Source organism: Capricornis sumatraensis, chromosome 18, assembly GCF_032405125.1.
Source record: "Capricornis sumatraensis isolate serow.1 chromosome 18, serow.2, whole genome shotgun sequence".
Taxonomy (NCBI): domain Eukaryota; kingdom Metazoa; phylum Chordata; class Mammalia; order Artiodactyla; family Bovidae; genus Capricornis; species Capricornis sumatraensis.
Window position 1 is genome coordinate 23388674 of NC_091086.1, and position 72089 is coordinate 23460762.

A 72089-nucleotide genomic window follows, 5' to 3' on the forward strand; every position below is an offset into this window, starting at 1 on the left:
TGAAAAACTGTATCCTGGACCTACCTTAATTTATGCCAAAACCTTCCTGCATGATAGGATTTCCAGAGTGTTAGGAGGGCTTCCCTGGTGGCTGAGACGGTATAGAATCTGCCTGCCATGTGAGAGACTCGGGTTTGATCCCTGGTTGGGAAGTTCCCCTAGAGAAGGGAATGGCTACCTACTCCAGTATTCTTGCCTAAGAATCGCATGGGCAGGGGAGCCTGGTGGGCTACAGTCCATGGGGTCACAAAGAGTCGGACACGACTGAGCAACTAACACTTTCACGTTCACTTTCAAGAGGAGCCATTATGCAAAAAAAGAAAGAAAAAAGGATCCAGTGTTAGTGATTCCAAAATGCCCTTATAAATTATAGAGGCTTTCATTACAGAACTGGAGATGAGGTGTTAACTCTGGCAAGCTCAAGTGAAAAGAGGATGAGAACTGCTAATTAGGAAAAGGATTCCAGCAAAGTACCTGGGCAGGGTGGTCTAGTGGTCAAGACTCCCTGCTTCCACAGCAATGGGCATGGATTCCATCCCTCATTGGAGAATAAGATCCCAAATACCCCATGGCAAGGCCAAAAAATTTATTTTAAAAAAAAGTGCCTGGGTATTGGAGGAGATGCCAGTGACAGTTCCCATCCACCTTGTGTATTTCCTGAGAACAGCCCTGCCAGCCCAGCCCAACTGTCTGGAGCAGGCAAAGAGGACCCCTTTTTGTGGCTTATCTCTCCAATAGAATCTATTTCTGGCTAATGTCTTACTGTTTATTTTAAATGCCCATTAAGATTTCCAGAGAGGTTTTCAGGACAAATCTCATATCCCCAAATATTTCACTTGCGAGCCCCAGAACACTGCAGTATACTATTTAATAAAGATAACACTATCCATTGACAATGATTATACCTAAATTATACACAACTAAAAATATAAAGTTTCACCCAGAGGCAGTGTCTCACCTAGTGCTATCTGCCTCATTTTAGCTTTATCTTTCCCCCAGCCTCCCCCTTTGGCATATTTTGCTGTGTGTCTTTCATCAGTACAGCTAGAGAGTAAGCTACGAAATATATGCTGGGAATAAACTGCCTTCTATCTCTCAGATAACTTCTATTTCCTTTCTCACCTTCTGTGCTGAAAAGTCACTTCTACAAATATTCTCCATGAAGGGTAGTGAAGAATTGAAATTACATTTCACTAACTGTGAACCAGCATCTCTTCTCATTGGAAGAGCCTAAGCTTTTCAGAAATAGGATCTGAGAGCTGCCACATGAGGGAAAATGTAAGACGTTAAGAAATGGCAGTCAGAGTGTGGGGAATACCAGCGACACCCTCCCTCCACTAACTGATCTGCCTCTGAGAGTTTTAGGGGGGTTCCAAATGGAGAAAGTCCTTGGACAAGTCTGAGTATAATATGACCTTGTTAATTCTAAAAAAAAAAGTATACTCAGCCATTTGAGAGGATTTCCAGAGCCATCAGCCTAGTGTCTATCCTCCTGAAGTTTCTACACTAGAAAGTAGTTTAAGCCAATCTGTTAAAACAATAAGAATTGTGGGTTGTGGTATTGTCTTTGAATGAATAAAGTGAAAGTGAAGTCGCTCAGTCGTGTCCAACTCTTTGCGACCCCATGGACTGTAGCCTATCAGGCTCCTCCGTCCATGGGATTTTCCAGGCAAGGGCGCTGGAGTGGATTGCCATTTCCTTCTCCAGGGGATCTTCCCGACCTAGGCATCGAACCCGGGTCTCCTGTATTGCAGGCAGACGCTTTACCGTCTGAGCCACCAGGGACGGGAGAGCCTGGTGGGCTGCCGTCTCTGGGGTTGCACAGAGTCGGACACGACTGAAGCGACTTAGCAGCAGCAGCAGCAGCAGCACCAGGGAAGCCTAATGAATAAAGGGAATGGTCACAATAATGACTGAGAACTACCAGGCTGCCGGCACCATGAGACAATAGGGAAGCTGCAGGCGGGAGCCAGGACGGGTCTGTCTCCCCACATAGCATACACCCTTGCAGCAGTAACCTTCAGACATTAAACACACTTCCAGGATGTTGTAGGAAAATAAACCTAGATAAAGAGATCATGAAGTCTTCTTTGAGAAAGTAATAATTGAGCAAATCTTGAAGGACTAGGGATTAACTGGCTGAGGGGGAGTAGGGAGGGCATTCCTAACAGAAGAAAAAGCCATGTATAGGCCCTAAAGGGGAGGAGGCACTGGTCATTCAAGAAAATGAGACGAAAGCATGGAGTGGAGGAAGCTTGGGGTCAGAGGTTTAGGATATGGTGAGGTAACATGGCTTTGAAGGTTATGTGAAAGATTTTCTTAACATACCCAAACTAAAGTCTCTCTTAAATCTGTTCTACCTATAGATTCCTCCACCTCAATCAATGGCAATTCTACCTTTTAGTTGCTTGACATCATCTGTGACTCCTCTTTCTTTCATACCCTAAGTTGAATTTATCAGCAAAATGTATACATCCTATTTGCAAAATATATCCTTCACTGTACCACTTCTCATCATTTTCCCTGTACCATTCTGGCCCAAGCCAGCATCTCCTCTCTCTCAGATGATTGCAGGAGCCATGAAAACAGTCTTCCTATTTTTCCCTTTGCCTGCTCAGAGCGATCCTTTGAAAGCAGGAGTCTGAAAGGCTCCCTATCTCAGTTAGAGTGAAAAGTGAAGTGCATAGTGTTTTCTATAAGCCCGGCATGGTCTAGTTTTCTGTTCGATCTCTGACTTCTCCCCCATCACCCTCATTCTCACTCTGCATGCCCCAGACTCAATATCCCAGCTTTCCGGGAAGGGCATGCATGCTTTCCTTCATGGTCTTTGCACCTGATACTCCCTCTACACATATGCTCTTTCTTCAAATACCCATGCAGCTCACACTCTCACCTACTTCGAGTTTTCTTTTCAAATGCTGCCCCTCAATGAGACTTTCCCCATCCTTTCCCTTTCTTTTACCTAGTTTATATGTATCCCTAATACATCATAGAAAATACTTGTACTTATTTACTTTGTTCCACACACACACACACACACACACATGCCAGAATACAAGCTCCATGAGGACAGGAGTTTCTGTCAGTTCACTGTGAAATCCCAGGGGCCTGGAATGTTTGCTGGAGACAGAGTGAGCACTCAATAAATATTTGCTAAAGGAAGGTCTTTATCCTAAGAGCAATAGTATGCCACAGAAAAGCTTAAACATGAACAGCCATGATCAGATAGAACTTTTTAATTATTAAATATCTCAAGCTGCCTTGGAAAAAATATTGGAAGAGAAGGAGGTGAGGGTGGGGTGGGGAAAGGGAGATACCTGGGAGAAAACTAGTTCTTTAGTTCTAAGAAGAGTCATTATAGTGAACTGAAGAAGAGGGGCTTACCAGCCTCGGTAATGACGCAGTGTGGTAGCCTGTCTCCAAAATGCCCCCGACTCCTTCACTCCGTAATGTACATCACCCAGTATTCACATCTCTGTGTTGTCACCTCCCATGCTCAAGGGGGGCTGGCTCTGACAGACCAATTATGGCAGAGTGATGCTGCCTGACTTCCAAGAACAAATTATAAAAGAAATTCCAACTTCTACCATGGTGTTTTGGAATACTCACTGTCAGAACTCTGAGCCACTGTGTAAGAAGTCTTGTTACCCTGAGGCCACCATGCTAGAGACCACATGGGGATGCCACAGGAAGAAGCCCCGAGACTACATAAAGAAAAAGATGCTCTATCAGCCTCAGCTGCTCCAGGTCCCAGACGTTCAAGGGGTCCTGACTGACACCCTCGACCCTGAGAACAGAAACGTGCTGTCTCACCATGCCATGTCTAAATTTCTGACCCTTACAATCAAAACAGAAATTTAAGCCACTACACTTGGGGTAGTGTGCTAAGCAGCAGGAAATAACCAGAAAACACAGTGAAGAGGACTCCTTGGACAGTGAGATTTCACCAGCCGGGCACAAGTTCAAGGTTTAGCTTGAAGGACCGAATACCTCAAGTCGCCTTCTATGTTTGAAAGCTTGTGTAGGATGAGTAAAACAGATTATATTAATAAAAGAAAAATGCAGCTGGTTCCAGGTAACTTTTAAATTGTAAAAAATTTACCTGCCTAATTTTCTCCCTATTTTTATTGCACCTATGCCCTTCAATAGAATGGGAAAGACTAGCGATCTCTTCAAGAAAATTAGAGATACCAAGAGAAAATTTCAAGCAAAGATGGGCACAATAAAAGAAAAGGTATGGACCTAACAAAAGCAGAAGATATTAAGAAGAGGTGGCAAGAATACACAGAAGAACTATACAAAAAAGATCTTCATGACCCAGATAACCACAATGGTGTGATCACTCCCCTAGAACCCAACATCCTGGAATGTGAAGTCAAGTGGGCTGAAGGAAGCATCACTCTGAACAAAGCTAGTGTAGGTGATGGAATTCCAGTTGAGCTATTTCAAACCCTCAAAGATAATGCTGTGCAAGTGCAGCACTTAACATGCCAGCAAATTTGAAAAACTAAGCAGTGCCCACAGGACTGGAAAAGGTCAGTTTTCATTCCAATCCCTAAGAAAGGCAATGCCAAAGAATGCTCCAACTACCACACAATTGCACTCATCTCACACACTAGTAAAGTAATGCTCAAAATTCTTCAAGCCAGGTTTCAACAGTATGTGATATATGAACTTCCAGATGTTCAAGCTGGGTTTAGAAAAGGCAGAGGAACCAGAGATCAAATGCCAACATCCACTGGATCACTGAGAAAGCAAGAGAGTTCCAGAAAAGCGTCTATTTCTGCTTTATTGGTTATGCCAAAGCCTTTGATGTGTGGATCACAACAAACTGTGGAAAATTCTTAAAGAGATGGGAATACCAGACCACTTGACCTGCTTCCTGAGAAATCTGCATGCAGGTCAAGAAGCAGTTAGAACTGTACATGGAATAACAGATTTGGTTCCAAATCTGGAAAGGAGTATGTCAAGGCTATATATTGTCACTCTGTTTATTTAATTTATATGCAGAGTACATCATGCGAAATGCCGGGCTTGATGAAGCACAGCTGGAATCAAGACTGCCGGGAGAAATATCAATAACCTCAGATATGCAGATATGCAGATGACAGCAAGGAAATCCAACCTGTCCATCATAAAGGAAATCAGTCCTGAATATTCGTTGGAAGGACTGATACTGAAACTGAAACTCCAATACTTTGGCCACCTGATGCAAAGAACTGACTCATTGGAGAAGATCCTGATGATGGGGAAGATTGGAGGCAAGAGGAGAAGGGGACGACAGAGGATGAGATGGTTGGAAGGCATCACTGACATGATGGACATGAGTTTGAGGAAGCTCCAGGGTTTTGTGATGGACAGGGAGGCCTGGCATGCTGCAGTCCATGGGGTCACAGTTGAACACGACTGAGCAACTGAACTGAACTGATCTGATGCCCTTCAAGAAGCTGACAATTAATTTGCTTGACTAACTGAGGTAATTGGATTGCCATGACAGAGCTTCCCCTTCCAACTCTCCAGAGAAATTCAGAGCATAAACTGGAATCAACACACTCTTCTCTCAAGGACAACAAGTAATTGTTTGCTCTGAAGTTCATCAAAGTACTAATTGGAACTGTTATTTCAGGAATATCTGATGCCTGAACTCTATGCTTTTCTATGCAAATCAAAGACTAAATTATAATATCAGAACCTTGAATTGCAAATGAAAATATTAGCAAATTAAGTCCCCTCTTAAAATCATGAATAAAGTATATGCAATATACAGCTTAAAGCAAAAGACAAAAATACTAGCAAATTTTCATCTAAGTGTGCAGACAGAAAGAAAGGAGAAGAGATCTCTAAGTTCTTACATCAAGTTATTGCATGGAATTCAAGCAAAGTCCCTCTAGAAGCACTAGTTCATATGACATTTTGGAAAGCCTATATATCTAAATAAATCCTACCTGCAATAAACTTATGCAAGATTGTCATCCTGCCTCACGCTCTTAGTGTGTAAATTAAGAAGAAATGTGTCAAATTTCTCAAAAGCCTAAACTTGAGCTACATCAACTCCTCAAGGAACACTGACACAAATGCACACACAGCCCATATCTTGCTTAGATTACTATTGGCTCTCAGAAATTATTCTGAGTCTCTGACTACAAAGGGTGCTTGGGCTATTGGTGAAAGCCCAAGACAGAGATAGGGCAACATTAAGAGGTGAATATCCCAAAGGTTCCCTGCCACATACAGAATAAAGTTCTATTTTCTTAGTAAGACACACAGAGCCCTCTTTGATCTCAGCCTTGCTTACATCTTCAACACAATTTCTTGCTATAACGTCTCCAGTCATCACCATGCTTGCCCTGCCTTCTACCACACATGCATGCGTGCACACACACACACATTATCTTGCAGAGGACTGAACTAGTTGCACTTCCCTGGATGGACTGTCCTGTTTCAAATCTCTCCAACTTTGTTTACAGCCCTGCCTCTGTCTAGCATGTCCTTCCTCCTTTTGTAAGACAGTTTAAACCTCACTTTTCTCTGAAACTCTACCTCTATTCTTCCCTCAAGGTAGACTCTGGTCATTCTCTGCTTTGAACCCTCAGTTCAGTTCAGTTCAGCCGTTCAGTCGTGTCCGACTCTTTGCAACCCCATGAACCGCAGCACACTCAGAAGGCCCCATATATCATTCTTTTTGTCTCCCTACTCCTAGTTAACTGAGTTATTTGGGAAAGCAAATAACCTTATTTGATTATTTCCATGTCAGAATCCCCTAAAACACAGGCCTGGTCTCATATACAGAAAGAATGGAAGGAAGATCAATAATCCCTCCAAATAAAAGGAAAAGATTTGTGAACTTTAACTTTCAGTGACAGTGCTATTTGGTCTTGTCCTTGCACATAATAAATCAATTTCATTTTCCTGTCACCAACATCACTTTTTAAATGAAGGCAATCTAAAGTGCTGTCACAAGTCACCCTCAAATCATAACATGACGTATTAGACATAATTTTGATTGACAAGTAAATAAAACCATGTCACAGAAATTTGGGACCACAGAAATATCCAGTCTGTTTTATAAAAACTCCCACAAAACTGCAAAAGACATAATCCACAAAAGAGCAACTAACCACTGTGCATCTTTCTATTCATCATGCATAACAAATAACACACAATTCTGCTCCTCTGGTTACAGGCACGTACATCATATTTTACTGAGATAATATCCATGAATTATTAAGAATCTTTAAGGTGATCAGAACATCCGAAAAGAATTAGAAACCAAAACTGCCAGTCTGATGAGTAGGTAAAGACAGATCAGGATGCACGGTTAGTAGAGAGAAATGGATGACAAGGTTATTCACCGCTCTGTCTCTGGGAACAAAACCGACACTAAAAATAGCCCCAGAGGGTGAGGTAATACTCGCTTATGATTGGCTTTTATTCTCCATCCATTTTAGACAGTGACTATTCTCCCAGCTCTGTGGGGATTCTAAAAATTTGAACATTTATAAAAGATTTACTCCTGAGTGGAAAATGCCATAAAATGGTGAATCCCATAGAATTTTTCAAAATAATAATATGATCATTCAACTTTCACTCAGTCTTTAAACACTGTGTATGACAGCCACCATATAAAAATTTTAGTCCATATTATAATCTATTCAATTCTTTTTATAACAGGTCTCTTATTTTGATGGACACACAAACCTGAAGAAATGAATGAGGCTGGAAATAAAATTTTCCACTTATAACTCTTGGAGACATTTGTCATTTCAGAGAGCTGCTACCCCATAATGGCCAAATTAAATAGAGAATGAGCAAAAGCAGTAGCTGGGAATTATGGAACAGATCTTTAGGAAATAGAACTCTTTCTGCTTGAGAAACTTCACTTGTGCATGCATGCATGCACTCATTTGTGTCCAACTCTGCAACACCATGGACTGTAGGCTCCTCTATCCATGCGGTTTCCCAGACAAGAATACTGGAGTGGGTTGCCATTTCCTCCAGGGGATCTTCCCAACTTATGGGTCGAATATACATCTCCTGCACTGGCAGGCAGACTTTCTACCACTGAGCCACCTGGGAAGCTAACTGTCTTTCCTTATTTAATTCTAAATAGTGGGCAATGGTGCCCTGAGGAAGGGAGGACAAGCAGTCAAATAAAACAAAAGCAGTATTCATCAATCTTAAAAAGCAGTCTGCTCTGGAATTCTCAGATATATGCACTCGAAAGTAGGGAGAATGATTTGTCTCAATAGACTCATTACCCAGCTTTAAGCAACATCTGTCTTGTTTTATCTATCCACCTTCTAACCTTTCTTTTTCTGGAACAAATACCAGTTATCTACCTTTCCATCCATAAATACTTTGGAATGTATCTCTAACAGAGATGAACATATTAAAATAGCAATACTACCATTTTCACAAATACAATTCATAATTATTCCTCAATATCACCTAACTCCAATCCCTACTCAGTTTTCTCTGATCATCTCAAAAATGTCTTTTGGGATGATTTGCTTGAATCAGAATCCTGACAGAATTCACACAGTGCATTTGGTTGCTATGTTCAGTAAGTCTCCTTAAATCTATAATATCTCCTCTTCTCTTTTTATCATGACATTTATTTGCTAGAGATTCTATATTTAGCTGATTGTTCCATCACGGAGCAATCAGTGTAAGTTGAAATGCTTTACCTTTCATATTTCCTATAAACTGGTGGTTAGAGGTTTGCCTAGATTCAGATTCAAATTTAGGGCCAAGAGTACCTCAAAGTTCATGCTGTGAGTCACATCAAGAGGCACATAACACATCTCTTTCCCACATTTGGTGATGCTGAGCTTGATCAGAGGCTCAGCTGATGCCAGCCTGGACGTCCTATCATAAGGTGCTCCATTAACAATTCTAGTGACTGGCATTTTGCTTGCCTAGGTTCATTATTTCATGAGGGGTTGAATATGGCATTATCCAAAGCTTTCACTTCTCTGCTTTTATTTTCTACTATTCTGTTTAAAAAATAAAAAAGCCCTTTCAGAAACAGAAAAATAACCCTAAACCCTACAAGCTATCCTGACACTCACCGCTAGACCTCAAGTTCCTCCTATTGGACATAAACAATCTCAGAGAACAGCAAGTCACCTTGTAAACTTGAAGAAATGAGATGAAAAACAAGACCACTTTATAATGTTGTTTTATCACAGGTAAAAACAAGGCCACTGTGCACATGACAAAAATACTAAACATGTTCCTTTTTGTAGATAATATGAGTAGCTTTACAGCTTTAGCCTTGCTCTAGCCTGCCCTAGAGGACTTACTAAATTCCCTCACATAATTTTTTAGAATTTATAAAAATTTGTTGTTGTTCAGTCATTCAGTCATGCCCAACTCTTTGTGAACCCATGGACTGCAGCATGACAGGTTTCTCTGTCCTTCACTATCTCCCGGAGCTTGCTCAAACTCATATTCATTGAGTCGATGATGCCATCCAACCATCTCATCCTCTGTCATCTCCTTTTCCCTCTGCCCTCAATCTTTCCCAACATCAGGGTCTTTCTGATGAGTTGGCTCTTTGCATCAGGTGGCCAAAGTACTGGAACTTCAATTTCAACATCAAAATAATCTTGAAATTATCCTCCTTTCCAACCCAGAGCTAATCACCCCCAGCATCATCTAACAATAGCCCTGACCCTGTAACAGGTCCTTTCTTACACCCTCTGAGATGCGCCTCATTTCCTGTTTTCTTCTCTGCAACAAGTAATAAACCTTATTTGCTGAGCTCCAGGTATGTCCCTGGTGGTCTATCATTTGGAGTGAGAGACCGAGGGATGGGGGGTGCAGGGGAAAGACATTTACCATCTATATGCTGATCATGAAATACAGTCTATACAGGAAATACAGGATACATTCAATTCTTTCCCTTTAATTATCATTCTTTTGAAGACTGAGTTGTGCTCTGGTAACCCACAAAAGTAACCAACATGGTATACAGTTTCCTTTTCAAAGTATCATTATTAATCCATGAATTTTTATTATTTTCATCTATAGCAGTCTTTTTTAAATGGTACTGTGGGTTTCTGGATGGGACATGGTCCATGATCTTGAAGTTCATGTCCTACGTCAGGGGCCAGCTGTGCACTGACATACGAAGCTCCCCTCCATGGTGCTGCTGAATGTCTTAGACCCCCCATCTCTCAGAACCTGGGGTCTACCATCCTGGTTCACCACTGGGGCACCAAAGCCTCTGGTCTGCCCAGAGTGAGGCTCTCAGAACTGCCATCCTCAAGTCTTCAGCTACATCCTGGTTGCCAGCAGAGGGCTTCTTTCTGCCCAAGTCAGATGTGATACCGTGATCTATGGCAGTCATTTTTTAATGCTCAAATATTCCCATTTTTGGCCAGTAGGAGCCCCTTAAGATTGACTCTTATGTCCTATTATAGGCATGACTCAAGAAATCTTTGATGGCTTGCACTTTCAGACATAGGTAGATGTCCTAGATTTATTTCCTGCCTAAGACAAGTATATTGGTTTGAGTTCTCCAGAGCACAGTCAATAGGTGATAAGTAGGTAGATAGGTACATACATACATACATACATACATACATACATAGGGAGAAATTTACTATCAGGAATTGATTCAAGCAGTACGGAGGGTGAGAAGTCCAACATCTGCAGTCAGCAAGCTGGATACCCAGGAGAACCCAGAACTATATGACCCAAAGCATGAGAGCTAGCAAAGCCAATGGTGTAAGTTCAAGCCTGAGCCCAAGTATAAAAGCAGAGGAAGACAGATGTCCCAGCTTGAAGACAGTCAGGCAGAAAGAGAAAGAATTCTCTTACTCAGCCTTTTTATTCTGCTCAACCAACTGGATAAGGCCTCCCACATGGGGGAAGATAATCTACTTTCTCAGTCTACTGATTTCAATGTGAATTCTACCCAGAGACAGCCTCATAGTCACAGTCATACACAAGAATAATGTTTAAGCAAGTATCTGGGCACTCCATGGCCCAGTCAAGCTGACACATAAAATTAACCAGCAGAACAATTCAGCCAGTTTTCCATAATCTTCACTTAAAGCAAAAAATGAGAGTGGTGATATCTTGTCTAGATGTAAGGTTTGTACTGCACTGAGGGACAGGCAGGTCCATTTATGAAGACCATGAGGAGTTTCAGTATCTAACAACACAGGGGCAAGGCAGAGTTTAGGGTGAAAGCCATGAAAAATGATTAAAGAAATAGAAAACCTGGCCAAAGAGGGAATACTGAGGAACTTGTCTTAAAAAAGAAAAAACTAAAGAAGGATTTTTATTACTGTCCTTAAACAGGGAAGGTTTTCCCAAAGAGTGGTGTTGAACAGTCAATTTCATGTTATTAAATACTCTGCTAGAGAAAAGAAGTTAAAATAAGGCATATTTGGCTACACCTAGACAACATCAAAATCACTTGGTATCATAGGTCTAGAAGTGACCTTTTCAGGTCTCAAATTTAGCTCTAGATGATACAGAAATTTACTCAAATGCTAAGATCATTTGCCATCTAAAGGTAATTTTGGTAATGTAATTCTCTATTACTTAATTCAAATAGATCCTCCATAATCTCACACAGTGAAAGTAGCTATGCCTCCCTGTGTGTTAGTTGTTCAGTCATGTCCAACTCTTTGTGACTCCACAGGCTATAGCCCACCAGACTCCTTTGTCCATGGGATTTCCCAGGTAAGAATACTGGAGTGGGTTGTCATTCCTTTCTCCAGTGGTTTTTCCCAATCCAGAGATCTAACCTGGGTCTCTTGCATTGAAGGCAGATTCTTTACTGCCTGAGCTGCCAGGGAAGTCTGCTACTGCTGCTGCTAAGTCGCTTCAGTCATGTCCAACTCTGCGACCCCATTGACAGCAGCCCACCAGGCTCCCCCATCCCTGGGATTCTCCAGGCAAGAACACTGGAGTGGGTTGCCATTTCCTTCTCCAATGCATGAAAGTGAAAAGTGAAAGTGAAGTCACTCAGTCGTGTCCGACTCTTCGTGACCCCATGGACTGCAGCCTACCAGGCTCCTCCACCCATGGGATTTTCCAGGCAAGAGTACTGGAGTGGGTTGCCATTGCCTTCTCCAGGGAAACCTAAGGCTCCCTAATCCGTTCCAAAAGGGTCTACTGCAAGGAGGTTTATGGCTACCTCTAAACAGAGGAGGATGGCTCTGGGTGTGGCCATTACATGGGAGGCAGGTCACCAGCTCAAGACTACTCTGAAGGTGGAAATGAGCAATGAGCTCCTCAGGGGCTAAACAGCCTGAGAGGAGACCCTCCATGTTCTTCTTCTACAAAGCTTGGGTAAATCCTCCTTCACACAGCTTCTAGAGGCTGTTATTATTCCTAGCGGTGAGAACAAGAGCAAAACTAGCAGGCTTAGTAATTGTGGATACTGCTGAACACTCCACAAACCATAGACCAATCAGGTCCCTGTTTAACCTCATCAAATTAGGCAGACTAGATGTAAACGCCAGGACAGTGCTTCTCATAGGAAGTAACTCTGGAGATTTTAGTCATTCCAGAAGAGAAAGTTACTATTAGGTTGGGGCAAAAGTAATCAGCAGTTTTGCATTGTTGAAACTTGTCATTTGATATTGTAATATATTCTTAAATAAATGTGGTTGTGTTATATATCATTTTAATGTGCACTTCTCATTTTATGTTTTTCTGCTAATGACTTATTACTTGCTGTTGATTTTATATTTATTTTCCTATAGAAATAATGTTAGACAAAAAGGAAATTAGAGTGGTTTATTCAAGTTCAAAATGGGTCATAAAGCAGCAGAGACAAGGCGCAACATCAACAATGCGTTTGGCCCAGGAACTGCTAATGAATGTACAGAGCAATGGTAATTCAAGAACTTTTGCAAAGGAGACAGAGTCTTGAAGATAAGGAGCATAGTGGCCAGCCATTGGAAGTTGACAGTGATCAACCAAGAGGATCATCTCATGGAAGCTAATCTTCTTAAAACTACATGAGAAGTTGCCAAAGAACTCAATGCCTACCATTCTGCAGTCATTCAGCATTCGAAGCTAATTGTAAAGGTGGAAAAGTTCAATAAGTGGTACCTCATGAGCATACTGCAAATCAAAAAAATCATCGTTTTGAAGTATCCTCTCTTATTCTATGCAACAATGAACCATTTCTCCATCAGACTGTGACATGCAACAAAAAGTGGATTTTATTTGACAGCCAGCAATGACCGGCTCAGTGGCTGGGCCGAGAAGAAGCTCCAAAGCACTTCCCAAAGCCAAACTTGTACCCAAAAAAGGTCATGGTCACTGAATCCTGGTGAAACCTCTACATCTGAGAAATATGCTCAGCAAATCAGTGAGATGCACTGAAAACTACAATGCCTGCAGCCAGCATTGGTCAACAGAAAGGACCAAATTCTTTTCCACAACCATGCCTGACTGCATGTAGCACAACCAACACTTCAAAAGTTGAATGAACTGGGCTATGAACTTTTGCCTCATCCACCCTCTTCACCTGACCTCTTGCCAAGCGACTACCACTTCTTCAAGCATCTTGACAATGTTTTGCAGGGAAAATGCTTCCACAACCAGCAGGAGGCAGAAAATGCTTTCCAGAGTTCGCTGAATTCTGAAGCATGCATTTTTTACCCTATAGGAATAAACAAACTCATTTCTCATTGGAAAAATGTGTTGATTGTAATGTTTTGTTTAATAAAGATGTGCTTGAGTCTAGTTATAATAATTTAAAATTCATAATCTGAAACCACAGTTACTTTTGTACCAACTTAATAACAGGACTTATTAATAAATTTTTTTTTTTAGCAAATTTTTTAGGAATTTAAGACCATCATCATCTTTACTTTTAACTTTGGGCTTCCCTGGGTCTGGAAGATCCCCTGGAGAGAAAAATGGCAACCCACTCCAGTATTCTTGCCTGGAAAGCCCCATGGACAGTGGAACCTGGCAGGCTATAGTCCATGGGGTCACAAATGTTGGACATAACTTACTGACTGAACCACCACCAAAAACAGGACACTTAGAATACTTCCTCTCCTGTAATTTAATAGGCAGGACTTGGCAGTTGGATGACTGCAGGAAAAAGTGCTGACAAGAATAACTATTTAAAAGGATTTCCTCAAGAAAGATTGACTCAAGGACAGCAGTATAACTGCTTTCACGAACGAAATGGGTAGCACAAGGGAATTTCACAAAGAACATGCAATGTGGTGGGAGAAATAACTCCAACAGCCTTAATAAAGCTATATTTTTTCTCATACTCTTGTAAGCCCAGAAGCCACTTTCTATCTTTATACTTTTTTCCCTTTTTGACTGACAACTGACAAAAAAGGACAGCAAGGTAAAAGCTGACTGTTTCACTATTAAATTGTTTAACTATACTTCCCAAAGCCCAGGTTAGATGGAAAAAATACCTATATAGACAGTCTCTGACTTACAATGGTTTGACTTACAAATTTTTCAGCTTTATGATGGTGTGAAAGAAGTACACATTCAGTAGACATGTGCTTCAAATTTGGCATTTTTCTCTTTTCCCAGGCTAGCAATACTCCGTATGGTTCTCTCTCCTGATGCTGGACAGTGGCGGTTCCCAGTCAGTCAGACACGTGATCCCAATCAATACACTTACAACCATACTGTACCTCTACAACATTACTGGTTTTAACTTTCACTATAGTATGAAATAAATTACATGAAGTATTCAAAATTTATTATAAAATAGGCTTTGTGTTAGATGATCTTGAACAACCATAGGCTAATGTAAGTGTTCTGAGCATGTTTAAGGAAGGCTAGGCTAGGCTATGATATCCAGAAGGTTAGGTGTATTAAATGCATTTGCAATTTAAGACACTTTCAATTTATAATGAGTTTATCAGGACGCAATCCCACTGTAAAACAAGGATGAACTGTATAGTCAGTTTCTCTCTGCGGTCATCTGTTCCTTCCATTCTGTTAATATAGAAGTTCAATAAGAAGAAAATAGGTCTGGCCAAATGCCTTGTCTTATGACATAACCAAAATGGTGTCAACTGGTGCTATTTCTCAGTGGGACTATGAGGCAGTACATCTAAGTGACCATAAATCTTTTGATAAGATGGTTATTCAGAGACTGATTCAAAATCTTGAATTCAACCCTTGCATCCTCTCTACTCTTGCCCTTTAGAAAATGTTTGACAAAGAGGAGAAAGCCCTGCAAGATGTTTCAGGTTTTCAGGTACCCGTTTATAGTGTGCTGAATGGTGTCTCCACCTACCCCACAAAATAAATATGTTCATACCTTAATCTCTAGGACTTTGAAAATCATATGGCAAAAAAGAGTGTTATCACCTTATGTGGCAAAAAAAAAAAAAAAGTGCTTAAGTAAAAGACGTTGAAAGTAGGACCTTTCTGGATTATCCAGATGGGTCCTAAATGCAGTCATAGGCAAACCAAGAAGAGGGCAACAGAGGATGAGATGGCTGGATGGCATCAACAACTCAATGGGCATGAGTTTAAGCACAGGATAAGGGAACCTGGCATGCTGCAGTCCATGGGGTCACAAAGAGTCAGATACAACTTAGCGACTGAACAACAACAAATACACTTATGAAACAGAGGCAGTATAGGAACAGATCCACAAAGGAGAGACCCATGGGGAGGTGAAGGCAATGTGAAAGCAGAGACAGAGATGGGAGTGATGCAGCTACCAGCCAAACAATATCCAGGCATGCTAGCAGCCACCAGAAACAGGAGAGGTAAGGAATGAAGTCTCCTTTACAGCCTCAGGAGGGAGCCTGGCCCTGCTGGAGGACTTCTGGCCTCCCGAACTGTGCGGAAATAAATTTACATTGTTTTAAACCATTGTGTCTGTGGTAATTTGTCACAGCAGTTACAGGAAATTAATACCAATTCACGTCCAGTTCACGCTGTATTCTTTGGAAAAGCTCATGATGAAAGATGAGGCATATGCTGCATGTTTCTACTAGGTAACCAAGACCTCCTACCATAGCCAGTAGACTCAGAAGTAAAAGTAACCCAAAGCCAACAGACGAGCATGAGCCGTGGCTGTCCTTCTCGAGAATCTGAACTGAGACAGATAAACTATTGTAAGACCATGTTGACCATCATGGCTATAATGTCACATCAATCAACTTGAGGCCAGAGTAGGTACCATGGCCAGAGAAGGCAATGGCACCCCACTCCAGTACTCTTGCTTGGAAAATCCCATGGATGGAGGAGCCTGGTAGGCTGCAGTCCATGGGGTTGCTAAGAGTCGGACACGACTGAGCGACTTCACTTTCACTTTTCACTTTCATGCATTGGAGAAGGACATGGCAACCCATTCCAGTATTTTTGCCTGGAGAATCCCAAGGATGGGGGAGCCTGGTGGGCTGCCGTCTATGGGGTTGCACAGAGTCAGACACGACTGATGCGACTTAGCAGCAGCAGCAGCAGGTACCATGGCAAGCCAAAGACACTTGTAAGTAAAGTTACAGGAAAGCTAAGATGATACTCTCAGTAATTTGGGAAAATGGAAAATCAAGAGCTGAGAAGACAAGAATAAAATACCAGAGATCTCACTTCATACTTCACAGAGAAACTAAATGCCATCAGATAAGAATATTTTCCCACCATCAAATTAATTCTAATTGAATCTGTGCCCACACAGTCTAGGGTTTTTTTCCCCCATTACAGAAAAGTTATCTATCCTCATTGTTTCCTTTATCTTGCCTTCAATTTTCTGCTCAACCCAATGCAAGGAGTATTTTGCTCTCATTGCTTCATTGATATAACTCTTATTAAAGTTGCCAAGCCCTCAGCTTACTTGACTTCTCAGCAGCATTTCACAGAGTGTCTACTTCTTGAAACAATTTAATTTTATTTCACTGAGGTTTCCTCTTCCTTTCTCCAGTCTCTTTGTTTCCCTTGCTGGCTTTTCCTCTACCAGAGCTCTCAATGCTGTCACACATCCAGGATTCTGACTTTGACTCTCTTCTGACCTCAATACTCTATTTCTAGTTAATCCTCTTCGATACCTTGGCTTTAAACAGTGTAAACAAATTCTGACAACTCAATTCTGCATCAGCAGCTTTTATCCAGCCACTTTCTTGACATCTCTCCATGGCTGTCTAAGGGCTTCCCTGGTGGCTCAGATGGTAAAGAGTCTGCCTGTAATGCAGGAGACCTGGGTTCAATCCCTGGGTCAGGAAGGTCACCTGGAGAAGGCAATAGCTACCCACTCCAGTATTCTTGCCTGAAGAATTCCATGGACAGAGGAGCCTGGTGGGCTATAGTCCGTGACACAGCTGACTAACACGTTATGGCTGTCTGAAAACTATCTAACCTAACATGGCCAAAAGGATGTTTGATCCCTCAGACCACATCATCCTAGACAGATAGAGACTTATTCGTCTGCCTCTTTTCAACAAATAGCACCAACATCCACTGAGTTGCTCAGGTCAAAAATCCTACAAGTCATTTGCAGTTCCTCTCCTTCCCTCCTACTCCATGTCTAATCCATCATAAAGTGCCAAGAGGTCTATCTCCAAAATTTATCCTGACCCTGACCACCCTTCAGCAATTCTTTACCACCACTTCATCATCATCTCACACTAAATTTCTGCAATAATCCTTTTTTAAGATTTTTTTATATGGACCGTTAAAGTCTTTATGGAATTTGTTACAATATTACAATTGAATTTATGTTCTTTGGACATGAGGCATGCAGGATCTTAGCTCCCTGACCAGGAATGGAACACACACACCCTGCATTGGACAGTGAAGTCTCAACCACTGCACCACCAGGGAAGTCCCAATAATCTTTTAAATATAGTCAGTTCCACAAATAGCAGCAAGAGCAGTTACTATATTGCTTTTCACTCTTTGATGAATTTCCACTGTGTTCACATAAAATACAGATTGCTTACCACAGTCTACAAGGCCCTGTACGTCTGTCCTCTGCTTACTCTTTTGACATTATGCCCTTTCTTTCTCTCCTTGACTATTTCACTTGAACCACACCCGCCTTAAGTCCATCCTTCACGCATTTCAAATCGGTTTTATTTCAGAAACTGGGTACTCCTTGTTACTTCTAGTTGCAAGTGTCTTGCCCAGATCTTGAGGTGCCTGACTTCCTCTCCTAATTCACATGTCCGCTCCTCAGAAAGGCCCTTCCTGACCACCTCAGCTGAAGAAGAACCTCCTGCCCCACAACTGTCTATCACATTCCCCTGTTATTCTCAGAACATTTATCAGGAAATGAAGGTCTTCTGTTGATCTATGTGCATGTTTAAACTGTCCCATTATATTAACAAACTGTCCCATGACAACATCAGATCCTTGAAGCAATGACTTTGAATTGTTTGCTCCTGTATCCCTACATACCTGGAGTATGGCAGGTACTTAGTAAATATTTACTGACTCACTGACCAATTCTAGGACTCTCTGAGAATCCTTTAATTCCAATCTCCCTTAAACTTTGCTGCATATCATTTCCTGTCCTTCAGTATATGACGCTAATTGTTATATTCTTTTAATAATCTTCTTTAATATATGCCAGTCTGTCTCATCTCTATAGCCAAATATAATTGATATAATTGCGGAAATGAAGCTGCATCCTGGATTTGAACATCAATTAAAGATCTTTAATAGGAAAGCTGAAAGTGCGGGGTGTGATAACAATGTTCAGCCTAGTGGCCCCTTTGCCTATACTGACCTTTGTTTTCCTGTGGCAGCCTTAGAATATGACTTCTAGGACTTCTCTTGTAGTCCGGTGGATAAGAATCCACCTGACAACGCACAGGGACACAGGTTCAATGCCTAGTCCAGGAAGATTTCACATACTGTGGAGCAACTAAGCCCATAAGCCATGACCCCTGAGTCCCTGCTCTAGAGCCAACGAGCCTCAGCTACTGAAACCTGCCTGCTCTAGAGCTCATGATCTGCAACAAGCATCCACCGCAACACGAAGCCCACACACTGCACCTGGAGAGAGTTACCCTCACTTGCTGCAGCTAGAGGAAGCCTGCCCGCAGCAGAGAGGATCCAGCACACCTGAAGATCTCCAAAGCCTATCTTAGGAGCTAAGAACAACATCTCCATAGATGATACCCTGCTTTCTACTGCTATCCACTTCTCCCCAGGAGGAAAAATGAAACCTTAGAGGTGTATGATCTATCTCCTGTCTGGCCAACAACATGGAACATAAACCAGATGTAAGACTTTAATCATTAAACACAAGGCAGCATGGAAACAGCAGCAGCCTCGCAGTCAGAGAGCTGAACTCCAGTTCTGGGCTACCCCCACTTATTCAATAAAGTTGGCAGGGACTTACCTCTTTTCTAGGGCTTTTCTGGTGGCTCAGACAGTAAAGAATCTGTCTGCAGTGTCAGAGACGTGGATTCGATCCCTGGCTTGGGAAGATTCCCCTGGAGAAGGGAATGGCTACCCACTCCAGTATTCTTGCCTGAGGAACTCCATGGATAGAGGAGTCTGGCAGGCTATGGTTCAGGGGGTCACAAAGAATCAGATATGACTGAGCAACTAACACTGTCAACTTTCTCTATAAAATAAAGAGGCTGGACCAGTTGACCACGACACATTTTATGATTATTATCCAATTGTATACCTACTTCTTTTATGTTAGTTCTATTTTAAAAGCTTTTTTTCTTTCTCATTCTCCAAAAGAATCATGGCTTACAAAAGCAGCTGGCCAAGTTTCCCTTGTAACACACCTCTGATCACACCGACATGCATACAGCTCTCCCAGCAGAGACTCGTGTGATGGCTGATTTGCAACTTGCTGGTCACACGGCATGGCAAGTGGGCGTTTTATTGAGTTCTTGGATAGCCAGCATTCTATGCCTTTTAGCTCAAGGGTGGTTTTGTTTGTTTGTTTGGTTTGATGAAAAAACACATTTATTCAGGGGCTCAGTTATGAAGTGAAACTAAATTGTGTGCAGTGAAATTCAAACTGTAGGCTATAAACCCACACACACTTACGCTATGCAAGCCAAGTTCTCCTGAGGTGAGGTGAAATGAGGATTGCAAATGCCAGGCTGAGTATATCTTCAGCAAAATAATACATGTTTGAACTGATTTTATGACTATTGTAGGTTAAACTGCAGACCCCTGTAAGTCAATCTCTTGTATCGAGGCTTCCTGGGCAAATAGCTCAGTCAGTTTTCATTTTCTTTGACCTCTTTCTGTATTTTTCCAGGCTTTCCATGAAATGGGGAGAGGGGCTTGTTAGGGAGTAAGATAGCTCATAGGTCATTTTCTGCCCACACTGAGACTTGAGGACAGTCTCTACTGAGTCCCCACAGCTTGATTAATAATACCACTCTCTGAGGAAGAGAACCAGGGCTTTCTGGAGAAATGGCTGATTCTCGGACTGAGGCAGGAAATATACAAAATGAGACTGGAGATTCTTGTAGCACCAGAAGTAAGGAAGTGCTCAAAAAAAAAAAAAAAATTAAAAATGATCAGAGTATGTCAACAGGACACAGGAGCCACGTGAAAGAGTTTCCATTGCCAAAGCTGGAACAATTTGAACAAAGAAGTAAAGTAGTGATTTATGATCCCAAATATGAAATAATATCCATGAGTTCACACTGATGTGAATAAATGATTGAATAAATAAATAAGTGGGGAGAGCAGACAACCTCTCATGCAGAATTCCAAATACCTCCCCACTTTTTAGCTAATGGCTGCTTATAGTAGCTTCATTCCAAAAAGTATGGGAAAGGAGAAAAAAAGTCATTCTGCAATGGGGAAACCTGAAAAATACACACTACTGCAACACGGTAGTCAAGGTTCCCACCGACAGTGATAAGTCACAGTGATAGTGTGTAATGAGAACGGCACTTTATCTCTATAGTCTTTTTCGCCAAAACCCACAACCCCAGTGTAATCATGAGCAGCACATTAGACCAAGCCCTAGTGTGGTACATTCTTCCAAATACCTGACCTCTACTCCTCAATACTGTCAAGGTCAGCAAAAACAAGAAAAGTCTGAAAAGCTATCACAACCTAGAGGAGTCCAAGGGAGACATGACAACTAAATGTCCCATAGTATCCCGGATGGGACCTGAGAGCAGCAAGACGACAGGCGAAAGCAGGAAATTCAAATCAAGTATGGATATCAGTCTGAGATAATGTATCAATATTCATTGACTATGGTAAACATGCTATACTAATGTAAAATGTTAATAATAGAGAAAATTGAATATGGGGTATATGAGAAGTCTCTGCCAAGTGCAATTTTTCTGCTTATTGAAAACAATTCTGAAATTAAGTGCTTATTTAGAAAAAACCTGCTTGTTCCAAATAAGCTCAAAAAATAAATGTATAACAATTTCTTCTTCAACAATAACTTCTTTCATATTTGCTATCCTGTTTACCAGGTACCCTGAGAGTTACTTTCTTGCTGTTTCCAACAATTCTTTCACTCTCACTCTTTAGCATATAGTGTTTCAAGAATGTGATTTTTTTTCTTAAGCCTAAATTTATCTCTCCTCTCCTTTATTGTTGATATCTGAAAACCATACAATTTGTTCTAGTACTAATGTGTTTCCATTAGTAAAATCTGACAGCAATTTAGATATGCAACATCTCTTTCAACACTAATTCTCTGGTGTTTCTCATAGCTAAAGATTCCTCCACTCTAGCTCCTGACTTTCCAGTTTGTTGCATCCCATAATAATTCAGACTCTTTCTTGGCTTTCTTTAAATATTATAAAGTGTTAGGTCCTTTATTTCTTCAAATTGCCACAAGTAGAAAGGTCAGTCCTCAATAACAAACACAGCTTGTGTGGTTAAGGATTTCCCCTGCTGGAAAATGGTGCTAATAAAACCATCTTTTGGTGGGAATGAAGGGTAGGGAAAATTGGCATTTGTCTTGTCTTAATCATTCAATCCTTGATATTTAGCATATTTTTTGAAACCCATCTAGGACTAGTTTAAAATTATTCTCTACTATTTGCTAACTTTGGAGAAGAGTGACAATTAAGTTCATATCACAAATTATCATACAAAATTATATTTCAAAGAAAACATCTCCCTAAACTATACCTCTACAAGGAGAAAATTTTCATACATATCACACATAAGCATGCATGAGCGTAAGAGAAGGTATGTGTTAATAAATACTGGCAAGTGTCCATTCAGTATGAATTGAGCAGCAAGTCAAATTCCAATTTCCCTTCAAAATCTCCCAATGAGCCTGAAATAATACCACCTACTGAAATCTTTACCATTAGAATCATTTCCTTAGTTTAAATGATTTTCCCATCCTGGGATCCTCGATCCACTTGGGGTCCTAGAGCTTTTTAGTATCAAAATTCTATTTATAATTAATACATTTATCAAAATGTAAATGCACAGGCTAAAACATCAAGTTTCTTTGTTCGTGATTGTACTCACATCAACTAGGGTGCAGATATTAATACTTATATCAAGCTAAACATAAACTTTAATTAATAGGAAAATATAACCTTGGTTATGCTTTTTGGTAGACAAAACTCTTTTTACAAATGAGATAAGGAAAGAAAATTGTAAGAGAGACTATTGGTGATAGAAAGATTGGGAAACACTGAAGTGTAGACTTTAAAGATGGACTTTGACCTTGAGAAACCCCCTGTAAAAGTATAGAATTGGGGAAATGAAGCAAAGCCCTTTCGGTATCCTCTAAGCTTTTCCCATAAGCACTGATTTAACAGACTGGTGAGTTTCTACTCCAGCAAGGGCAAAGGAGGGACTGAATCCAAAACAGACTCCTGTCCAGTTCAAGCCCAAACATCTGGAAAGCCAATATGGTGATCCATCCAAACAGATGGAAAGGACATGGGGAGGAATGGAACACCAGAAGGCCCGGTGAGGCCAGCACAAAGACTGAAGGCCTTGTGGCTCCTGGCAAAAATACCTAGTACAGGAGGGCCGAAATAAAGTAAATTAGATAGGGAGGTGGCAGGAAGAAACCAAGTGCCAAATCGCTTAAGAAACAGTGAAAAAGCTTCCCCATACATACATAGAATCACTTCTAAACAAACTTAAACCTTCACAAACTTGCCATGCTTCTGTTTTCTTTCAAAATGTCAGTGATTTCAGTCAAATGAGTCTTACCATTCTATGCCTACCTCTTGCCTGGGAAAAAATTTGGAATAATACATTTAACCAAAATGCCCTACGAAGTCCCCTGGGTTGGAATAAGAAGCATGAAATCCAGAATTATTACAAAAGTCCTCAACAGAGAAATAAAAAATTTTAGAGTACAACTTTGCGGAGGCTTTATCCAGCTTTCGAATACTATCTGAGTGCTAGGTTTTCTTCATATTCTTTTATTAAATTACTATAATTAATAATGTTCCGTAGATGATAGTTGCTTAATGCTCATGCCACAGCAAAGTAGGCTTTTTCTACTTTCTTCTTCTCAGAGTGCCTCCCTCACCCCCTTTACTACCTGTCAACATTGAATTCATCTTTGGGTCCAACATGAATCCCACACAGGAAAGTACAGACAAAAGAAGAATGCTAGTCTTGGCTGGAAATCTCCTTTCTTCCTCTAGTGTCTCAGAAAATGTGTGTACTACTGATTTGATATTTACAGATCAAGTATTCTGTAAGAGCCCTTCATATGTGCACAGCACTGCCAGAGATTTTTTTTAGAAAGTCATAGTGCATTTTCCCAAGGTTAAAGTTCTAGAATGAAACCTATACAATTTGGTGTGCCCCAATGTTTTTAAACTTGACTTTGCAACCCTGCATATCAAGCAATCATGAATATCACACAAAAACACTTGTCTTAAAAAAAAAAAAAAAGCTTGTCTTCTGCAATGCTTTTTAACTTGACTTTGGAACCCTGCCTACTACATGTGGTAAAAACTTGCATTTTATTGACATATATAGTTATAGATAGATAGATATATTAATAGATATAGTTAAAAGTCTTGTATCATCAAACTCCAAGCCACACTAAAAGTCTCCAATGCAAAGGGCTTCTCTAATGCTGAAGTCAAGCACCAGGTCTTGTTCACTGTTGCTATGCCCATTACCAAGCAAGTGCTAGGCACATAGCAGGGACTCACTGGGTATAACTGGAGTAAAGCGAAGGAGACAGCAACGTAGAAAGTAAGGAACATGTATCAAGGGTCTGTTATGTCTGATGCTGAGCTGGGAGCTTCACATGGATCAGTTTATTTAACCCTTGCAGCAAGGCATCCCCATTTATAGGAGGGAAAATAGACTCAGAAAGGTTAAGTAATTTTTCCAAAGCTCACATCACTAAGGACTATTGAAGTCACAATATTTGCTTTATATATTGGAGCTTTAGAATATTTCATTTGAAAAATGTTTCTGCCATTTTGAAAACATGAGTCGATATAGGAAATAGTCTAGTTTAAGAAAAAGAAAGAACACTGAAATATTATTAAACTGGCTTCTGATCAACCAAAGATTTAACTTTAATTAAAAATTAAAGTTACCATCTAATAAAAACATTCTGTGTAGCCTGTCCAAGAATTTTGAAAAATAAATTTCTGAAATTCATTCTTTTAGAATTGCTTTAGGGTTTAAAAATAAATGTAGTATATTTACAAAATATATACATCATTCAAAAGTAAAACAAAAAATGAAGAAAAGACTTTTTGTTTAGTGTGTGATGTTTATCAGCTGCTTTAGAGCTCAAGGAAAGCATTTAATTGAATGTCTAAAAATATTTTAATAACACTTCAACTCCAGTTGCATAATCATGGAGACCAAGGTATTCTTACTCATTTGAAGTTTTAAATTTCCCCTGAAGTAGATAAAAACAAGTTTTAATTTTGAAAATTTCATCTAAAACTATCATTACAGAAAAGAAAAATGATGTTTTATTTTATGGCTAAAGAGTATATCATAAAAGAACTAGTGGCCATATATTTGGTCACACTTATAAGGCAGTATAAGGTCTAGAATCTGATGTCTAGATCTGGTCTAGAATCTTATTTATTACTTTATTCACTTATGCAATAAATATCTGTGTCTGTGAGATGCCAGGCACTGCATTGGGAACTTGGAAATATAACAACATCCCAACATTCAGAAGGACTATGAGGCCAGGAACAAGTAACCAACAAATGAACAACATGATTTCTGATAATGTATGACCTCTAAAACTCACTTAAGAAGTGATACAGCATGTAAGAGTTGGTGGTGTGTGGAGTTGGCTATAAACAGTAGCTCCAGAAGAACTCTCCAGGCAAAGGTCTTCAGCCAGAATTGAGAATGTCATGCTCAAGGGCAGAGATAAAGCTCAGGGCAGAATGGAGTGAATCGAGCAGTAATAGAAGATGAAGTCAGAGAGACAGGTAGGGACAAGGAAAAAGCTTGGGTTCAGTCTCAAAGAGTCGGACATACTGAGCAACTGACCTGAAATGAACAGGAAGCCAGGGAGGGCTTTAGACAGGGGAATGAGGTCCTAGGATTTAGCTTTTCAAAGATTACTGTGGACTTGCTCTACAGAGTAGGGGCCATGGAGGTGGGGCAGGTAGACCGCATCACAGCTTAGGGCTGAGCTGTTTGGATGGGACAGCTAAGAAGACAGAGGGAGGAGGGTGTGGGTACAATTGGAAATGGAGTAAGATGATGTGCTGGTGGATTGGGTAACATGAGGTGAGGAAAAGAAGGGGTCAAATATCATTCCTAGGTTTCTGCTGTGAGCAGCCCAAAGCAAAATCAGTCCATTTCCTTGGTGGGAACTGTTTCCTATTTGTGTGTGACTGCAGAAGTCCCTTTTGCTATACTGCCTAACAAGTCATAACACACCAGTGTCTGTGAAGCACAGAATGAGAACACTGCTTTGGAGTCTCAGTTCAGTTCAGTCGCTCAGTCGTGTCCAACTCTTTGCAACCCCATGGACTGCAGCACGCCAGGCCTCCCTGTCCGTCACCAACTCCCAGAGTTTACTCAAACTCACGTCCATTGAGTCAGTGATGCCATCCAACCATCTCATCCTCTGTCGTCCCTTTCTCCTCCCACCTTCAATCTTTCCCAACATCAGGGTCTTTTCCAGTGAGTCAGTTCTTCACATCAGGTGTCCAAAGTATTGGAGTTTCAGCTTCAGTGAATATTCAGGACTGATTTCCTTTAGGCTGGACTGGCTGGATCTCCTTGCAGTCCAAGGGAATCTCAAGAGTCTTCTCCAACATCACAGTTCAAAAGTATCAATTCTTCGGCACTTAGTAGTTTCGCATAATCCTCTCCTCAGAGTCTAACTTACTCCTATTCCATGAGGAAAACTACAATGCAAGATGTGGTATTGCCTGCGTGGCTTTTAACTTTTCTTGTAACCAACTGTACCAATAGATGAAAGTGAAGTTGCTCAGTCATGTCCAACTCTTTTCAACCCCATGGACTGTAGCCTACCAGGCTCCTCCTTCCATGAGATTCTCCAGGCAAGAATACTGGAGTGGGTTGCCATTTCCTTCTTCAGGGGATCTTCTCGACCCAGGGATTGAACCTGGGTCTCCCGCATTGGAGGCAGACGCTTTAACCTCTGAGCCACCAGGGTAGCCCCTTTATGTACCAATAGGTATATAGACCATAAATGGGTAGTTGCTCAAATGGAAACAAGTCAAAAATCTGATAGTTTTAAATCAAGTCTCAAATCTCAAATCTAATAACAATACTTGGTAATGGCTTAATTACCAACCCACTGTTTGGGTTGTTTGCTTATAGTTAGAACATATTGTATTAAAATATATAGTTAAAATAATATCTAATATGATTTGAAAAAATTATTCCCTCATTGTGGTTATATCAATAGTTTTTTTTTGGTTAAGGTATAATTGATGTATAACATTATATTAGTCTCATATGTATAACATCATGATTTGATAATCATATATAGTGGGAAATGATCACCACAATAAGTCTAAATAACATTCATCACCAAAAAAAGGTACAAGAAATATTTTTCTTATATGAAGACTTTTAAGATTTATTCTCTGAGCAAATTTTAAATATGTAATTTATGGTAGTCACCATGCTGTATATTTCATTCCATGACATTTATTTTATAGTTGGAAGCTTGTACCTTTGACCCTTTTTACTCATTTCACTCAGTTTCAACTCCCTAACTCTGGCAATTACCAATCTGATCACTGTATCTATGAGCTTGGTTTGGGTTTTTATTTTTAGATTCCACATGTAAGTTAGATCACATGGTATATGTTTTTCTGTGATTTATTTCACTTAACATAATGCCCTCAGAGTCCAACTACTTTGTCACAAATGGCAAGATTTTGTTCTTTTTATGGTTAAATAATATTCTATTTATATGTATATGAATGTATGTGTACACACACGTGCATACATATATACACACACCATATTTTCTTTATCCATTCACCTATCAGTGGAAACTTAGGTTGTCTCCATATTTTGGCTACTGTAAATAATGCTGGAATGAACATGGGGGTACATATCTTTTTGAATTAGTGTTTTTATTTTCTTCAGATAAATACCCAGAGGTAGAAAAGTTGGAAATGGCAACCCACTCCAGTGTTCTTGCCTGGAGAATCCCATGGACAGAGGAGCCTGGCAGGCTACAGTCCATGGGATCACAAGAGTTAGACATGACTGAGTGACTAAACCACCACCACCACCACCAGCAGCAGCAGCAGAGTTGGATCATATGATATTGGATTACCCAAAAAGATAGTTCATCTCTTTCCATGACATCATACAGAAAAACTCAATGAACTTTCTGGCCAACCAAATAGTTCTATTTTTAAATTTTTTATGAATCTCATACTGTTTTCCATAGTGGCTGCACCAGTTTGCATTCCCAAAAAAAGTGTGCAAGAGTTCCCTTTTCTCCTCATCCTCACTAGAATTTGTTGTTTTCTTTTCAATGATGCCCATTCTAGTAGATAAGAAATGATATCTCATTTTGATTTGCATTTCCCTGGTGATTAGTGACGCTGAGCATCTTTTCATGGATGTGTTGGCTATCAGTTTATCTTCTTGTAAAAATATCTGTTCAGATGCTCTGCCTACTATTTGCTTAGATTGTTTGGTTTGTTGTTATTGAGTTGTATATTTTTGATGTTAACTCCTTTCAGATATATGATTTGTAAATGCTTTCTTCCATTCAGTAGTCTGTCTTTCCATTTTGCTGATGATATGACTGCCATTTACTAAGTCCTTGCTGTATTATATGAATCATCCTAAGAGCATTACATAAATCAGACCGTTTAATTTGCATTTCAGTTCTGGGAAATCGGTATCATGATACTAAGGACAAGTATCTATTTATACTTAATCCTGGGTTTGTTTTTCACCAAAACTTGGCTTCTAGAGCTCCAGAGTTCAAAATAAACTTTTCTATCAAACAAATAGCAAAGACAGATAAGAAAGAAAAGCTGAACAATGATTTTATCTAGTCCACCTAGAGTTAACAATTAATTGTTTCAAATCTCTTTTTTCTCTAAATTTAGCCTAACTGCTGAAAATAATGAAACCATCTAAAGACACTGAGAAAATCCACAACGAAAGTGAGATTTTGTTTCAAGTTGCGTGTTAGTTCTCTAGCCTGGGTAAATTTTATTTAAAGCTTAAAAAAATAAAGGTATGAAACACTGAAAGAAAACATTAGGGGGTTAGAATAAGAAGTGAGGTAAATAACTAAGACAACCTCCAAGGTCAGAAAGCAGAAGGACTTCCAGGAAGAGATATGAATATGCACTGGCAGGTGCCAGGGAAGGTTCCTCCCAGAGTTGGCCAGTCCCGTAAACAGAGGCACCCTCTTTGGGCATCCGGCAGGGAGCACCTTGAACAAGACACCCCTCTCCCTGAACTTGGTCTTCTAACAGTTCGTTATGATTCTTCACCAAACTCTGCCCTCCAGAGGATCTTAGCTATCCATGATTCCAATGGTTGTATCTGTTCCAACTGTGTCCATAGCATGGGGGAGAAAGAACACGGGATGGAGGAATTTTGTGGCAACGATTGATGGGAATGAGGCCCACCACAATCAGTACCCAAATGTAAATTAGAAGTTACATCAACATCTCCTAGGCATAGCCTTAACTGCATCTCCCAGATAAAGGAAAGAGGAAACAAAAGCAGTAAAAAGAACAGCAGCGGGCTTTCCTGGTGGCTCAGGGGTAAAGAATCCCTCTGCCAATGCAGGAGACATGGGTTTGATCTCTGAGCTGGGAAGACCCCACATGTCACAGAGCAACTAAGCCCATGCTCCACAACTATTTAGCCTACTCTAGAGCTCCGCAACCACAACTACTTAAGTCTGAGCACCCTAGAGCCCTACTCTGCATCAGGAGAAGCCACTGCAATGAGAAGCCTGCCCACAGCAAGGAAAAGCAGCCTGCTCACCACAACTAGAGAAAAGCCTGCATGGCCACAAAGACCCAGCACAGCCATAAATAAAGTAAAATTATTTTTTAAAAAAGAACACCAGCTTTTGTTTCTTTGTTGTTCTACGGTTTTGTTTTGAGGTTTCATTTTGGCAACCAGAGGATCTAGCACAGAGGACAGCTGAAAATTACAAAGTTTACTTTTTAGTTGGTAAGAAAAATATCCTGAACTTCCGATCCTTTGTGATCCAAGTTGCTAGAAAAGCATTCCTAATCTTCTTGAGTGAATCCTTTAGTTGCTGCTGCTGCTGCTGCTAAGTCGCTTCAGTCGTCTCCAACTGTGTGACCCCATAGAAAGCAGACCACCAGGCTCCCCCGTCCCTGGGATTCTCCAGGCAAGAACACTGTGGCCACTTCAATTACACTGGTATTTATTTAGTGTCAGCCTGTGCCAAGTACCCACAGACACTGTGAATAAGATGATCTCATGTCTGGGAGGGGAGAGGGGATGTAAACATATATAAAATCATGCCTAACCTTCCTCTGTTTATGACTCATTCTCTAACATTACTTTGAAATTCAATCTACCAGGTACTCAAGCCACTTACTTAACATGATCTAATTTGCACACTTAATGAGATGTTCTCTGATCCACCATTCAAATCAAAATATGAAATAAGATTGGGACAATGTGACTTGATGCCATGCAATATGCCATACTGAAGGCATTCAAATCATGGCTACTGATTCAAGTTCACAGGGCTCTGATGTTCAGCAAATAGTCATTGAAATTCAAATTGTTCCTATTTCCAGGGAAGCTCAACAAAGCCACATAATGTTGACCCACATCTCTCTGAAGTCTACTAGGATTTGTCCCCTGAGAACTGACTGAGAGGGGGGTCAGAGGCTTAGCTGACCCCTCTGCCCCTAACCTGAGAAAAGCTGAACAAGCAAAAGACTCTTAAGAAAACAGAGCAAGCGTGCATTTATATTTATGAGCACTTAAAGAGCTACAGGCCTTTTTGTAAGAGACACAGATGTGTGGACTTGGCACATGCCCGCCTACATAGTCCAAGGTCAGCCAGCAATTAGCTTTCTGAGCCTTTATAAAGCAGGCCTGCATCACCTGCTTTGAATATGCATTGTCAAGATATGCAAATTAGCACTTGTCTATTAACCAAAGGCATTAATGAAATCACTCCTTCCATAAATCTTAACTTTAATTAAATTAGATCTACAGCCTCACAGGTCTCCAGCACATATCTTTAAGCTGTGGATGTTGTTTTCTATTGGATGCTAACACTGGGTCTTGGGAAAGCCTGGTGAAGCTTCTTTGGTCCTGAAATGGCTTTGTTCTGCTTCATTTTATTTTGCCTTTTCTTTCATAAATCTGAGATAATCAAATGTTTATATTGGCTCTTAGCTATAAAGCTTTAGCATTATATTAAAAAATTAAAGTTAAACAAAGTATTAGAAATGCTATATTGAATCTTTAGTAGGAAGAAAATCTAACAAAAATATACTAACATAATAAAAGTTGTTTGATGACACTAAAGTCATGAAGGGAAAAAGGCCATTACCCTGCAATCTAAATACAATGAGTGAGGGCTTCCCTGGTGGCTCAGTGGTAAAGAATCTGCCTGCCAATGCAGGAGACACCAGGTTCGATCCCTGATCAGGGATCTAAGCCCATATGCCCCAAATTTTGAGCTCCTGAAGCCCCCACACCTGAAAGCCCACGCTCCACAAGAGAAGCCACTACAGTGAGAAGCCCAAGCACCACAAGTAGAGAGCAGCTCCCGCTCCTCGCAATTAGAGAAAGGCCTGCGGAGCAGCAAAGACCCAGCACAGACAAATAAATAAATACAAAGACTCCAACAGTATTTTAAAAAAAGAACAGGGACACCATTAGTAGTAGTTTCATCTCCTTGATAGCTACTGTTGAGTGTTTGCTCTCCCCTGAGCACAGAGCTCTGTGATTATACACGACCTCACTTGCTTCTCCCGGTAAACCTGTGAAGCTGGTATTCCTCTCCCAATTCACAGGAGAGAACTGAAGCTGAGGCAGTCGAAGCAAATTGCCCACAGTGACACAATGTAAGACAACCCCAATCTGTTTCACTCTAAAGCATGTGATAACCATGAAAAAAAAAAAAAAAAACACCCACAGGCAGGTGACCAAGCTGCTCAAGGTTGAGTATACCTGGTATATAAACGATAAAGCAGCAAACCTCTCTCCTCCCAAGTGAAATGAAGTAGCTCAGTCATGTCCGATTCTTTGCGACCTCGTGGGCTGTAGCCTACCAGGCTCTTCCCTCATGGGATTCTCCAGGTAAGAGTACTGGAGTGGGTTGCCATTTCCTTCTCCAGGGGATCTTCCTAACCCAGGGGTCTCCCGCATTGGAGGCAGACGCTTTAACCTCTGAGCCACCAGGGAAGCCTCTCCTCCCAAGGAGCTGACATTTAGAACAGAGATCATCTCAAAATACGTGGCCCAGACAGAGGTGAATTTCTAGCCCATAGGTTGACTGAAAACAATAAATAGTACCTTGGCCCTTGGACTTAACCATTTTGATCCTTCAGTTCAGTTCAGTTGCTCAGTCGTGTCCTTACAGATGCTTATTTTCAGAATTTCTCTTTGGCACTATTAAATTAGCTGGTGTGCTAGTAATGTGGCCACTTGGAAATACCTCTTGTGTTTATTACTTGAATGTGCTGTGTTTTTTGAGAATATGGGTCACTATTTCATATGAGTCTCATTTAGGAAGATTCCAAGCAAAAAATTTTCTCAGGTTCTGATGCTAGTTTTTACATGCCTCTCTTGAGCAATAGGTATGAGCATGTTATGAGACTGTTGTAAACCTTATGACTGATCGTGTTTCCCTTTTTACTTTGACAGCTAGGAAGCTTAAGACCCGCTGACCACAAAATACTGTACTGAACCCTTGGCTATGCCTCATGCACTAATTTCCCAGGCTTAATTTCACTATTCTAACCTTTTTCTCCCCTCTTTTTGTTCATTATACCTTTTTTCTCCTGTGATATTTTATTGCAGACTTTTATGTAACACGTTCCAACCCTATTCAGGGTAGAAGCATTCACCCATTTATTGATTTGTGTGTAACAGAACCTCTGTATTTCTATCTGGAACAAATAAACAACCCCCGTTAGATGGAGAACTCCTCAAGGACAGGGAAGAGGTCTTACTCATCTCTGTCTCCTTAGTACCAATCCTGGACTTAGCACATTGTCAACACTTACTTAACACTTATTGGATTGAATTTTGAAATATCCCCAGGTAACCTTTGGAAGAGTCTAAAAACTATTTAGAACTTTATACCACTGTCTCAGCACTTCAGTCCCCATCAGCTGAGGGAGCTTGTTTACATTCTAAGTCTTGTAAGTGGGAAAAGAGAAGGTTTTGTTCTGCTAGAGTCCACATATGAAATGCGGGTGCTCCAGGAGTTCCATGACACGCTTCCCCTGACAGCCCACCCGGATCAGAGCACCCCCTGTACCACAGGGGCTTAGGAAACGTCTGCTGAATATGTTGAAAACTGAGGCTCTTGTTATCTTTCAGTAGGGAAGTGAGGAAAAGTTTTCTTCTGGCGCCTCTCTTTGATTCTCCTCAATAGTCGATGTTGAATAAAGGAGCATTACATGAGGTGAAAAACTAAGTTGCTGGACTCAGACTGACTTGGTTTCAAATCCGCTATACACTAGCTTTGCAACCTCACCCCTTCTAATTAAGGAAGTTATCTAAGCCTCCATTTACTCACTGTTTAATGGTGAGTAATCATAATGGGATTACCGCAAAGATTTAATGATACATTGCAGTGTTCCTAGCCTGACACCTTGTACATTGTGAATGCTCAAGAAATGGGGACTGTCTTGCTCATTTTCTTAAATTTGTTCCAAACTCAAATATCAAACATCTCCCCTTAGGGAAGTGAACTGTGGGTAGTATGCCTGTGACCAAAATGTCATCTATTTCAATACCTAACAGCATGGCAACTTAGATCAGTCCACCCTCCTTTCCCGAATCTGGGGTCATATCAGTTTTCACCCTCCTCCCTTCAGTGGAGAGCTGCTGGGTGGAATGAGAGGGGAGCAGGGCTCATTAATAGATAACTTCAAAATCCTCTTAATATCCCAGGAATAATTGAAAAATGACAGGGATTCTTGACTATTTCAAAAAGCTACTGAGAAATGGGATTTGAATTTAAAGCAAGTGTCATTAAAAAAGACTGAAATATTTGGGAGCCTCATGGCTGATTTCTGAGGATTAGATTTAGAAAAACAAACACTCTTTAAGTGAAGCATGGACTGAATTTATGAGTTAGAGATAATACTTTGCTTTGAAAGATAAATCTCTTCAAAGTGATGACAATATAAAAATGTTTGCATTTAATTTCATGTTTATGAAAGACACTGTAGACTTACCTACATAGAACTCAAGCTCTCAGGCCTAATATAACCTCCTACCGAAGCCTTGTCCTCAAGGCACCACAAACCCATCTGGGCCTCTGTATGCAGGGGAAAGAGAATGACATTAGCATTGTGTCTATACAAAGACCAACTTTGCCTTTAGAGACAGGATGGAGGAACCACTGAATGCACAATTACTTGATAGGTTTGGGTCCCCTCAGTACAGAAATGTGCTTCCTTCAAGGCCCTCAGCACCATTATGGCAGGGGGGCGGGGATTGGGGGGGAGGTGGCAAGTACTCCACAGCTGCCCACGCTGGGGTGCAAAGAACTCATGCTCGGACTCTTCAGGTCCCTCTCATTGGTAAGGAGCCAAATTGAATGTTTTGTCTGTTTCCCAACCTCATACCTCCAAATAGGAACTTCCCTTCTGGATTCAGAAATAACACAGATGTTATTGCTTCCCACATTATAATTATAAGCAAGCAAGCAATGGACTATGCCAACCATTCTATATCCTGCACCCCTGAGGGGCCCCTCCTTGAGCGGGCGGTGCTCCTCCTGGAGAGTGAGACTGTCAGCACTAGCAGAGATTAACTTCGAGGATTTACAGCTGTGTTTTCATATATTGCACAGTGGTTAAGAGCGTAAGTTTGGAGTCTGACTGCATAGGTTGGAATCACTGTGCAGTCTTGGGAAAGTCACTTTCTTCTTTGAGTCTTTTTTTTTAATCTGTAAAAAGGGGATAATAAGAGCTGTTGTGATGATTAAATGAATTTATGTGTGTATTAATCTGCTTGACTCACTATAACAAAACACCAGAGGCTGGGCAATTTAAATAACTTAAACTATTTTCTCATATCTCTGGCCTAAGTCCAAGATCAAGGTTCCAATAGGGTTTAGTTCCTCGTGACAGCCCTCTTCCTGGCTTCCGATATCTGCCTTCTCACTGTGTCCTCATGTGGTGGAGACAGCAATCTCCCTCTTCCTCTTCTTATAAAGCAACTAATTCCATCATAGGGGTCCCACCCTCATGACTTCTTCTAATCTGGATTACCTCCCTAAGATTCCCATCCCCAAATATAGTCATATTGCAGGTTAGGTCTTCAAACACATGAATTTTGAGGAAAAGCAAGTCAGTCCATGCTGCTGCTGCTGCATAGCAGTAGGTATAAAGAGTTTAGACCAGTGCCTCAGTTCAGTTCAGTTGCTCAGTCGTGTCCGACTCCTTGTGACCCCATGGACTGCAGCACACCAGGCCTCCCTGTTTATCACCAACTCCTGGAGTTTACCCAAACTCATGTCCATTGAGTCAGTGATGCCATCCAACCACCTCCCACCTTCAATCTTTCTCAGCATCAGGGTCTTTTCCAATGAGTCAGCTCTTCACAGCAGGTGGCCAAAGCATTAGAGCTTTAGCTTCAACATCAGTCCTTCCAATGAACACTCAGGACTGATCTCCTTTAGGGTGGACTGGTTGGATCTCCTTGCAGCCCAGTTCAGTCAGTCAGTCATGTCTGACTCCTTGCAACCCCATGAAACACAGCATGCCAGGCCTCCCTATCCATTACCAACTGCCGGAGTTTACCCAAACTCATGTCCATTGAGTTGATGATGCCATCCAACCATCTTATCCTCTGTTGTCCCCCTCTCCCCCTGCCCTCAATCTTTCCCAGGATCAGGGCCTTTTCAAATGAATCAGCTCTTCACATGAGGTGGCCAAAGTATTGGAATTTCAGTTCAACATCAGTCCTTCTAATGAACACTCAGGACTGATCTCCTCTAGGATGGACTGGTTGGACCTTCTTGCAGTCCAAAGGACTCTCAAGAGTCTTCTCCAACACCACAGTTCAAATGCATCAATTCTTTAGCACTCAGCTTTCTTTATAGTCCAACTCTCACATCCATACATGACCAGTGGAAAAACCATAGCCTTGACTAGACAGACCTTTGTTGGCAAAGGAATGTCTCTGCTTTTTAATATGCTGTCTAGGTTTGTCATAGCTTTTCGTACAAGGAGCAAAATTTTAATTTCATGGCTGCAATCACCATCTGCAGTGATCTTGGAGCCAAAAAAATAAAGTCTGCCACTGTTTCCCCATCTATTTGCCATGAAGTTTGGGACCGGATACCATGATCTTAGTTTTCCGAATGTTGAGCTTTAAGCCAACTTTTCCTCCCTCCTCTTTCACTTTCATCAAGAGACTCTTTAGTTCCTCTTCACTTTCTGCCATAAGGGTAGTGTCATCTGCATATCTGAGGTTATGCATTAATTACTAAATAAATGATAGCTACTTTGTTTTGTTGTGCCAGGTAATTTATATATTGTGTTTGTTTAGCCACTAAGTTGTGTGCAACTTTTTTGCCACCCCATGGACTATAGCCCACCAGGCTCCTTATGTCCATGGTATTTCCCAGGCAAGAATATTGGAGTTGGTTGTCATTTCCTTCTCCAGGAAAATTTATATATGATCTTGCTTAAAAATCACAGCAATTCAGACAGAAGTTTGTCCTCTTCATCTGAGAAGCTCAGAGAATTATCTGCCTTGACCTTGAGGTGACAAAATTGATTTGACCCTAGTGTCTGACCCTAAAGTCAATGGGTTTTCTGTATTACCACTCTACTGCATCTTTAAAAAATGAAAAACTAAAGCTATACATTTTCTCTATCACTTTTAGTTATTAAAATATTCATATTTAAAAAACGTTATGAAAATGAAACAGTCTTACAAATACTCTTTATTTTTTTGTGGAAGTAAGTTTTAATGGCTTAAAATAAACAAAGGTGAATTTTTAACTCATGCTATAGGTCCAACTACAGATAGACTCTGCCCATCATCACTCAGGAACCTGGGCTGATAAAGCAACCACTATCCCTAAAACCCAATGAACTCACATCACTAGCTCATGACCCAATCCAAAAGTGGCACAGTTCATTCTCACAACTCATTGGCCAGGATCAATCACATGGGCCCACCTACCCACAATGTGACCAAGAAGTCCAGTCCACTATGGGCCTGGAAGGGAAGAAATCTAGAATACTGGGAGAAAGCATACCAGCACACATCAGATAACACCTGACAGCCAGATGCTGAAGCATATCTTTTCTAATACTGAAACAGGACTAAGAACATAATTATAAAACAAAGGAAAAACATTATCTTAGTTCCAACTGATGGGGTATTTTTTGTCTCAGTTGGTAGCTAAAAGCAGTATAATTATCCTTCCCATTCCCAGCCAAGACACTACAGGAAAATGATTATCAACTTATGGAGAAGTGACAGTGGGGTAGGAGAAGAAAGAAGACGGTCAGAGAATGAAAAGAAGCTTAATTTCCCAAGTTTAAGAGATGATATCTTCATCTGTTGAGGCTTACATAAAAATTTTAAAAATATCATAGGCTGGATGGATTAAACTACAAATATTTATGTCCTGCATCTCTGAAGGCTAGGAAGTCTAAGATCAAGATGACAGCAGATTCAGTGTCTGGTAAGAACCTACTTTCTGGTATAGCCAGCTGCCTTCTTACTGTGTGCTCAAATGGCAGAAGGGATAAGAGCACTCTCTGGGGTCTTTTTATGAGGCTACTAATCCCCTTTGTGAAATCTCCACCCTCATGACCTAATCATCTCCCAAAGACCCATCTCCTAATACTATCCCCTTAGGAGGTACACTTTGACCTAAGAATCTGGGGGGAGGGGTCATATACATGCAGTCCACAGTATTCCAGACCTTGTTGTTGTTGTTCAGTCACTCAGTTGTGTCTGACTCTTTGTGACCCCATGGACTGTAGCATGCCAGGCTTCTCTGTCCTTCACCATCTCCTGAAGCTGGCTCAAACTCATGTCCATTGAGTCAATGATGACATCCAACCATCTCATCCTCTGTCATCCCCTTCTCCTGCCTTAAATCTTTCCCAGCAACAGGGTCTGTTCTAATGAGTTGACTCTTCGCATCAGGTGGCCAAAGTATTGGAGTTTCAGCTTCAGCATCAGTCCTTCCAATGAATATTCAGGACTGATTTCCTTTAGGATTGACTGGTTTGATCTCCTTGCAGTCCAAGGGACTCTCAAGAGTCTTCTCCAGCACCACAGTTCAAAAGCATCAATTCTTTGGCTTTCAGCCTTCTTTATGGTCCAACTTTCATATCCATACATGACTACTGGAAAAACCATAAAAGCTTTGACTAGATGGACCTTTTTCAGCAAAGTAGTCTGTGCTTTTTAATTCATTGTCAAGGTTTGTCATAGCTTTTCATCCAAGGAGCAAGCGTCTTTTAATTTCATGGCTGCAGTCACCATCTGCAGTGATTTTGGAGCCCAAGAAAATAAACTTATGTCCTCCTTACACACAAAATATACTTATTTTACCTCAAAAGTTTTAACTTGTCCCAGCATCAAGTCTTAAGTCCAAAGTCCTGCTGAAACATCAAATAAATCATATATGGATGAGACTCAAGGTTTGATTTGGCCTAAGGCAAAATTTATCTCCAGTTTTGAAACTGAACCCTAACTATGTATGTGTTTCTAAAATGCAGTGGTGGGACAAGCATAGCATAGACATTCCTATTCCAAAAGAGAGAAACAGGAAAGAAGAAAGGAGTACCAGATCTTAAAGTCCAAAACCTAAGGGTAAAGCTCGCATTAGATCTTAAGGTTGGAGAATAATCCTCTTTGACCTGATGCTCTGTCTTCTAGACCCACTGGAATGGCATTGTCAACCCCACAGCTTGGCCGAATGCTGCCCAGGACAGCTGTCTGCAGTGGCCCTACCCAGTCACAACCCTCTTCCAGGGTCACCAATGCAGTTCTGCAGTGGCCCATCACTGAGGCACTAGATGGAAGCCTCTTGGTCAGTCAGACTGGAGGGGCAGCTTCACCCTTTGAAGCCACTCTGCCTCCTGGGTTCTTACACACCAAATCCTTGGTGTAAGTAGTAGCCCCAGTGATTTTTGAACCATTTTGGGGGGAGATGAGGGTAGTCAGGTCATACTTCCCTTGTCTATAAGAAATATACCAGGATTCTGTAGAGATGAATGTTTAGGTCAAGGGTGCATACTCATAGTAATCTCCTTATCATACTCCTCTCTCAGGGTTCCAATTGCATGTATATTAGGCTGCTTTAAGTAGTCCCACAACTCACTGATGCGCTCTTCATTTATTTCAGTTTTTTTTTTTCCTGTGTTTCATATTGGATAGCTTCCATTACTAAATCTTCAAGTTCACTAATCTTTTCCTTCTTCAATATCCAATCTGTTGTTTATCCTATCCATCTTATTTTTCATCTTACATATTCCATTTTCCATCTCTAGAAAATTTTATATAGTTCTTCTATCTTCTGTGTCTCTACTTAGCATATGCAGTGTTTTCTCTTTTTCTTAAAAATATGAAATAGTTATAACAATCATTTCAATGCCTTAGTTACTAATTTTATACTCTGTGTCACTTATGGGCATGTTTCTATTAACTGATTTTTCTCCTTTTATGGATCATATTATCCTGTTTCTCTGTATGCCTGGCAATTTTTTATTGGATGCCAGGCATAGTGAATTTTTCTTTGTTGAGTGCTGGATATTTTTATATTCTCATATTTTTCAAGCTTTATTCTGGGATACAGTCATATCATTTGGAAAGAGTTTTGGTTTTTTTTTGAGGCTTGCTGTTAAGATTTGTTAGGTAGGATTCAGTAGCTTTTGTTTAGGTATACATTTGCTGCCACACTGAGGCTATACCCTTCAGAATACTCTTCTCTCTCTGAAGTCCTGTGCACTATGACATTTTCCACTCAGGTGCTTGGAACATAACTATTTCCAGCTCTGTATGAGTGTCATGAAATGTTCCCCCTGTTCCTTTTGTTATTTCTTCCCCCAAATTTGTGTAGTCTCCCACAAGCATGTAGCAGGAGTCAGAAGAAGATCTCAGGAGGACAGATCTCTAGACCCATCCAGCTCCCTCTTTGTGAACTAGAGACATTTTGGCTTCCCCAGACTCCAAACTCCAACTCTTCAAATCATGGAGGTCACTGGGATCCCTCATTTCCTCTTCCCCATACTGCAGCCTGGGCTTCCCAGGTGGTGCCAGTGGTAAAGAACCAGCATGCCAATGCAGAAGATATAAGAGACATGGGCTCAATCCCTGGGTCAGGAGGATCCCCTGGAGGAGGGCATGGCAACCCAACCCCAGTATTCTCGCCTGGAGAATCCCACGGACAGAGAAGCCTGGCAGGCTACAGTCCATAGGGTTGGAAAGAGTCAGACACAACAGAAGTCTCTTAACACACACGCATGCATACTGCCCCCTAGAACTCACTCCAGGCACTAAGCCAGAGAAGTCACACGGTTCACCCTGTTTGTTTTTCCACCCTCAGAGATAAACGTCCTGTGTTGCTTGATAGACAATGTCTGAAAAACTTTGCTTCATATGTTTTGTCCAGTTTTCAAGTGGGAGGATACATTCAGTCTCTATTTTCCTTCCTGTCTAGAAGGACATCTTTTAGAGAGAAATTGGCTCCTTTTTATTTTTGCTTCATCATCACACATTTAAGTCAGATAAAATGCTTTTCTCTTACAATTGAATTAAATTGGAAAACATGACACTCAGAAATTAACTCAACATTTATTTTCATAAATTGGAAGCCATAGTTATATTTTGAAGTCATCTTTATTTGCCATTTTTTTCAGTTGTCCTTACTTTTACTAATTTCAATCACCATGGGATATATTTAACATTCTAAAATATTTCTTGTACATTTATATTTTAATATATTCTTATAGAATTTTTAAACTGGAAAAAGTCTTAGCCATTCTGTAATGAAATCTCTTATTTCTCTACATGACAGGTAGACCTAGTGAGAGGTTTTTTTTTTTTTTTTTTGGTGTAATGTAACACAGTTGCCCACAAGCAGAGTAGAAACTAGAAGCCATTTTCCTTTCATTAAATCACTGAGTACTAAGCAGTCAGCTAGGGGGTTCAAATGAGTTCCAGGCACTGCTCTAGACATTTTCTGCAAACTCACTTCCTTTCCTACACTAGTGATGCTCACAGTCTGATAATGGTGACAGTCATGCAACAGATAATTAGAATGCAATGTGGAAATCATGACTGGAGAGGAAGATATTTCAACTTTTTCAACATTTCGTTCAAGTGTGACACATATCAAAAAAAAGCATGTAAAATGAACTCACCATGTAATCCGCACTAAAAATCAAGAAATAGAATATTGCCAGCACCTGAAAAGCCCCATTCCAGCCAAGCCACCTGGGAAAGTAAAGCAAATCTTCCCCAGGGTGGGCCATATAAGATGAATGCAATGCGGAAAATGCAACTGGGAGGAAGCTATGACTCCCAGTTCACTGCTCACTCCACTGCAACATATGTCCCTCTAGTGAAAGCCCTCCAGGATCTTCCAAAATTCAGAGGCCACAGAAACCTCTTCTAAAGTGATTATGAAAGTTAACATATTGAAGAGATTCTGCTTGTGGAATATTGACAGGGGTTCGCTTTTCTTTCCTTTTTTTTTTTTCCTGGTGTTAGCAACTTTGTAATAACATGTGGGTTTCTCTCCAGTCTTATGGACAGCTTTGGTCCTTTCAGTTCAGTTCAGTTCAGTCGCTCAGTCATGTCTGACTCTTTGCGACCCCATGAATCGCAGCACGCCAGGCCTCCCTGTCCATCACCAACTCCCAGAGTTCACTCAGACTCACGTCCATCGAGTCAGTGCTGCCATCCAGCCATCTCATCCTCTGTCGTCCCCTTCTCCTCCTGCTCTCAATCTCTCCCAGCATCAGAGCTTTAGGCTTGGCCTTTTGGCGCTGGGGCTTCCCTGGTGGCTCAGACAGTAAGGAATCTGCCTGCAATGCAGGAGACCCAGATTTGATTCCTGGGTCAAGAAGATCCCCCGGAGAAGGCAATGGCAACCCACTCCAGTATTCTTGCCTGGAGAATTCCATGGACAGAGGAACCTAGAGGGCTACAGTCCATGGGGTCACAGAGAGTCTAACACGACTGAGCAACTAACACTTTCACTTTTCACTTTTGGCACTTAGGGGATAAAGGAAAGGGAGGCAGAAGGAATATCTAATATTATGAAAATGTCTGTGACCAAAAACACCTGGAACATTTATACATTTCTATTTCGATAAATGTATTATAAGGTTGCTGTTAACACCAATCCTAATTATTAAATGAATTTTTAATGCTGAAAAAAATTTTTAATTAGCACTGGGAATGAACATGTGGAATTATAGTTGGAGATACAAGTACAAGAAATGAAATGTTGCTCTGAGGAGGATTCAATTTGACTTCTACTGCTTGTCCCTTGGTTATATTTCACAAAATCAAATGTGCCTTTCATTCCTTTACTAAACTTTTTCCATTAAAAGGAAATCTGTAATGCTTCACAAATTTTGTAATCCCACAACTCATACAATTAGCTAACACACCATGAAAACCAGGTGTTATTATTTCAAATATATATGAAAAACACCAGTCATGATTTTATATCACTCCAGAGGCCCCAACTGAGGATAACATGTCTATGGATTGGATAAACATATGAATCTTATTAAATCCTACAGGTAGCTCCAAGTGTGTGATTTACTCAGTCATGGCCAACTCTTTGTGACCCCATGGACTACAGCCCACCAGGCTTCTCTGTCCATGCAATTTTCCAGACAAGGATACTGGAGTGGGTTGCCATTTCCTTCTCTAGGGGATCTTCCCAACCCAAGGATCGAACCCAGGTTTCCTGCACTGCAGGCAGATTCTTCTAGCTCCATAAACCACCTGTATTATTCAAAAGCTGGCTGCCAGATTAGATGCTTCAGTGATTTTCATTACAATTACAGGAATTATTTTCTATATCCCCTGTTGTTCCTGCCTCAGAATTGAAGGGGAAACAAAATACATAGCATTATGTTGTCACTGGATTTAGGGTTAGCTTGTAAGTATAATCTGTGACGCTACATGCTCCAGAACAACATCTCTTTCACCTATAAATGATGTGTGTATTTTCTTCCAGATGATCTAGCTCAGGAAAGAATCTATGGCAACTTCTTTAACTTATTCAAATCAAACTTTACCTAAACATTCCACTTAACAAAAATAAACCTATGAACCAGAACTGTTTGAAAGAGGATGAAATAGACCTTAACACAATTAAATCATAGCTCTATAGATGTGGTCTCACCACATCTGATCCAGCATCTAGCCCAGTCTAATGCTTTACCAAATTTTTCATCACCAGATTTTCTCCCCTTCTAAGCATGAAACCAATGACACCCAACTTATAATTTAAAATGTATGTCTCTTCTTCCTAGATGGCATTCCAACATTGTGGTTTTATGCAAACTCTATTGAGCATAAAAGGACGAGGTCGTCTCAGGTGCAGGCAAAGAACTGTCCTACAGGCTAACCCTGTGAGTGGCAGCTTTCTCTGTCTTTCTCTGCAGTCTTACTTGCCAGAGAAGCACCTTCTCAAGCCCTTTTCCACTTCTGCTCACAGGTGCAAGCATTGCACTTCCATACTGTTTAAAGTCTTGCAATGCACACGATAGGAAAACTCATCATTGAATGAAACCCACAATTGCAAACACACAATTTGAAAACAGAGCCATTTGATCAGATCCTTCCATCACTGTAGCCAATTTATGAATTAGTAGAGTAGGTACCTTGCCTGGTGGCTCAGACAGTAAAGAATCTGCCTGCAGTGCAACAGACCCAGGTTTAATCCCTGGGTCTGGAAGATCCCCTGGAGAAGGGAATGGCAACCCACTCCAGTATTCTCACCTGGAGAATTCAATGGACAGAGGAGCCTGGCAGGCTAGAGTCCACGGGGTCACAAAGAGTCACACAACTGAGCAACTAACACTTTCACTTCACTTTTTTCACAATAGGTATCTTAGTGCATCTGTACCCTTGGCAGGATGAATTGAGAGAAAACAATTTTGCTATAAATGGTTTAAAATTAATGACTCAGAAAGAGACTAACTGCTCACTAAGGACCTACTCATAGAGCTGAGCCCTATATACAATCTGAGAAGTCTTTGGTTATCTTAAAATAAAGATCAAACAGTCTATTACACTAGAGTTTAAGTAGGTACAATTTCTAAATGGGCTGATGGATTAGAACTAGAGACTGTTTTTCAGGCTTTGCCAAATATATATATATATATATATATATAAACATGGCCTCTGTGGAGTCCTGCTTGCCCAGTTATAATCATTTGAACCAGTTTAATCAAATGAACCAGTTATGGTTCGTTTATGAATTCCCAAATGGGTCAGGATTAGCTCTGGAGAAGCTTTTTATTCCCACTGTGAGATGATTACTTGACTCAACCCTCAGTCATATTAAGACTTGGTGATAACATAATGTACTGTGTACTGAGCCATCTGCCCAAAAGTTGTATCAACTTTCACTTTCTGGGGCCTAGCAATTTTTGAGATACTGATACGAAGGAAAAAGGTATGATTCTAGAAGAGACTATTCCTGGTATCTTCCTACTGACTCCTCCTTACATGCAGTTAGTATGGGGTGGGAGAGGGGAGGAGAGGGGAGAGGGGTGGGCCAGGCAGGAGGGGTTCCCACTCCCAGAGAGGATTCTGTGGCACATTTCAATCAGGTTCCCTGGCAGATTCACTCTCACTCTCCTTACCCCCTGAAGTTCCCATCCCCTCCCCCCACACTACCCCCACCATTCCCTTCTCTCTCTTCCCCGGCCTGCAAGGTCCATTAAAGCAAATCAGATGCAGCAGAAAGCCGAGCAAAGAGAGCAAATTGCCCACAACTTCCTACACCATCTTGTCCCTTGTTCCCACTCAGCCCTCCTCCCCTCCACTTGGAGACACCTAAGCCACATAAGAATCACCTAGAGATCTTACTAAAAACGTAGATGCTTGTGTCCTATTGCAGGCCTGCTGATCAGAAACGGGGAAAGTGGCCAGCAAGCAGCATTTCAACAAGGCCCGCCCTTCACTCTTGGCACAGCGGCCTCTTCAGAACCTCTAGCCCCTGTACTGGCTCAGGCGAGCAGTAGAAACAGGAATGCTGCAGTCCAGGTCTCACTGCTGACAATCCATAGCCTAATTAATTGGGCTCCCCAGGCATCAATGACACTATCCAGCAAGTCCTTTCCTCTCTTCCTTCACAGAGGCATAGCGGAGGGCACAGCAAGAGGGGTCCCCAAGACTCGGTGTACAGGCAGGCAAGTGCAACTTCCTTTCACTGCAGCACACAGACCCCAACCAACAGAGCACCCCAGAACCCCAGATTTAAAGCCGGGCTCCACCTTGACTTCACCCAGATTAACCTTACCTGATTGCCATTTTGCCTGAATCAGGACGATATTTCATAACGTTTTCTTGACTCATTCAGGTGTGAGCTTGCCTACAATGCTTCTTTTTCAAATAGGAAGGCTCACCGTGAATTCTTCTCTCCTTCCCTTCTGGCCCCCACTATTTTCCTGGGTCTCTCTCGCCTGTTAATAGCTTTAGAAAAAAAAGTCTCACCAAAGTTGCCTCAGAACTTGCTCAGGTTTGTGTGCTGCAGTTCTGAGGTAACTTAATAACTAACTGGGTTTTAGTTTAACAGCAGAGCGAGTTCTTACCATAGCTATCCTTTACATCAAAGTGCTGGGACTTGGTTGCTTTAAAAGAAGTGGGTCAAGTACTACAAATTTCTTCTTCAACCACCCTGTTGTATTACTTATGAAAATAAACTTATCTTGAAGCACTGTGGCAAATAACACAATGACAATAGGATCATGAAGCTTTAAAATCATTATTAAAAGCTTTAGCGTAGCTTCAGACAATAAGAACTTACCTCAGTAGGGAGATACATTTTTCTTCCATAAATACAATGTCAAGGCTTGTGAACCTTAGGTTTGTTTTGTTTTTAAGTAAGTACAATAAATAAAGTTTGAAACACTTTGTTTTATTGTTGATGGTTAGATATTCCCAAAAATTGCTCCACTAAGAACTAGAAGTAGCTGCAAAGTTTGATAAACGAGCAGCACATTTTCAGTGTGAAATGTTCAAAATACACTGAACAAATGCTGAACCTCACTCTGAGAGAGAGATTACCTCTCTTATCCACACTTATCTCCCATGATTATTTTTTTAAAATACAACAGAATGATTTGGCATATGCTGGGGAAAATGTTATGCAAATTTTGATATTTTCTCAACAGTACAAATTGGAATATGGCTTACTTTTGCAATATTGATTTATAGGTGATATTCTGAGGGAATATGACAATCACAGATTACAACACACATTTTTAAAAAATTATTTATTATAGAAGTAACACAGAAAGATTATAAAAGAAGATAGACAATATTTTTTAAAATATTCAATAGAAGAAAATTAAAATAGTATGTTCTTTAACACTGTCTAATCATGATAATCACTATTCACTCAATAATGACCACAATTAGTGCTTTAATAGCTATTATTGGAATCTTTTTTATAACACAGCTTAATATTGCCTTCTAAAATATTTGTAGAATACTTTCTATCTGTTAAACCATTTATGAAGATAAGTGGAATCTCTCTTTTTCTAATAGGTTTTTACTGGATGTAAGAAAACTGTAAATACTTTACAAACTTATTTTATATCTGAATACCAGCTGAACTCTTACTAATTGTAATTTCATTTTAACTATTTCTCTTGCGTTGTCCAAGTAGACAGTTACATCATTTGAGAGAGAGAATATTTTTCCTCTAGAAATATTTATATATTTTCTCATTTAAATGTCTAGAAGCTTGTCAAATCAGAGTAGTGATTATCTTAGGCATCCTTGGGATAGCCTACTTTCTTTACAAATTTCAAAGAAATAATTCTAGAGGTTTCTGTCAAGTATGATGTGAGCAACTGGTTTCAGATAGGTAATCTTAGACTTTTCAGTGAGAGATTCCATCCACTAAGAAATTTCAAAATCAGAATTGATATTTAATTGAAGTCTTTGTATATTTACTAAAATGGTCAAATCTACTTTTCCTTTGGCTCTGACAAATCACAAATAAATTTTCTAATATCAATCAATACTTGGATTCTTAAAACTATTCATCATTACCATAATTTAATCTTTTTAATATAGGGCTTTATCCACGTGTGAGTGTTTAGTATCAATAGTCTGTTTTAATGATTTTAAGCTATTTCTAAAATAACTTAAAAATTACTTTTCTTATTACAGAAGTACTGCTTTAATATTTTAAAACATTAAAACAAAAATACATAAAAAGAGAAAAAAGTAGAATTCCCTCATGATCCTTTAAGTCCCACTCTGAAAATTATCATTATTAGTCCTTTGGCTTATCTTGAATTTAGTTAATTCCTTATTGATAAATGTTTGGATGGTTTCAACTGTTTTGCTATTATAAACAACACTGTAGTAAATAATCTCATATATACACACACACACACACACACATACTTATGTGTGTATATATATATACACACATATTTTTCAGCATATATGTAAGAATATTTCTACCAAATACATTCTCAGATGTAAAACTGCTTTTGTAAATGTTCTATTTTAATAAAAATAGCTAAACTGCTACTTAGAAACATGTAAACAACATTAAAAAATTATATGTAAAAGATAAACTGTTTCTCCATACTTTTTGACACATTGGCATTATCAGTACTTAAACTACTAACAATATGATAGCTGAAAAAGCTATCTCATTATTTGTTGTGTTCTTGTGGTTTAGTTGCTAGGTCGTGTCTGATACTTTTCTGACCCTGTGGACTGTGTAGCACGCCAGGCTCCTCTGTCTATGGGATTTCCCAGGCAAGAATATTGGAGTTGATTGCCATTTCCTTCTCCAGGGGATCTTCCCAACCCAGGGATCAAACACGCTTCTGCTGCATCAGCAGGCAGAATCTTTACCACTGAGCTAGGAGGAATGCCCATCTCATTGTTCAATTTGTATTAATTTAATTATTAGTGGGAATGAATATCTTTTATATGTTTATTAGTCACTTGTGTTTTTTACTGTGTGAATTACCTCTTCATGAAATGTATCCATTTGTGTATTAAGCGGTCTTCCTTTTTCATATTAATTTTTAAGCGTTCATTGTGTGTCAGGCATATTGGTTTCTGTCTCTAAGTGTTGCTCAGAATTTCCTGTGTTATTTTCCTTCTGATTTTATTCTGAATTTTGCTGTGCACATTTTTCTTGCTATATAAGGCACTGTTGTGTAGAACAGTGCCATAGAGTGAAGGTGGTATATGAAATCAACCTGACTGGGTTCAGAATTTCCGCTTCACCATTTACTTACTGTTACTTAATCTCCTACCTTGGTTTGTGATAAAATCTATGTACTTCATTAGGTTAAAGGTATTAAATAAGTGAAAGAAAATGTGAACAGCCAAAAGCAATGCCTAGCCCTTGAAGTAAAAGTCGCTCAGTTGTGTCCGACTCTTTGTGACCCCATGGACTATACAGTCCACGGAATTCTCCAGGCCAGAATAGTGGAGTGGGTAGCCTTTCCCTTCTCCAGGGAATCTTCCCAACCCAGGAATTGAAAGAGCCCTTGAAAATGTTCAATAAATATTGATCATTCCCATTGCCTTGTTGCTGTTGTTCAGTTGGCTGTCGTGTCTGACTCTTTGCAACCCCGTGGATTACAGCACACCAGGCTTCCTTGTCCTCCACTATCTGCCAGAGTTTGCTCAAACTCATGTCCATATAATAAAGAGTTATTCTTCCCCAAGTTGAGAGGGAAGTAGCTACTGTTTGGGAGATTTGTCTGTTCGCCCCCTTTAATTTTATTCAATTATATATTTATATCAGCATCTAATCGTGAATATTTATTTTGTCCTTTACATCATAATCCATGTATTGCTTTATTTTTTGACAATGAACCATTTTACTTATTACAAGCAAGAAATGGGGGAAGATAAAAGAAAGGAAGAAATGGAATTATGGGGGACTGCTCTCATGGTTTTGTCACTAAGTTGTGTCTGATTCAACTTAGAGGATGGAATTTCTTCAACTAGTTTCCTGTTACCAATTTTTTTAAGGCTTTAATTTTTATAGCAGTTTTAGGTTCACAGCAGTATTAATCAGAAAGTACAGAGTTTCCATATACTCTGACCCCACACACACTCACAGCCTTCCCCACTATCAACACCCCACACCAGAGTGTTATATTTCTTATAATCAATAAACCTGCATTGACAGATCATCACCCAAAGCCCACAGTTTACATCAGGGTTCATTGTTGGTGTACAGCCTGTGTTGCTGTTGTTGTTATTGTTTAGTCAGTAAGTTGTGTCTGACTCTTTGTGACCCCATGGATTGTAGTCTGCCAGGCTGCTCTGTCCATGGGGTTTCCCAGGCAAGAATACTGGCGTGGGTTGCCATTTCCTTCTCCTGGGGATCTTCCTGATGCAGGGATCAAACCCACATCTCTTGCATCTCCTGCACTGGCAGGAAGGTTCTTCACCACTGAGCCACCAGGGAAGCCTGTACATTCTGTGGGTTTTGACAAATGTATAATGATACGTACCCACTATTGTAGCATTATACAGGATAGTTTCACTGCCCTAAAAGTCCTTTGTGCTCCAATTATTCATTCTTCCCTGTCCCTCAGCCCCTGGCAACCACTGATCTTTTTACAGTCTCCATAGTTTGGCCTTTCCCAGAATTTCATATAATTGAAATAGTATGTAGCCTTTTCAGATTGGCTTCTTTCACTTAGTAATATGCATTTTATGTTCCTCCATGTCTGTTTATGACTTGGTAGCTCATTTCTTTTTAGTGTTATATAATATTCTACCATCTGGATATGCTGCACTGCACTTAGTCACTCAGTCGGGTCCAACTCTTTGCAACCCCATGGACTGTAGCCTACCAGGCTCCTCTGTCCATGCGGATTCTCCAGGCAGGAACACTGGAGTGGGTTGCCATGCTCTCCTCCAGGGATCTTCCCAACTCAGGGATTGAACCCAGGTCTCCTGCATGGCAGGCAGGGTCTCTATCCTCTGAGCCACCAGGGAAGACAAGCTGGATATGCCACAGTTTATTTATCCATTCACCTGCTGAAGGACATCTTGATTGCTTCCAAGTTTGGGCAATTATATCTAAAGCTGCTAGTAGATGTGCAGGGTTATCTCATTGTCATTATAATTAGCAATTCCCTAACAACATATAACACAGAGCATCTTTTCATATGCTTATTTGCCATCTGTTTATCTTCCTTGATGAGGTGAATCTGTTCAGGTCTTTTGCCCATTATTTAACCTACCTTTTTCTTATGGTTGAATTTTAAGAATTCTTCAGATATTAAGATAACAATTATTTACCAGTATATCTTTTGCAAATATTTACTCCCAGTCTGGGGCTTGTCTTCCCATTCTTTTGACAGTGTCTATTGCAAAGCAGTTTTCATTTTAATGAAGTCCAGCTTATCAATTATTGCTCTGATGGGTTGTGTCTTTGGGGTTCTATCTAAAAAGTCTTCACCATACCAAACTCATCTAGACTTTCTCCTATGTTATCTTCTAAGAGTTTTATAGTTTTGCACTTTACAGTTAGTTCTATGATTCATTTTAATTTTTGTGAAGGGTATAATGTCTGTCTTGATTCCTTTTTTTGCAGGTCGATGTCCAGTTTTTCTAACACCATTTATTGAAAAAAGTAAGTTTCTCCATTTTACTGCCGTTGCTCCTCTGTCAAAAGTCAGTCGAAGGGGGCGGTCCTAAGATGGCAGAGGAATAGGACGGGGAGACCACTTTCTCCCCCACAAACTCATCAGAAGAACATTTCAACGCTGAGTAAATTCCACAGAACAACTTCTGAATGCTGGCAGAGGCACCCAGAAAAGCAGATCATTGTCTTCAAAAACAGGTAGGAACACACCAGTCAGAATGGCTGCGATCCAAAAATCTGCAAGCAATAAATGCTGGAGAGGGTGTGGAGAAAAGGGAACCCTCCTACACTGTTGGTGGGAATGCAAACTAGTACAGCCACTATGGAGAACAGTGTGGAGATTCCTTAAAAAATTGCAAATAGAACTACCTTATGACCCAGCAATCCCACTGCTGGGCATACACACCGAGGAAACCAGAAGTGAAAGAGACACATGTACCCCAATGTTCATCGCAGCACTGTTTATAATAGCCAGGACATGGAAACAACCTAGATGTCCATCAGCAGATGAATGGATAAGAAAGCTTTGGTACATGTACACAATGGAGTATTACTCAGCCGTGAAAAAGAATTCATTTGAATCAGTTCTGATGAGATGGATGAAACTGGAGCCGATTATACAGAGTGAAGTAAGCCAGAAAGAAAAACACCAATACAGTATACTAACACATATATATGGAATTTAGAAAGATAGCAATGACGACCCTGTATGCAAGACAGGAAAAAGACACAGCAGTGTATAATGGACTTTTGGACTCAGAGAGAGAGGGAGAGGGTGGGATGATTTGGGAGAATGGCATTCTATCATGTATACTATCATGTAAGAATTGAATCGCCAGTCAATGTCTGACGCAGGATACAGCATGCTTGGGGCTGGTGCATGGGGATGACCCACAGAGATGTTATGGGGAGGGAGGTGGGAGGGGGGTTCATGTTTGGGAACACATGTAAGAATTAAAGATTTTAAAATTAAATTTAAAAAATTAATTAAAAAAATAATAAATAAATAAATAAATAAAAATTTAGTCATCAAAAAAAAAACAAAAAAACCAGGTAGGAAAAAATATAAAAGATGAAAAAAGAGGGAGGGAGCTCTGTCCCAGGAAAGGAGTCTTAAAAAGAGAGAGGTTTCCAAACATCAGGAAACACTCTCACTGCCAAGTCTGTGGCAAGCCTTGGAAGCACAGAGGGCAACATAACAGGAAGGGAAAAATAAATAAATAATTAAAACCAACAGATTACGAGCCCAACAGTAACTTCCCCAGCAGAGAAGCAGCGCAGACGCCTACAACTGCCACTAGTAAGTGGGGGCTGGGCAGGGAGGCCCGGGCTGCAGTGCTTTTTAAGAATCCGGCCAGAATGCCACGAGTGTAATCAGAGCGAACTAACTTGGGCTAGCAAACCAGATGGTGGGATAGCTACCACGGGAAAAGCTCTAACATAAGACACCACCAGGACCATGCACAGAACAAAGGATGGAACAGAAATAGCCGGCTGCAGACCATCCCCCTCCAGCGACAGGCAGCCAGAGCCGTAAGGGCTGGAAGGGGGCAATCACAGCCCCGGAGAGACATTTCCTACCAAACTGCAAGCAGGCTTCCTTGCTAAGACTTCTTGGGGTTCTGGATAGTCACCATCTGCCTCAGAAGGAGTGCCAGCGGTACACCCAGAAAACTGAGCAGCAGGGACGGGAAAGGTGATAAGTCGCAGTGACTGTGCTCGCCAAACACCTGAGCTACTCGGACCTGGGAAGGGCACAAAACACAGGCCCAACCGAATCTGCACCTCTGAGGGCTACCTGAGCACCGAGCCTGAGCGGCTTAGACTGGGGCGGTGCATGCAGCCTAGGGCCGGCCTCAGACTGTTCCCTGCAGAGCAACGTAGAACCTGAGTGGTGTGCACCATGAGCAGGGGCAGGCCCAGCGTGGCTCAGACACTGCGAGCACATGCCAGTGTTATTTGTTTGCAGCATCCCTCCCTCCCCACAGCATGACTGAACAAGTGAGCCTTAAAAAAGTGTCCACCACCGCCCCCCTTGTGTCAGGGCGGAAATCAGACACTGAAGAGACCAGCAAACAGAAGAACCTAAACAGAGGGAACCGCCTTGGAAGTGACCCCACACTGCCCACAACACCAGAGAAAGTCCCAGATATATCTTTACTATTTTCACGATCATTCTCTTTTTTTTTTTGATGTTGCTGTTTGTTTTTTCTTTTCTTTTTCTTCTTTTTTTTAACTTTTTAAAATTTTTAAGTCCTCTATTTCTCCTTTAATTTTTATTTTTATAACCTACTATTACTTTTCAAAAAACAAACAAAAAAAAGATGCTATTTTTAAAGCAAATGACATATATATTTTTTTGTGGTTGTTGTTTTTTAGTAATTCTTGTGACTTTGTTTTTTCTTCTTCTTCTTTTCTTTAATATTGTATTTTTGAAAATCCAATCTCTACTCTAGATTTTTAATCTTTGCTTTTTGGTATTTGTTGTCAATTTGTACATTTAAAAACCCAATCTTCAGTACCCAATTTTACCTGAGAGTGAGATTACTGGCTTGACCACTCTCTCCTCCTTTGGACTCTCCTTTTTCTCCACCAGGTGGCCTCTGTCTCTTCCCTCCCCTTCTCTTCTCTACCCAACTCTGTGAATCTCTGTGTGTTCCAGACGATGGAGAACACTTAGGGAACTGGTTACTGGCTGGATCTGTCTTTCTCTTTTTCATTTCTCTCTTTTATCCTCCTGGCCACCTCTGTCTACTTCCTCCCTCTCCTCTTCCCTGTATGAATCTGTGAACATCTCTGAGTGGTCCAGACTGTGGAGCACACATAAGGAAGTGGCTAGCTTACTGGCTAGCTGGCTCTCTCCTCTTTTGATCCCACCTCATCCCATTCCAGTCACCTCTAACTACCCCCTCCCTCTTCTCTTCTCCATGTAACTCAGTGAACCTCTCTGGGTGTCCCTCAATGTGGAGAAACTTTACATCTTTAACCTAGATGTTTTATCATTGGTGCTGTATAGATGGAGAAGTCTTGAGGCTACTGTAAAAATAAAACTGAAAACCAGAAGCAGGAGGCTTAAGTCCAAATCCTGAGAACATCAGAGAACTCCTGACTCCAGGGAACATTAATCAATAGGAGCTCATCAAACGCCTCCATACATACACTGAAACCAAGCACCACCCAAGGGCCAACAACTTCCAGAGCAAGACATACTACACAAATTCTCCAGCAACACAGGAACATACCCCTGAGCTTCAATATACAGGCAGCTCAAAGTTACTCCAAAACCAGTGACATCTCATAACTCATTACTGGACACTTCATTGCACTCCAGAGAGAGGAAATCCAGCTCCACCCACCAGAACTCTGACACAAGCTTCCCTAACCAACAAACCTTGACAAGCCCCTGATAAAACCCCACCCACAGCGAGGAAACTCCATAATAAAGAGAACTCCACAAATTCCCAGAATACAAAAAGACCACCCCAAATGCAGCAATATAACCGAGATGAGGAGACAGCGGAATACCCACCAGGTAAAGGAACAGGAGAAATGCCCACCAAACCAAACAAAAGAGGAAGAGATAGGGAATCTACCTGAGAAAGAATTCCAAATAATGATAGTGAAAATGATCCAAAATCTTGAAATCAAAATGGAATCACAGACAAATAGCCTGGAGACAAGGATTCAGAAGATGCAAGAAAGGCTTAACAAGGACCTAGAAGAAATAAAAAAGAGTCAATATATAATGAATAATGTGATAAATGAGACCAGAAACACTCGGAGGCAGAAGATAGGATTAGTGAAATAGAAGATAGAGTGGTAGAAATAAATGAATCAGAGAGGAAAAAAGAAAAACAAATTAAAAGAAATGAGGACAATCTCAGAAACCTCCAGGACAATATGAAACACTCCAACATTCGAATTATAGGAGTCCCAGAAGAAGAAGACAAAAAGAAAGACCATGAGAAAATACTTGAGGAGATAATAGTTGAAAACTTCCCTAAAATGGGGAAGGAAATAATCACCCAAGTCCAAGAAACCCAGAGTTCCAAACAGGATAAACCCAAGGCGAAACACCCCAAGACACATATTAATCAAATTAACAAAGATCAAACACAAAAAACAAATATTAAAAGCAGCAAGGGAAAAACAACAAATAACACACAAGGGGATTACCGTAAGGATAACAGCTGATCTTTCAATAGAAATGCTTCAGGCCAGGAGGGAATGGCAAGATATCCTTAAAGTGATGAAAGAAAATAACCTACAGCCCAGATTACTGTACCCAGCAAGGATCTCATTCAAATACGAAGGAGAAATCAAAAGCTTTACAGACAAGCAAAAGCTGAGAGAATTCAGCACCACGAAACCAGCTCTCCAACAAATGGTAAAGGATATTCTCTAGACAAGAAACACAAAAAGGGTGTATAAACCCGAACCCAAAACAATAAAGTAAATGGCAACAGGATCATACTTATCAATAATTACCTTAAATATAAATGGGTTGAATGCCCCAACCAAAAGGCAAAGACTGGCTGAATGGATTCAAAAACAAGACCCCTATATATGCTGCCTACAAGAGACCCACCTCAAAACAAGGGACACATACAGACTGAAAGTGAAGGGCTGGAAAAAGATACTCCACGCAAATAGAGACCAAAAGAAAGCAGGAGTACCGTTACTCATATCCGATAAAATAGACTTTAAAAGAAGGCTGTGCATATTTTTCACAGAACTAGAACAAATAATTTCACAATTTGTATGGAAATACAAAAAACCTCGAATAGCCAAAGCAATCTTGAGAAAGAAGAATGGAAATGGAGGAATCAACTTGCCTGACTTCAGGCTCTACTACAAAGCCACAGTCATCAAGACAGTATGGTACTGGCACAAAGACAGAAATACAGATCAATGGAACAAAATAGAAAGCCCAGAGATAAATCCACATGCATATGGACACCTTATCTTTGACAAAGGAGGCAAGAATATACAATGGAGTAAAGACAATCTCTTTAACAAGTGGTGCTGGGAAAACTGGTCAACCACTTGTAAAAGAATGAAACTAGATCACTTTCTAACGCCACACACAAAAATAAACTCAAAATGGATTAAAGATCTAAATGTAAGACCAGAAACTATAAAACTCCTAGAGGAGAACATAGGCAAAACACTCTCCGACATAAATCACAGCAGGATCCTCTATGATCCACCTCCCAGAATACTGGAAATAAAAGCAAAAATAAACAAATGGGATCTAATTAAAATTAAAAGCTTCTGCACAACAAAGGAAACTATAAGCAAAGTGAAAAGACAGCCTTCTGAATGGGAGAAAATAATAGCAAATGAAGCAACTGACAAACAACAAATCTCAAAAATATACAAGCAACTTATGCAGCTCAATTCCAGAAAGATAAACAACCCAATCAAAAAATGGGCCAAAGAACTAAATAGACATTTCTCCAAAGAAGGCATACGGATGGCTAACAAACACATGAAAAGATGCTCAACATCACTCATTATCAGAGAAATGCAAATCAAAACCACAATGAGGTACCACTTCACACCAGTCAGAATGGCTGCGATCCAAAAATCTGCAAGCAATAAATGCTGGAGAGGGTGTGGAGAAAAGGGAACCCTCCTACACTGTTGGTGGGAATGCAAACTAGTACAGCCACTTTGGAGAACAGTGTGGAGATTCCTTAAAAAATTGCAAATAGAACTACCTTATGACCCAGCAATCCCACTGCTGGGCATACACACCGAGGAAACCAGAATGGAAAGAGACACATGTACCCCAATGTTCATCACAGCACTGTTTATAATAGCCAGGACATGGAAACAACCTAGATGTCCATCAGCAGATGAATGGCTAAGAAAGCTGTGGTACATATGCACAATGGAGTATTACTCAGCCATTAAAAAGAATTTATTTGAATCAGTTCTGATGAGATGGAAGAAACTGGAGCCAATTATACAGAGTGAAGTAAGCCAGAAAGAAAAACACCAATACAGTATACTAATGTATATATATGGAATTTAGAAAGATGGCAATGACGACCCTGTATGCAAGACAGGAAAAAAGACACAGCTGTGTATAATGGACTTTTGGACTCAGAGGGAGAGGGAGAGGGTGGGATGATTTGGGAGAATGGCATTGTAACATGAATACTATCATGTAAGAATCGAATCGCCAGTCTATGTCTGACGCAGGATACAGCATGCTTGGGGCTGGTGCACGGTGATGACCCAGAGAGACGTTATGGGGAGGGAGGTGGGTGCGGGGTTCATGTTTGGGAACGCATGTACACCCGTGGTGGATTCATGTCAATGTATGGCAAAACCAATATAGTATTGTAAATTAAAATAAAGAAAAAAAATTAAAATAAAGAAAAAAATTAAAATTAAAAAAAAAGAACAGTAGGAAGATCAAAAATGGGAAAAAAAAATAATAAAACAAGGCTGTGAAAAGAGACAAAGAAGGCCACTACATAATGATCAAAGGATCAATCCAAGAAGAAGATATAACAATTATAAATATATATGCACCCAACATAGGAGCACTGCAATATTAAGACAAATGCTAACAAGTATGAAGGGGGAAATAACACAATAATAGTGGGAGACTTTAATACCCCACTCACACCTATGGACAGATCAACTAAACAGAAAATTAACAAAGAAATGCAAACTTTAAATGATACAATAGACCAGTTAGACCTACTTGATATCTCTAGGACATTTCACCCCAAAACAATGAATTTCACCTTTTTCTCAAGTGCTCACAGAACCTTCTCCAGGATAGATCACATCCTGAGCCATAAATCTAACCTTGATAAATTCAAAAAAATTGAAATCATTCCAAGCATCTTCTCTGACCATAATGCAGTAAGATTAGATCTGAATTACAGGAAAAAAACTATTAAAAATTCCAACATATGGAGGCTCAACAACACACTTCTGAATAACCAACAAATCACAGAAGAAACCAAAATATGCATAGAAACTAATGAAAATGAAAACACAACAACCCAAAACCTGTGGGACACTATAAAAGCAGTGCTAAGAGGAAAGTTCATAGCACTACAGGCATACCTCAAGAAACAAGAAAAAAGTCAAATAAATAACCTAACTCTACAACTAAAGCAACTAGAAAAGGAAGAATTGGAGAACCCCAGAGTAAGTAGAAAGAAAGAAATCTTAAAAATTAGGGCAGAAATAAATGCAAAAGAAACAAAAGAGACCATAGCAAATATCAACAAAGCTAAAAGCTGGTTCTTTGAAAGGATAAATAAAATTGACAAACCATTAGCCAGACTCATCAAGAAACAAAGGGAGAAAAATCAAATCAATAAAATTCGAAATGAAAATGGAGAGATCACAACAGACAACACAGAAATACAAAGGATCATAAGAGACTACTATCAGCAATTATATGCCAATAAAATGGACAACGTAGAAGAAATGGACAAATCCTTAGAAAAGTACAACTTTCCAAAACTGAACCAGGAAGAAATAGAAAATCTTAACAGACCCATCACAAGCATGGAAATTGAAACTGTAATCAGAAATCTTCCAGCAAACAAAAGCCCAGGTCCAGACAGCTTCACAGCTGAATTCTACCAAAAAGTTAGAGAAGACCTAACACCCATCCTACTCAAACTCTTCCAGAAAATTGCAGAGGAAGGTAAACTTCCAAACTCATTCTATGAGGCCACCATCACCCTAATACCAAAACCTGACAAAGATGCCACAAAAAAAGAAAACTACAGGCCAATATCACTGATGAACATAGATGCAAAAATCCTTAACAAAATTCCAGCAATCAGAATCCAACAACACATTATAAAGATCATACACCATGACCAAGCAGGCTTTATCCCAGGGATGCAAGTATTCTTCAATATGTGCAAATCAATCAATGCAATTCACATTAACAAATTGAAAAATAAAAGCCATATGATTATCTCAATAGATGCAGAGAAGGCCTTTGACAAAATTCAACATCCATTTATGATAAAAACTCTCCAGAAAGCAGGAATAAAAGGAACATACCTCAACATAATAAAAGCTATATATGACAAACCCACAGCAGACATTATCCTCAATGGTGAAAAATTGAAAGCATTTCCCCTAAAGTCAGGAACGAGACAAGGGTGCCCACTTTCACCACTACTATTCAACAGAATTCTGGATGTTTGGCCATAGCAATCAGAGCAGAAAAAGAAATAAAAGGAACCCAAATTGGGAAAGAAGAAGTAAAACTCCCACTGTTTGCAGATGACATGATCCTCTACATAGAAAACCCTAAAGACTCCACCAGAAAATTACTAGAGCTAATCAATGAATATAGTAAAGTTGCAGGATACAAAAGCAACACACAGAAATCTCTTGTATTCCTATACACTAATAATGAGAAAGTAGAAAAAGAAATTAAGGAAACAATTCCATTCACCATTGCAACGAAAAGAATAAAATACTTAGGAAAATATCTACCTAAAGAAACTAAAGACCTATATATAGAAAACTATAAAACACTGATGAAAGAAATCAAAGAGGACACTAATAGATGGAGAAATATACCATGTTCATGGATCGGAAGAAGTAATATAGTGAAAATGAGTATACGCAAAGCAATCTACAGATTCAATGCAATCCCTATCAAGCTACCAGTGGTATTTTTCATAGAGCTAGAACAAATAATTTCACAATTTGTATGGAAATACAAAAAACCTCGAATAGTCAAAGCAATCTTGAGAAAGAAGAATGGAACTGGAGGAATCAACCTGCCTGACTTCAGGCTCTATTACAAAGCCACAGTCATCAAGACAGTATGGTACTGGCACAAAGACAGAAATAGAGATCAATGGAACAAAATAGAAAGCCTAGAGATAAATCCACACACATATGGACACCTTATCTTCGACAAAGGAGGCAAGAATATACAATGGAGTAAAGACAATCTCTTTAACAAGTGGTGCTGGGAAAACTGGTCAACCACTTGTAAAAGAATGAAACTAGATCATTTTCTAACACCACACACAAAAATAAACTCAAAATGGATTAAAGATCTAAATGTAAGACCAGAAACTATAAAACTCCTAGAGGAGAACATAGGCAAAACACTCTCCGACATAAATCACAGCAGGATCCTCCTCTATGATCCACCTCCCAGAATACTGGAAATAAAAGCAAAAATAAACAAATGGGATCTAATTAAAATTAAAAGCTTCTGCACAACAAAGGAAACTATAAGCAAGGTGAAAACACAGTCTTCTGAATGGGAGAAAATAATAGCAAATGAACCAACTGACAAAAAACTAATCTCAAAAATATACAAGCAACTTATGCAGCTCAATTCCAGAAAAATAAACGACCCAATCAAAAAATAGGCCAAAGAACTAAATAGACATTTCTCCAAAGAAGACATACGGATCGCTAACAAACACATGAAAAGATGCTCAACATCACTCATTATCAGAGAAATGCAAATCAAAACCACAATGAGGTACCATTTCACACCAGTCAGAATGGCTGTGATCCAAAAGTCTACAAGCATAAAAATACATTTGAATCAGTTCTGATGAGATGGATGAAACTGGAGCCGATTATACAGAGTGAAGTAAGCCAGAAAGAAAAACACCAATACAGTATACTAACACATATATGGAATTTAGAAAGATGGCAATGACGACCCTGTATGCAAGACAGCAAAAAAGACACAGATGTGTATAATGGACTTTCGGACTCAGAGGGAGAGGGAGAGGGTGGGATGATTTGGGAGAATGGCATTGAAACATGTATACTATCATGTAAGAAACGAAGTGCCAGTCTATGTTCGATGCAAGATACAGGAGGCTTGGGGCTGGTGCACGAGGATGATCCAGAGAGATGATATGGGCTGGGAGTTGGGAGGGGGGTTCAGGATTGGGAACTCATGTACACCCGTGGTGGATTCATGTCAATGTATGGCAAAACCAATACAGTATTGTAAAGCAAAATAAAGTAATAAAAATTTAATAAAAAATAAATAAATAATTTTAAAAGAAGTCAGTCGATTATATTTCTGTGAGTTTATTTCTGAGCCCTCTATTCCATTGATCTATTTGTGTATTCTTTTGTTATCAATTTTTAACTTTATGCATTTTTGTCAAAGATCATGGTCTATATGATAATGTTAATTATATATGTATAGACTTGAATATGAGCAATTTCTATAAATGGTTCATACATAACTTTTCAAAGTGTCTTTTCTAATTGTTGGGTTCAGAGTTTAATAAATCATAGCTATTGTTCAAGCTTTTTAAATTCTTATTTTCCTCTAGATGATTTATCAATGACAGGTATATTAAAATTTTCCACTATCATCATGAAATTATTTTTGTGACTCTTTCCATATTTAAAGTGTATAATTTGGAAATGTGTTGTTTAAGGCTTTAAAGTTTAAGATTGTTACATCGTCATGGTGAATTGTTCCTTTTATCATTGTATAGTGACATTTATTCTTATTAATGCTTTTTTTTTAATGCTTAGTTCAACTGATATTAGTTCGGCTATTCTAGCCTTCTTTGCACTAGTGTTTATAGTATTTGCCTTGTATATCTTTTTTGAAATTTTTGGAGTAGACTCTTGAGAGTCCCTTCGACTGCAAGGAGATCCAACCAGTCCATTCTGAAGGAGATCAACCCTGGGATTTCTTTGGAAGGAATGATGCTAAAGCTGAAACTCCAGTACTGTGGCCACCTCATGGGAAGAGTTGACTCATTGGAAAAGACTGTGATGCTGGGAGGGATTGGGGGCAGGAGGAGAAGGGGACGACAGAGGATGAGATGGCTGGATGGCATCACTGACTCGATGGATGTGAGTCTGAGTGAACTCCGGGAGTTGGTGATGGACAGGGAGGCCTGGAGTGCTGGTATTCATGGGGTAGCAAAGAGTCGGACACGACTGAGCGACTGAACTGAACTGAACTGAATGACATATTGCTTTTGACATTGTATAAAATACAATAGGTATAAAATGAATATAGTAGGAATGTGTATTTTTATCTAGCTTACTAATTTATCCATTACTTTTACCATTTTATCTTACTGTTCCATTTAATGTTTTTTTACTAGAGAAGAAGGTGCTTTTTTGTTCTCTTTCCATCTTCAGAATGACCAGTTTTTCTTCACTCCAATTTCTTCTATTCGCTGGTTAGAAGTAATCATTTTATTTCCCTCCCTCCAATAGTTATCCTTAAATTTTTAACACAAATCTGTGAATTGACAAAAGTCCATATTTTTACTCTCCACCTGAGCAGTTAAATGACCTCAGATTCCATCTTCCACAAGCTTGAATATTTAATATTTTCATTCAACTTTATTTATTAAACTCGCCAAATTAGTCATCATTATTAGTTTATTAGCAAATACTTACTCAAGTTACCTAAATGTTTAGAAATTTCTTTGCTTGCCACTGTTTTTCTTTTTTACAACCAAATACTTTCCTGGTTAAATTTTTTCCTTTCTGGTACATATCTTTAAAATTCTTTTCAAAAAACTCTTGAAAATTTCTAGGCATTAAGAGCTCTGCTTATAGTTTGTCATAAATAAAACAGTCCTGCCTGATTATTAATTAGGGTATATGAGAAAGTAAATCAAACATTTTACAGAAATTTGTATGAAAAAAGTACCACAAAAGAACTCAACAGTACTGATTCATGAAAGGAAAAGAAAGGTCAAAGAAGGGACTTCATCTTCAGTAGAGATGGCAATTGAAAAATGACTTAGTCAGTAGGTTTTTTACTAAAGAAGAGGAGAGAGAGTGATGGAAATTACTCAGAAGAAGGAATGTACAGGGCACATTCAGAAACCAGCAATTTGGGTATCACTTAAAGTAACTATAGCTTCCCTGGTGGCTCAGATGGTAAAGAATCTGCCTGCAATGCAGAGGACCCAGGTTCAATCCCTGAGTCAGGGATCTTCCCTGGAGGAGGAAATGGCAACCCACTCCAGTATTCTTGCCTGAAGAATATAGGCTACAGGCTATATACAGACTACAGGCTACCCCCTTACAGTCCACGGGGTATCAAAGAATTGGACATGATTGAGAGACTAACATACACAGAAGATTTAAACATAACTTTTAGGACTTCCCTAGTAGCTCAGAGAGTAAAGAATCTGCCTGCGAAAAGGAGACCTGGGTTTGATCCCTGGGTTGCAAAGATCCCCTGGAGGGGGGCATGGCAACCCACTCCAGTGTTCCTGCCTGGAGAATCCCCATGGACAGAGGAGCCTGGCAGGCTACAGTCCATGGGGTCACAAAGAGTCAGACACAATTGAGCAGCTAACACTTTAAAGTAAGTATAAAAGATAAGGAGAGACAACATGATAAAAACAGCATGAAGTATGAGAATGGATGTCCTTAAAGAACAAGCTAACAAACATAGATAATTAAAGCTATGGGGAGCTGATGACGGTTCTAGAGTAGTGGGGTGGCTCAACTGGATAATTTGGGTTTGGGAAGACCAATCTGAACCCAAAGACCTAATGAATCAGAGATGGAAAGTATGGAGACCACTTAAAAGCCATCTTGTATAATCAAGAGATAATTAGGACCTGAACCATAAAGTAGCAGTCTTGGGATTGAAAAAAGGAAGCCAATTAAAAGAGGTATTGCAGCATTAAATTTCTACATGAACTTTTTTCCTTCAGTCCTTGTAGGTTTTCTGGCTTCTGCCAATGTGTCTGGACTCTTGTGTTTTCTATCTTGCCTAATGTCTAGTAATATGTTTTTCCAGTTTTTGTCACCAAACAATTTCTCACCCAGTCAATCCTAACCCTAACTCTAAGACGAAAATAGCACTCTGATTTGCCTACCCAGATCAGACTCACAGTTACCTGGTACCTAAGAATTTTCTACCCTTAAGTCTGGATTTCTTGAGCCACTGACACCCTAACCAGACAATGAATTATAAAGGAATTGAGGAGGTGACCAATAAGCCAAAAGGAAAAAATGAGAGAGAAATAGGTAGGAATGATGAAGACTAGAAAAAAACGTTTTAGAAGTTTATGCACTTTGTACTCAATTAGGTGCAGGATCCATAAACCTCTACTTGTAAACTTGACCTTTACCAAAAGACACTGGTTGTCTGATTAACCAAGCTTTCTGTGACTGTTTTGGTGGGGAGCCTTCTGGTACTCAGGATTCACATCATGGACAATGTCATAGACTGGATGTTTCAGAGACAGGACACTTTCCAGGATCCCAGTAGCTCTCCTCCAGAGTCATTAACACTTGACCTCAGAGTGCTAATCAGGACATACCACTTGCGCTCTCGGGAGGTGAGCAGAGTATGCCACCAGAATAACTTTTAAATCAGTTAGGATCTTCCTCCTTGGGATATCACAAATAGGGATAAAGGAGGCCGTCGTTTCACACACACATCTTGTGGTAAGTTTTCTGAAAATATTTTCAAAGTAATTGTGATAAATCATCTGAAAGAAATCCCTGCCTATCAATGCAAATGGCTCACAGAGTTTATTTTCTTGGAATTTAATGTTACTTCTAGGGTAAATCTTTTACCTAAGTTACATTGATTGATTAAAAGATCAGATATAAGCCTGAATCCAGTCAAGTATACTCACCCTATGCACTTCATGGATAATAGGATATTCATAATAAATCTATTAAATTTTGATCATAAGGTAGGCTTATACCTCCTGTGGTGGGGGCAACCATGCTTTCTACTCTTACATGTATTTAATTCAATTAGTCTCAATGCTGCTAAAACAATTATCCCTTTAAGCAATGTTTAGAACTATTTTTTTCCTTAGATACTATAGCAAATCTTAAATTCAGAGTTCTTACACACACCAAAAAGATAACAATAATGCTTTGAGCAGGAAAGGTATCAAGGCTCCACATCTAAAGATATAAACATCTAATCAACAATTCAAAATACAGGAATGGGGAAAAGTTATTAAAACAAGATCTCCAAATCATTTTAAAAACCAGCAGCATAATTATAACCTGAAGAAAAAGCACCAAAACCACAGGCAACAAAAGAAAAAATTTATAAACTAGACTTTATCAAGATAAAAAACTTTGTCATTAAAGTACACCATAAACAGAGTGGAAAAAAGCACACAGAAACATCAAATGTTTGATCATGGAACCTTTTCCCCTCACAATACATTTTTCTCCTACATCAAAAATTTCCCGGATGCAATTTAACTAAAATAGTCACTAACCTGCATTTTACAAATCACTATTGGCTATAATGTAATAATCACAGAGAATACAAAGAAGAGCTGTAATACTTGCAACTCAGCTTGAAATTCATACTTACTAAGCAATAGATAAGAAAGATGATTTTAAAAGAATGTATAATAACAGTGTCAAGTTAGGGCAGAAAAACAAAGATCACTACTATTGAGCAGATGCTAGGTTTAAACTATAGATAAGCTCAGTGATGCTCAGGTTTTATAGCTAGACATTCATTTTCTTAAATTCCAATGAGAAATATAACTCCATTACTACTGTAAGTCTCTAGCTCCTAATCCACTCTTCCCACTGAAGAAGTAGTTATATATATATATATAATATATAAAAAATATATTATATATTTAACTATATATATAACTGCTAAGTTGCTTCAGTCGTGTCCAACTCTGTGCAACCCCAGAGACAGCAGCCCACCAGGCTCCACTGTCCCTGGGATTCTCCAGGCAAGAACACTGGAGTGCGTTGCCATTTCCTTCTCCAATGCATGAAAGCGAAAAGTGAAAGTGAAGTCGCTCAGTAGTGTCTGACTCTTTGCGACCCCGTGGACTGTAGCCCACCAGACTCCTCTGTCCATGGGATTTTCCAGGCAAGAGTACTGGAGTGGGGTGCCATTGCCTTCTCCAATATATATATATAACTATATAACTATTATATATATAAAATATATATAACTATAATAGTTATATATATATAACTATTATATATGTCAAATGCCAGTTTTCTTACATAAAGCTTTGTGGACTCATGGCCCATTCTTAGCATGGTTTTGCACTCAAGGAAAGAACAATCCTGAGAGTTGAAAAATAATAATAAAACCCTAATTATAACTTTTGGAGAATGAAATGGCAACCCACTCCAGTACTCTTACCTGGAAAATTCCATGGACAGAGGAGCCTTGTAGGCTACAGTCCAATCACCAAAGTAGTATTCCATTTATAACCTACATTTTTAAAAATTCCCTTTCCCTATCTCTTCTCTCAACTTCATTCAATCATAGCAGGTTCTCTCTCATTTCTTTCTTCCATTTCTACAAACTCCCAAATATTCCCAAAGTCCTAGTGTCAGGAGAGTTATTCCTTTCAATTTTCCATATCTATTCTATGGCCTTTTGGTAACTTCTCATTCTAATGTAAATCTAACTAAATTTCCATGTATCTCCAATAATTTTTCTCTTATCTTGCTTCCATGAAATTACCAGTCCACTACTTTAAGAGGGGCTTCCTGGTAGGTCAGTGGTAAAGCATCTGCCTGCCAAGCAGGAGGTGTGGGCTGGATCCCTGGCTCAGGAAGATCCCCGGGAGGGGGAAAAGGCAACCTACTCTACTATTCTTGCCTGGAGAATCCCATGGACAAAGGAGCCTGGAAGGCTACAGTCCTTGGGGTCACAAAGAGTTGGACTCGACTGAAGCAACAGCATGCATGCATGCATGCTAAGGACCCTCTGCAGAGAAAAGCACAGCTGACTGAACACAGTGGTTACTGGGCAGAATCAGGCAGAATCATGAGAGGCTCTATCTGAAGAAGCAGCAGATCTCACAGGGAACCATTGGACCAACTATAGCCACAGCCATCTCCCTGTTCCTCAGACCAGCTATGGGGTCTGGAAACCACTACTGTGCTCCTCAGTCAACCAGTTCTTCATCGGCCCCCTTAATCATCCCAGATGGTACCTGGCACTAAGCACCCTGCCACCGCCACTACTCGGCTAGATATCACAGCATCTGTTCTTGAGATAACCTGAAACTAGAAAACCAAGCATTTTAATGGCTCAGAGACCTAGCTTTGGAGTCAAATACACAATACATTGCCCGTTACTACCCATTGGCAAGCTGGCTCCTATTTTTAGCACCACTATTACATTACTTTGCCGACTAAGGTCCGTCTAGTCAAGGCTATGGTTTTTCCTGTGGTCATGTATGGATGTGAGAGTTGGACTGTGAAGAAGGCTGAGTGCCGAAGAATTGATGGTTTTGAACTGTGGTATTGGAGAAGACTCTTGAGAGTCCCTTGGACTGCAAGGAGATCCAACCAGTCCATTCTGAAGGAGATCAGCCCTGGGATTTCTTTGGAAGGAATGATGCTAAAGCTGAAGCTCCAGTACTTTGGCCACCTCACGCGAAGAGTTGACTCATTGGAAAAGACCGTGATGCTGGGAGGGATTGAGGGCAGGAGGAGAAGGGGACGACCCAGGATGAGATGGCTGGATGGCATCACAGACTCGATGGACATGAGTCTGAGTGAACTCCAGGAGTTGGTGATGGACAGGGAGGCCTAGAGTGCTGGGATTCATGGGGTCGCAAAGAGTCGGACACAACTGAGTGACTGAACTGAACTGAATCATCAGTTTCTTCATTAGAAGAATGAGAATAAGAGTGGTGAGCTCACAAAATAGTCACAAGGATGAACTTACATAGAGCACGTATATCAGGGTGCCTGGCGCATGGCTAGTGCTAGATAAATGAAGGTCATTATGATTGTCATTGTTGAATGTAGCCCAGTGTTGTCCAGTAGAACTTTCTGTGATGATGAAACTGTCCTATTTCTGTGCTACCCTACATGATAGCCACTAGCCACATGCAGTTTTCAAGCACTTGAAATGTGGCTGGTGTGACTATTGAATTGCTGGTGTTCAGTCTCTCAGTTGTGTCTGACTCTTTTGTGACACCATGGACTGTAGCCTGCCCAGTTCCTCTGTCCACAGGATTTCCCAAACAAGAATACTGGAGTGGATTGCCATTTCTGACTCCAGGGAAATCTTCCCAATCCAGGGATCAAACTCACATCTCCTGCATTGGTAGATGTATTCTTTATCACTGACTTACATTTTTTAAATTTCATCCAAATTTAAATAGCTACATGTAGCTTGTGGCTACCATATGGGGTACCGCAGGTACAATCTTCAGTGAGTAATCAGGCCAGTCAGCCCAGATTAAATGGAACAGAAATTGCAACTATCAACCTAAATTATCAGAATGGCATCATAAATGAAGTAAGAGATCATCTCCCTAATGAGGTTTAATTCTACAACAGTAAAGAGGAAGCACTAGTTTATGTAGAGCTTCCTCATTTGTGGTAGGCTTTGAACCAGCTTCACAAGAGCCTGGAAACACATTTCTTGAAGCTTTAAAAGGGCAAGAAGTAAAGTGCGATAGATTATGTTATTTAGCAAATATTCACTTCCATGTCGGGAGAATGCTTCTCTGAATTTTAGATTTGTTCATGTGATCTGCTCCTGCCAGTGGAATGAGGGAAGAGACTTTAAGAGCCATTGAATATACTGATGAACCTATTTGTGGAGCAGCAATGGAGACACAGACATTGAGAACAGACTTATGGATATGGCTTGGAGGGGGGGGGGGGGGGTGTCGGAGAAGGAGAGGTGGGGAGGTATGGAGAGAGTAACATGGAAACATAAAATAAATAGCCAGTGGGAACTTGCTGTATGACTCAGGGCACTCAAACTGAGGCTTGGTAACAACCTAGAGGGATGAGATGGGGAAGGAGGTGGGAGGGATGTTCAAGTGAGAGGAGACATGGGTAAACCTATGGCTGATTCACGTTGATGATTAGTAGAAACCAATGCAATACTCTAAACAATTATCCTTCAATAAAAAATAAAACAAAGTAACCATTGAATGCATCTGCTCAACCCTCTAAGTTTCTGACCGTTACCAAATGAAGAACATGTCTCAGTTAGTTTCTGCCCTTCATCCTAATCACAGAATAAGTTCACACGGAATGTGAACTTGACCCATAACCTGAAGCAGAGGCATATACAGACACATGAATGAAAAATGAATGATTATTTTTATATGTTACTGTGATTTTTGCTGTAGATATTTGCTATATAAAACCATCAATTATTAAGTAACTCCATTCCAATTTACTCTGTAAAGAAAGTTGTGCTCTGTGGAACTTAGATAGTGGTTCAGGGGTTAAGAATCTGCCTTGGAATGCAGGGGTTTAAGGTTTGATCCAAGGTCAGGGAACTAAGATCCCACGTGCCCCAGAGAAGCTAAGTCTGCACAGCACAATTAGAGCGTTTGTGCCCCACAAGAAGAAGATACCGCAAAAAGCAAAGAAGATCCCACGTGAGGTAACTAAGACCCAAAGCAGCCAAATAAATAAATATGTATTTTTTTAAAAAAAGAAAAATAAAAAGTTGTGTTCTGAAAAATGAAATAATTGGTTCATGATTATGATGGAACAAGGGTACATATAAGGTCTATTTATATCCACATGTTTACATAAATTCATGGATAAAAGTATTCATTGTGAGTCATAAAGGAATGAGGACACTGGGAGAATAAGCTCCCGAACTGCTGAAGCAGACCTCAGTACAAACAGTCATGATCTCCTCCAGCCTGACTCTCACAGCCTATGCCAGGGATGAATGGTTATCCCAGCTGGACCACCATTATCACCATTATTGTACCTCCATCACATGTTCTCATTCTTTCTTCCAAATGAGTTTTTCCTCTAGAATCTTTATAGAAAGAATACTCTCTATGTACATTTTCAATACAAGTTGCCACATTTTGTAAACATTTATAAAACTCTCACATAAGGCATGATTTTGTCAGAAACACACTCTGTCTTAAACATCCATCTCTTCCACTGAAAAGTACTTTGCATGGTTCATGCGCACTGAATTTGCCTTAATGAAACTTCAATTCATTTCATACATGTTTCTGCCTACATAACAGCACCTACCAATACCTCATGAGAGATCTCTATGATGCTGTGCTAACTAGAGAACAGTGTTATTGGAACAGGCTGTGTTAAGATAATAGGTATGCTTTATTTTAGCAGGTTGGAAGGGATGATACTAACACATAGTTCAAACTATTTAGAAAGTAAATTTAAGAGAGGAAAACAGGAAATAAGTGCAAAGTTCATTTAGAGGAGACTGACCAAGTAGAGGTCAGTTTTGTTCCTTTGTGAGGACAATCACCTTCTGACAGTTTCTGGGGTGTTCACAGTCTTCACTCTTCTATGCCTGTCCTTACCCATATCCAAGCCAAGGGAGTCTCAGATCACAATACCAGTCACACTTCTGAGGGACCTTTGTATATACCCCAATCCACCTTTTCTTCACACCTTACACTGTCATCTCAATGACTGCGAGTGTGTGGTTGTGCAGGTCTCTCCAGCTCTACATTTCCTTCGTCTAGTGACTCAGTGGGAAGCCGATGCCTGTGCGGTCCCCTGTGGAGGCTGCCGCGGAGGCTGCCAGGAAGACGCAGAAGCTGGTGCACTGAAGCCTGCCTCGCGACCCAATCCTGCTGTGCTCTTCACCAAACCAGACACGGGCCTTCTTCCCCGCTCACAAACTACATTGTCACTTCTCTCCCCAGACTCGGTTTCCTTGTAAGCCTAACATCTTACAGCCACTTCTCTCAAGCAGCGTTTTCATATTTCCCTCCCAGGCTCGTTTGACTTAGACCCAGGGAAGAAGACATGAATGATGCTCAGAACTGCCCAGCCATTCTCACGCTGGCCTGTTGTCCTTGACCCAAACCTGAACTCTTCTGCTCTCTTGCCTTGAGATGGACATTGCTGCAATCAGATTATTGACAAGTCCATCCCTTAAAAGTTAAATTTGACATGCTGGGGAACAGGAGTTGAGGCGGGGGCTTCCCTGGTGATCCAGTGGTTAAGATTTCACCTTCCAGTGCAGGGTTCTTCCCTAAAGTAGCTCAGGCTGGTAAAGAATCCGCCTGCAACGTGGGAGACATGGGTTCGATCCCTGGGTTGGGAAGATCCTTTGGAGAAAGGAACAGCTACCCATTCCAGTATTCTGGCCTGGAGAATTCTATGGACTGTATAGTCCATGGGGTCACAAAGAGTCGGACAAAACTGAGCGACTTTCACTCACTTCTAATGCAGGGGTGCAGGTCTGACCTCTGGTCAGGGAGCTAAAATTCCACATGCCTCACAGAAAAAAAACAAAAAAAACACATAAAACAGAAGCTGCTGCTGCTAAGTCACTTCAGTCATGTCCGACTCTGTGCGACTCCATAGATGGCAGCCCACCAGGCTCCCCCATCCCTGGGATTCTCCAGGCAAGAACACTGGAGTGGGCTGTCATGTCCTTCTCCAATGCATGAAAGTAAAAAGTGAAAGCGAAGTAGCTCAGTAGTGTCCAACTCTTAGCTACCCCATGGACTGCTATATTGTGACAAATTCAATGAAGACTTTAAAATGGTTCACATCAAAAAAAAAAAAAATCTGGCATCCCCCAAAATGTCTTAACCTCAGCATGAACACAGCTTAGACTGTCATACTAGTGTGGAACCCCTGATACCTCGGCACTTTAAGAAAAGTATAGAAAATAAAGCCCAACTTGTGATGCTGATTATCTAGTAGAAACTCTGTACAGATGGTCAGAACAAAAGGTCAGAGTCCAGTTTCCTTTAGTGAGTACCTCAGTGTCAAAAGCAGCAGACTGGCACTTCCACTTCAAACGGAAGAGTGAGTGCTTCTACAGCAAACACAGAGAGACATGCTTGACATGAAGAACATCACTTAAAACTATACAGTGGGCTTGGAAGCAAAAAAACAATCATCTCCAGGAATGCCAGAAACAATAAGGGAACTCAGGGCTGAAGAAGTGAAAGCTAATGTTTATACTGATGGAAAAGTCTCCAGACCCAGGACTAGGTCCCCTGCACAAAGCAATAGGCAATAAACAGTGGTCCCCTCAGCAGATGGGGGCCTGGAGAGAAACAATCTGAAGTGAAGGAACCAGTACAAAAGCATTTCATCGGTCCTGCTCTCTGATTGGACAAGGGTCACCCTCAGAGAATCAGCACTCCAAACCAGTCCTCCACTACAGGTGGGCTGACTTCACACACTCTCATTGTGAGCTGGGGACACATTATCATTCAATACGTGGCTGAATTTTACCCACCACCATCACAAATACTATCAGGATTCCTTTGTACTGAAAGCTGCAGAAACAATAACAAAGTTAGCCTCACCTGGAGGCAGCATCAAGATGATGGAGTACAAAGATCGTGAGCTTATCTCCTCCCATGGACACACCAAAACTACAGCTATATACAGAATGACTCTCTGAGAACAACCTGAAGACTATCAGAACAACTCTCCTACAATCAAGTATATAAAGGAAAAACCACATTGAGATGGATGGGAGGTACAGAGACACAACCCGGTCAGGACCCACGCCTCCAGCAGGCAACACACAAGAGGAAGAGGATATCTCAGACTCAAAGGTCCTCTCTATGGAGCAGGGAGCCTGAGCCTCACTTCAGGAACCCCAGCCCCGGGGACTGGCAACCAGGAAGGCCAACCCCTTAACTGGTTTTGAAGACCAGGAAGGTTTATGACCAAGTCAACTTATTTTAATTTAAAAAAAAAAAACACACACACAAATTTA